The 72089-nt window shown below is 36.7% G+C and overlaps 1 pseudogene; it reads right to left on the bottom strand.

Annotated features, from left to right (window-relative positions):
* Nucleotides 1-32950: 32950 nt before the first annotated feature.
* On the bottom strand, nucleotides 32951-35912 carry Tuba1a-ps5 (tubulin, alpha 1A, pseudogene 5; annotated as a pseudogene).
* Between the last annotated feature and the right edge of the window lie 36177 nt (nucleotides 35913-72089).

Here is a 72089-nt window from a genome sequence, read left to right as displayed (position 1 = left end):
CACATGTGGGACAGGCTCTAAATAGGTGTTCCTTCTGTCTCTATTTTAATCTTTGCCTCTCTATTCCCTGCCAAGTGTATTCTTGTTACCCTTTTAAAGAAGGAGTGAACCATTCAAACTTTGATCATCCGTCTTGAGTTTCATGTGTTCTGTGCATCTAGGGTAATTCAAGCATTTGGACTAATAACCACTTTTCAATGAGTGCATACCAAGTGCGTTTTTCTGTGATTGGGTTACCTCACTCAGGATGATATTTTCCAGTTCCAACCATTTATCTATGAATTTCATAAAGGCATTGTTTTTGATAGCGGAGTAATATTCCATTGTGTAGATGTACCACATTTTCTGTATCCATTCCTCTGTTGAAGGGCATCTGGGTTCTTTCCAGCTTCTGGCTATTATAAATAAGGCTGCTATGAACATAGTGGAGCACGTGTCTTTTTCATTTGTTGGGGCATCCTGTGGGTATATGCCCAAGAGAGGTATAGCTGGATCCTCAAGTAGTTCAATGTCCAATTTTCTGAGGAACTTCCAGACTGCTTTCCAGAATGGTTGTACCAGCCTGCAATCCCACCAACAATGGAGGAGTGTTCCTCTTTCTCCACATCCTCACAAGCATTGGCTGTCACCTGAGTTTTTGATCTTAGCCATTCTCACTGGTGTGAGGTGAAATCTCAAGGTTGTTTTGATTTGCATTTCCCTGATGACTAAAGATGTTGAACATTTCTTTAGGTGTTTCTCAGCCATTCGGCATTCCTCAGCTGTGAATTCTTTGTTTAGTTCTGAACCCCATTTTTTAATAGGGTTATTTGTCTCCCTGCTGTCTAACTTCGTGAGTTCTTTGTATATTTTGGATATAAGCCCTCTATCTGTTGTACGATTGGTAAAGATCTTTTCCCAATCTGTTGGTTGCCGTTTTGTCCTAACAACATTGTCCTTTGCCTTACAGAAGCTTTGCAGTTTTATGAGATCCCATTTGCCGATTCTTGATCTTAGAGCATGAGCCATTGGTGTTTTGTTCAAGAAATTTTTTCCAGTGCCCATGTGTTCGAGATGCTGCCCTAGGTTTTCTTCAATTAGTTTGAGTGTATCTGGTTTGATGTGGAGGTCCTCGATCCACTTGGACTTGAGCTTTGTACAGGGTGATGAGAATGGATCGATTTGCATTTTTCTACATGTTGTCCTCCAGTTGACCAGCACCATTTGCTGAAAATGCTGTCTTTTTTCCATTGAATGGTTTTGGCTCCTTTGACAAAAATCAAGTGACCATAGGTGTATTGCTTCATTTCTGGGTCTTCCGTTCTGTTCCATTGGTCTATCTGTCTGTCTCTGTAAAAATACCATGCAGTTTTTACCACTATTGCTCTGTAATACTGCTTGAGTTCAGGGATAGTGATTCCCCCGAAGTCCTTTTAATGTGAGAATAGTTTTAACTATCCTGGGTATTTTGTTATTCCAGATGAATTTGCAAATTGTTATGTTTAACTCTTTGAAGATTTGGATTGGTATTTTGATGGGGATTGCATTGAATCTGTAGATCACTTTTGGTAAAATGGCCATTTTTACTATATTAATCCTGCCAATCCATGAGCATGGGAATTCTTTCCATCTTCTGAGGTCTTCTTCAATTTCTTTCTTCAGAGTCTTGAAGTTCTTATTGTACATCTTTTACTTGCATGATTAAAGTCACACCGAGGTACTTTATATCGTTTGGGTCTATTATGAAGGGTGTCATTTCCCTAATTTCTTTCTCGGCTTGTTTCTCTTTTGTGTTGAGGAAGTCTACTGATTTATTTGAGATAATTTTATACCCAGCCACTTTGCTGAAGTTGTTTATCAGCTTTAGTAGTTCTCTGGTGGAACTTTTGGGATCACTTAAATATACTATCATATTATCTGCAAATAGTGATATTTTGACCTCTTCTTTTCCAATATGTATCCCCTTGATTTCCTTTTGTTATCTGCTTGCTCTGGCTAGAACTTAAAGAAGTATATTGAATAAGTAGGGAGAGAGTGGGCAGCCTTGTTTAGTCCCTGATTTTAGTGGAATTGCTTCAAGTTTCTCTTCATTTAGTTTAATGTTAGCAACTGGTATGCTGTATATAGCTGTTATTATGTTTAGGTATGGGCCTTGAATTCCTACTCTTTCCAGGACTTTTATCATGAAGGGGTGTTGAATTTTGTAAAATGCTTTCTCAGCATCTAATGAAACGATAATGTGGTTTTGTTCTTTCAGTTTGTTTATATAATGGATCACGTTGATGGTTTTCCGTATATTAAACCATCCCTGCATGCCTGGGATGAAGTCTACTTGATCATGGTGGATGATTGTTTTGATGTGCTCTTGGATTCGGTTTGCCACAATTTTATTGAGTATTTTTGCGTCGATATTCATAAGGGAAATTGGTCTGAAGTTCTCTTTCTTTGTTGGGTCTTTGTGTGGTTTAGGTATAAGAGTAATTGTGGCTTCATAGAAGGAATTCGGTAGTGCTCCATCTGTTTCACTTTTGTGGAATAGTTTGGATAGTATTGGTATGAGGTCTTCTATAAAGGTCTGATACAATTCTGCACTAAACCCGTCTGGACCTGGGCTCTTTTTGGTTGGGAGACCTTTAATGACTGCTACTATTTCCTTAGGAGTTATGGCGTTGTTTAACTGGTTTATCTGTTCCTGATTTAACTTCGGTACCTGGTATCTTTCTAGGAAATTCTCCATTTCCTGCAGATTTTCAAGTTTTGTTGAATATAGGCTGTTATAGTAAGATCTGATGATTTTTTGAATTTCCCCTGAATCTGTAGTTATGTCTCCCTTTTCATTTCTGATTTTGTTAATTTGGACACACTCTCTATGTCCTCTCGTTAGTCTGGCTAAGGGTTTATCTATCTTGGTGATTTTTTCAAAGAACCAACTTTTGGTTCTGTTGATTCTTTCTATGGTCCTTTTTGTTTCTACTTGACTGATTTCAGCTCTGAGTTTGATTATTTCCTGTCCTCTACCCCTCCAGCGTGTATTTGCTTCTTTTTGTTCTAGAGCTTTTAGGTGTGCTCTCAAGCTGTTGACGTATGCTTTCTCCTGTTTCTTTCTTCAGGCACTCAGAGCTATGAGTTTTCCTCTGGAGCCCAGGATGATTGAGACTGCTGGTCCTCCTATAGGGTTGCCCACCTCCTCTGCTTCCTTCAGTTTTTCCCTAATTCCACCAGAGGGGTCAGCAGCTTCTGTTCATTGGTTGAGTGCAAATAACTGCATCTGACTCTTTCAGCTGCTTGATGAGTCTTTTGGAGGTTAGTCATGATAGGTCCCTTTTTGTGAATAGCCCATAGCCTCAGTAATGGTGTCAGAACTTGGGTCCTCCCTTTAGCTGGATACAGCTTTGGCTTTTGCTGGATCTTCTTTCCATCAGGCACTTCTTCATTTCAATGCCTGCTTTTCTTTCAGATAGAAAGATATATGGGCCATAGTTTTAACTGTGGGAGAGCAACCCCATTCATCACTTGATGTCCTGTTGATACCCAGTCTTCGGCTAGAGGTGATCTCAACAAGCTCCCTCTCCGCACTGTAGGGAATCTCATCTAGGGTTTGTCCACTTTGAGTCCTGAGATTCTCTCACTTCTCAGGCCTCTGGTACATTCTGGATGGTCCTCCCAACATCCTTCCTCCTGAGGTCTCCGGTTTGTATTCTTTCTTCTGGATCTCTGGGCTTCAGTTCTTCCCCCCCCTCAACCTATATCAGATCATGTTCCCCTCTTCCCTCATACCCATCCCCTTTCCTTCAGGTGCCTCTCCCTTCGTTTACCATTTTGGTTGCTTTCTTAGCCCCTTCCCAGTGAGACGAGGCTTCTTCACTGGGTTATTAGGCTTGTTGATGTTTTTGAGTTCTGTTGAGATGTCTTGGACATTCTGTACTTTTTTGATGTGTGGTGGGGGGTGGTAATATCCACATATTAGTGAGAACATAATGTGCATGTCATTTTTTGTCTCTCAGTGACCTAATTCTGTATGATAATTTCTACTTTGACCCATTTGTCTGTACAATTTAGTATGTCCTCATTCTTAAGAGCTGAGTAGTATTCCATTATGTAAATGACCATATTTTCTATATTCATTCTTCTGTTGTGGGACATTTGGGTTGTCTCTATCTGCTGGCTATCAAAAATAAGGCCGCTATGTATATGATGGAACACGTGCCCCTGTGGTATTGTAGTACATCTTTAGGATATATTTTCAAGAGTGGTATTTCTGGGTCTTTAGGTAGGTCTTCTTCCATTTTTCTGAGGAACCTCCAAATTGTTTTCCAGAGTGGTTGTATCAGTTTGTATCTCCATCATGGAGACATGTTCCTGTTTCTCCTCATCCTTGGCAAAATGTGTTGTCATCTGAGATATGGAACTTAAATAGTCTGACTGGTGGAAGGCAAAATGTGAGGGTCATTTTAATTTGCATTTTAATAAGGACTTTGAACATTGCTTTAGGTGCTTGTCAACCATTAGAGATCCCTCTGTTGTGACTTTTAAGTTTAGGTCTATGCCCTATTTTTTTTAATGAGCATGTGTTTGTTTAGTTGTTTGTTTTTCTGTGGTTAGCCTCTTCAGTTCTTTATATATTTTGGATAGTAGTGCTCTATGGGATGCAGGGTTAATGAAACCTTTTTCCCTATCTGTAGGTTGCTGATTTGTCTTATTGACTATAAACTTTGCCTTACAAAAGCTTTCCAGTTTCATGAGGTCCCATTTATCAATTTTTGATCTTAGAGCATGAACCATTGGAATTCTGTTTAGGAAATTTCTCCCTGTGCCAATGACTTCAAGGCTATTCCCCATCTTCCCTTCTATTAGATTCAGTGTATCTAGTTTTATGTTGAGGTCCTTGATTTACTTGGACTTGAGCTTTGTACATGGTGACAGGTATGGGTCTATCTTCATTTTTTTATATCCAGACAGCCAGTTAGAGCACCAGAATTTATTAAAGATGCTTTATATTTTTCATTGCATATTTTGTCAAAGACCAAGTGTGTATAAGTATATGGTTATATTTCTGGATCTTCAATTCTATTCTATTGATCAACCTGTCTTTCTCTGTACCAATATCATGCAGTTTTTATAACTATTGCTCCATAGTAGAGCTTGATGCTGGGGTAATATTTCACAAGCAGTTCTTTTATTTTTAACATTTTGTTTTGCTACTGTGGGTTTCTTGCCTTTCCAGATGAATTTGAGAATTGCTCTTTCCATTTCTTTAACGTATTGTGTAAGGATTTTGATGGGGATTATATTGAATCTGTAGATTGCTTTTGGTAAAATGGCAATTTTTCATATAGTAACTTTGCAAATCCATGAGCATGGGGGATCTCTCTATTTTTCTGATATTTTCAATTTCTTTCTTGAGAGATTTGAAATTATTTTTCCATCCACCATTATATTAAAGAATTGTTTTTATATATGTGTATCTTTGTTTTATTGCATGAGTATATCCCACACAATTGTGGTGCCCAAAGATGCCAGAAGAGGGCATCATATTCTCTGTAGGTGGAGTTATAATCAGTTACAAGTCAGTTACCACATGGGTGATGGGAACCAAAACTTGAGTCTATGGAAAAGCAGCCATTGTTCTCTCTTTTCTTTTCCTTTTTTATTGGATTTTTAAAATTTATATTTCAAATGTTATCCCATTTCCAGGTTTCCCATTAATAAACACCCTATCCCATCTCATACAGTTCTTTCACTTATTTGGTTTAAGTTATCCCAAGATATTTTATATTATCTGTCGCTAGTATGAAGGGAGTTATTTCCCTACTTTCTTTCTGAGCATGATTATTACTTGTATAAAAGAAGGCTACTGATTTATTTGAGTTGATTTTATATCAGGCTACTTTCCTGAAGTTGTTTATCAGCTGGAAGACTTCTCTAGTAGAACTTTGGGGGTTGCTTTTGTATACTATTATATCATCTGCAAGTAGTGATAACATTAATTCTTCCTTTCAATTTGTATCCCTTTGATCTCTTTTTATTGTCTTATTTTTCTAGCTAGAACTTTGAGTACTTTGAATATATATGTGGAGAGTGTGCATCCTTGTCTTGTCCCTGATTTTAGTGAGATTGCTTCAAGTATCTCTCCAATTAATTCAATATTGACTGTCAGTTTGGAGTAAATTGCTTTTATTACGGTTAGGTATGAGCCTTAAATTTCTGATCTCTCCAATACTTTTAACATGAAGGGGTGTTGTATTGTGTCAAAGGTTTTTTCTGCATTTAAGGAGATGATCTTGTGTTTTTTTTCCATTGACTTTGTTTATATGGTAGATTATGTGAATGGATTTTCATATAATGAACCAACCTTTCATTCCTCATTTGAAGCATACTAGATAATGGTAAATGATGGTTGTGTTGTGTTCTTTGATTCAGTTTGCAATAATTTTATTGAATATTTTGGCATCGATATTCATAATCAAGATTGGTCTCAAGTTCTTTTTGGTAGGATCCTTGTGTAGTTCAGGTATCAGATAAATTGTAGCTTCAAAGAATGAATTATCTACTGTTCTTTCTGTTTTTATTTTATGGAATAGTTTGATGAATATTAGTATCTTGTCTTCTTTGAAGCTCTAGTAGAATTCTAAGTTAAGTCCATCTGGTCCTGGGCTTTTTTTTTTGTCAGGGGGTGTGTTAAAGATTTTTTTCTATTTCTTTATGGAATATGGGCCTGTTTAGAAAGTTTATCTGCTCTTAATTTAATTTTGGTTTGTGGTCTCTGTCTAGAAAATCATCCAATTCTTCTAGATTTTCCAGTTTTGTTGAGTACAGACTTTTGTAGTAGAATCTGATGATACTTTGAATTTCCTCTGTTTCTGTTGTTACATCCCATTTTTCATTTTTTATTTTAATTTGGATACTGCTTCTGGGCCCTTTAGTTAAGTGAGGTAGAGATTTATCCATCTTGTTGATTCTCTCAAATAACCTGCTTTTGGTTTTGCTGATTCTTTGTATTGTTCTCTTTGTTTGTTTTGGTTGATTTCAGCCCTGAATTTGACTGTTGCCTGCCATCTACTCCTCATGGGAGAATCTGATTTTTTTTGTTCTAGAGCTCTCAGGTGTGCTGTTAAGTTTCTAGTGTAAGATCTCTCTAGTTTCTTTACCAGTGCATTTAGTGCCATGAATTTTCCTCTTAGCACTGCTTTCATTGTATCCCAAAAATGTGTGTACTATGTGCCAACATTATCATTAAATTCCAAGACGGTTTTAATTTCTTCCTCTATTTCATCCCTAACCAAATTTTCATTGAGTAGAGAGTTGTTCAGTATCCACATGTATGTGAGTTTTCTATTGCTTTTGCTGTTGTTGAAGACCAGCCTTAGGCCATGGTGTTCTCATCGATGTGTGGGATTATTTCAATTGTCTTTTATTGGTTGAAGGGTGGTTTTGTGATCAATCATTTGCTCGATTTTGGAGAAGGTACCATGAGGTGCTGAAAAGGTATATTCTTTTGCTTTAGGGTGAAATGTTCTGTATATATCTGTTAAATCCATTTGGTTCATAACTTCTATTAGTTTCACTGTGTCTCTGTTTAGTTTCTGATTCCATGATCTGTTTGTTGGTGAGAGTGGGGCAAATTCTTCCACTATTATTTTGTGAGGTGGAATGTGTGTTTTGAGCTTTAATAATGGTTTTTTTTGTTGTCATTTTTTTTTACTGATGTGGGTGCCCTTGCATTTGGACCATAGATGTTCAGAATTGAGCCTTTCTCATGGTAGATTTGCCCTTTGATGAATATGAAGTAACCTTTATAACTTTTGGTTGGAAGTCTATTTTATTGGATGTTAGGATGGCAAATCCCACTTGTTTCCTGGAACCATTCGCTTAAAAGTACCTCTTCCATCCTTTTACTCTGAGATAGTGTTCTTCTTTGTTATTGAGGTGTGTTTCTTGTATGTAGCAAAATGGTGAATCTGGTTTGCATATTCAATCTGTTAGTCGATGTCTTTTTGAAGGTAAGTTGAGTCTATTAATATTGAGAGATATTAAAGACCTATGATTGTTGGTTCCTATTGTATTTGTTTTTGTATGTATCTTTATGTGTTTGTGGTTCTTTAATTTTGAATTAAAAGTTACATTTTTTTTACTTAGCACCTAATAAATTTGTTAAAAGGTAAAATCATATGACTTTTAAAAAAAAGTTAAATTAACTATTATTTTCTTTACCATCAGATAGTTAACTTACTGAAAACATGAGTACATGCAAATGAAATGCTTTTGTATGCAATAACAATGTTCATAAATGAAAGGAATCAATAAATAAAATAATACTTTCCTTTTTTAAATGCAAATAGTTGCCTACAACTGAAAATTTCTCTGGTGAATTACCAAAAAGTCTTGTTTGCTTCTTTTATTTAAAGACAGATTACTTAGAAGATTTCAACCAAACTGACTATGTAGCAGTAACTAATCTTAAAAATTGCAAAAATAATGGTGTGGGCAATCCTGAGACTGCAGGGCAGGAAAGACTGCCATTTTGCACACATTTGCCCAAATCCCTGGCCAAAGAGGAAACTGTATAGTGTTTCTGGACACACGAAGATTGGGGCAGCCAAGCTATAGGAGCCCTGTGTTTCAGATTGCGCCTGGATCTGAACTGAACTGGTCAAACAGCTCCCTGCATTCAAATCCCAAGAAAGGGAGAGCTTGACCTCCAGAGGAGCAGAGATGCCTGGGAAACCAGAGAAGACTACATTCTGCCCACATTTCTGACTCTAGAGGAAAATGCCAAGTGCCTTCTGGGCCCCCTGTGCACAGGGACCTAAGAGAAGTAGGGGCAAGCCCTACTGATTCCTACCTAGAGGGACAACTGAAAGTCAGCAGACAGGAATGAATACATGCCTGAGAGCAGAACACTCTGTTCCCAAAAATGGCTGAAAGAAAACAGGAAAACAAGTCTACAGCACTCCTGACACACAGGCCTATAGGACTGTAAAGGTACTGTCAGAAACAGCAAGACAAGGTAACACCAGAGGCAACCTGATGGCAAGAGGCAAGCACAGGACTCAACCAACAGAAACCAAGACTATATGGCAACATGAAAGCCCAATTATCCAATCAAAGAAAACAGTGAATATCCAAAAACGCCAGAAAACCAAGATCTAGATTTAAAATCACATTTTAACATGATGATGGAGGACATTAAGAAGGTCAAAAATAACTCCTTTAAGGAAATATAGGACAACAGATGGAAACAACTAGAAGCCCTTAAAGAGGAAACACAAAAATCCTGGAAAGAACTATGGGAAAAAAAACAAGACAGGAAAAGTAAATGAACAAACCAACAAGACATTTAAAAAATGGAAATAAGAAAAGCAAAGAAATCAAAAAGGGAGACAACCCTGGAAATAGAAAACCTAGCAAAAAGATCAAGAGTCACAGATGCGAGCATCACCAACAGAATACAGGAGATAGAAGAGAGAAACTCAGGAGCATAAGAATCCATAGAAAACATTGACACACCTGTCAAAGATAGTGTAAAACAAAAAAACCTACTAGTCCAAAACATACAGGAAATCCAGGACACAATGAGAAGATCAAACCTAACTATAAAATGTATAGAAGAGAGTGAAGACTCCCAACTCAAAGGACCAGTAAATATCTTCAACAAAATCAAAGAAGAAAATTTCCCTAACCTAAAGAAAGAGATGCCCAAAATATAAAAGAAGCCTAAAGAACTCCAAATAGATTGAACCAGAAAAGAAACTCCTCCCATCACAAAATACCTAATGCACAAAACAAAGAAAGAATATTAAAAGCAGTAAGGGAAAAAGGTCAAGTAACATATAAAGGCAGACCTAGCAGAATTTCACCAGACCTCACCAGAATCTATGAATGACAGAAGATCCTGGACAGATGTCATATAGACCCTAAGAGAACAAAAATGCCAGCCCAGGTTACTGTAACCAGCAAACCTCTCAATTAACATAGATGGAGAAACCAAGATATTCTATGACAAAACCAAATTTACACAGTATCTTTCTACAAATCCAGTCCTACAAAGGATTATAAATGGTAAAGCCCAACATAAACAGGCACTGCACTGTAGAAAAAGCAAGAAACTAATCTTTTTTCACAAAACAAAGAGAAGCACACAAACATAGTCTCATCTCCAAATATGAAGATAAGAGGAAGCAACAATCACTATTTCTTAATATCTCTCAATATGAATTAACTCAATTCCCCAATAAAAGGACACAGAATAACAAACTGGATACATAATGAGGAACCAGTGTTTTGCTGCCTACAGGAAACACATTTCAGAGACAAAGACAGACACTACATCAGAATAAAAGACTGGAAAACAACTTTCCAAGCAAATGGTCTGAAGAATCAAGCTGGAGTAGCCATTCTAATATCTAATAAAATCAATTTTCCACCAAAACACAACAAAAAAGATAAGGAAGGCCACTTCATATTCATCTGAGGAAAAATCCACCAGGATGTACCATCAATCCTAAATTTCTATGTTCCATATACAAGGGCACCTACATACATGAAATAAACCTTACTAAAGCTCACAGCACACATTGTACCTCACACAATAATAGTAGGAGATTTCAACACCCTACTCTTATCAATGGAAAGATAATGGAAACAGAAATTAAACAGACATAGACAGACTAACAGAAGTTATGAACCAAATGGACTTAACAGATATTTATAGAACATTCTATTTTAAAACTATAGGAGATAGCTTCTTCTTACCACCTCATGGTACTTTATCCAAAACAACCCATATAATCGGTCACAAAACTGGCCTCAACAGATACAGACAGATAGAAATAATCCCATGCATCCTCAGAACACCTCGGGTTAGTGTGGTCTTCAAGAACAATAAGGAAAGAATGCCCATATATACATGGAAGTTGAATAATGCTCTACTCAATGATAACCTGGCCAAGGAAGGAATAAAGAAAGAAATTAAAGAATTAGAATTTTATGAAGGTTCTGGAGAGATGGCTCAGCGGTTAAGAGCACTGACTGCTCTTCCAGAGGTCCTGAGTTCAATTCCCAGCAACCACATGGTGGCTCACAGCCATCCATAGTGGGATCCGATGTCCCCTTCAGGTATGTCTGAAGACAGCAACAGTGTACTTACATACATGGAATAAATAAAATAAATCTTTAAAACAAAATAATTTAATGAAAATTAAGGTACAACATACCCAAACTTATGGGACATAACCAAAGCTGTGCTAAGAGGAAAACTCCTAGCTCTGAGTTCCTGCAGAAAGAAACAGGAGAGAGCATCTATCAGCTGCTTTACAACACACCTAAAAGCTCTAAAACAAAAAGAAGTTAAAAACTCTCGGAGGAATAGAAGGCAGGAAATAATCAAACTCTGAGCTGAAATTAACCAAGTATAAACAAAAAGGACTATACAAAGAATCAACAGAACCAAAAGCTGGCTCATTGACAAAATCAACAAGATAGATAAACCATTAACTAGACTAAACAGAGAGTACAGAGAGTGTGTCCAAATTAACAAAATCAGAAATGAAAAAGGAGACATAACAGAAAAGGGAGACCGAATCAGAGGAAATTCAAAAAAACATCAGATTTTACTACAAAAGCCTATATTCAACAAAACTTGAAAATATGGAGGAAATTGACAATTTCCTAGGCAAGTACCAAGTACCAAAGTTAAATCATATATAGATAAATCATTTAAACATCCGCATAACTCCTAAGGAAATAGAGGCTGTCATTAAAAGTCTGTCAACAAAAAGAGCCCAGGTCCAGATGGGTTCAGTGCAGAATTCTATGAGAATTTCATAATTGACCTCATACCAATAGTATCCAAACTATTCCACAAAATTGAAATAGGAGCACTAATTCCTTCTATGAAGCCACAATACTCTTATACCTAAAGCACACAAAGACCCAACAAAGAAAGAGAACTTCAGTCCAATTTCCCTCATGAATATTGATGCAAAAATACTCAATAAAATTCTTGCAAACCAAATCCAAGAACACATCAAAACAATCATCCATCATGATCAATTAGGCTTCATCCCAGGTATGCAGGGATGGTTTAATATATGGAAAACCATCAACATATCCACTATATAAAAAACAAAATGTGCAAGATAATGCCACATGATAATTTCATTAGATGCTGTGAAAGCATTTGATAAAATTCAACACCCCTTTATCACAAAAGTCCTGGAAAGTACAGGAATTTAAAGTGCATCCCTAAATATAATAAAAGCCATATATAGCAAACAAGTAGTTAACATTAAACTAAATGGAAAGAAACTTGAAGTAATCCCACTAAAATCAGGGACTAGACAAGACTGCCCACTCTTTCCTGACTTATTCAGTATAGTTCTTGCAATCCTAGCCAAAGCAATCAGACAACAAATGGATATCAAAGACATACAGATTGGAAAGAAAGAAGTCACAATATCATTATTTGTAGATGACATGGTAGTATATATAAGTGACCCCAAAATAACACCAGAGAACTACTAAACCTGATAAATACTTTCAGCAAAGTGGCTAGGTATAAAATTAACTCAAAAAAAAAAATCAATAGACTTCCTCCACATAAAAGATTAACAAGCTGAGAAAGAATTTAGAGAAACGACACCCTTCATAATAGTCCCAAATAATATAAAATACATTGGTGTGACTTTAACCAAGCAAATAAAAGATCTGTACGATAAGAACTTAAAGACTCTGAAGAAAGAAATAGAAGAAGACCTCAGAAGATGGAAAGATCTCCCATGCTCATGGATTGGCAGGATTAATATAATAAAAATGGCCATTTTACCAAAAGCGATCTACAGATTCAATGCAATACCTATCAAAATACCAATCCAATTCTTCAAAGAGTTAGACATCACAATTTGCAAATTCATCTGGAATAACAAAAAACCCAGGATAGCTAAAACTATCCTCAACAATAAAAGGACTTCAGGGGGAATCACTATCCCTGAACTCAAGCAGTATTACAGAGCAATAGTGATAAAAACTGCATGGTATTGGTACAGAGATAGACAGATAGACCAGTGGAATAGAATTGAAGACCCAGAAATGAACCCACACACCCATTGTCACTTGATTTTTGACAAAGGAGCCAAAACTATCCAATGGAAAAAAAGATAGCATTTTCAGCAAATGGTGCTGGTTCAACTGGAGGTCACTATGTAGAAGAATGCATATCGATCTATGCTTATTACCCTGTACAAAACATAAATCCACGTGGATCAACGACCTCCACATCAAACCAGATACACTCAAGCTAATAGGAGAAAAAGTGGGGAAGCATCTCAAACACATGGGCACTGGAGAAAATTTCCTGAACAAAACACCAATGGCTTGTTCTCTAAGATCAAGAATCAACAAGTGGGATCTCATAAAGCTATAAAGCTTCTGTAAGGCAAAAGACAATGTTGTTAGGACAAAACAGCAACCAACAGATTGGGAAAAGATCTTTACCAATCCTACACCTGATAGAGGATTTATATTCAAAATATACAAAGAACTCACGAAGTTAGATTGCAGGAACACAAATAAACCTATTAAAAAATGGAGTTCAAAGCTAAACAAAGAATTCACAGCTGAAGAATATCAAATGGCTGAGAAGCACCTAAAGAAATGTTCAACATCTTTAGTCATAGGGTAAGTGTAAATCAAAACAACCATGAGATTCCAACTTACACTAGACAGAATGGCTAAGATCAAAAACTCTGTCAACAGCAGATGCTGGAAAGGATGTGAAGAAAGAGGCACACTCCTCCATTGTTGGTGGGATTGCAGACTGGTACAACTATTCTGGAAATCAGTCTGGAGGTTCCTCAGAAAATTGGACAATGTATTACCTGAGGACCCAGCTATACATCTCTTGGGCATATACCCAAATGATGCTCCAACATACAACATAGACACATGCTTCACTATGTTCATAACAGCCTTATTTATAATAGCCAGAAGCTGGAAAGAGCCCAGATGCCATTCAACAGAGGAATGGATACAGAAAATGGTGTGCATCTACACAATGGAGTACTACTCCAATAGCAAAAACAACGACTTCATGAAATTCACAGGCAAATGGATGGAACTAGAAAATATCATCCTGAGTGAGATTACCCAATCACAGAAAAGCACACGTGGTATGCACTTATTGATAAGTGATAGTAGCACAAATGTTCATATTACTTAAGATGCACAGACCACATGAAATACGAGAAGGATGACCAAAATATGAATGCTTCACTCCTTTAAAAGGGGAACAAGAATAACTTTAGGAAGGGATAGGGAAGCAAAGTTTAGAATAGAGACTGAAGGAATGCCCATTCAGAGCCTGCCCTACATGTGGCCCATACACATACAGCCACCATACTAGATAAGATAGATGAAGCAAAGAAGTGCAGGCTGACAGGAACTGGATGTATATCTATCCTCAGATACACAGCCAGAATATGGCAATTACATAGGCGAATGCCAGCAGCAAACCACTGAACTGAGATCGGTACCCCCACTGAAGGAATCAGAGAAAGGAATGAAAGAGCTTCAAGGGGCTTGATACCCCATATGAACAACAATGCCAACAAACCAAAGCTTCCAGAGACTAAGCCACTACCCAAAGAATATACATGGACTCACCCTGGGGTCCAAATTCATAGGTAGTAATGAATAGCCTAGTACCGGCTCCAGTGGAAGGGGAAGCCATTGGTCCTGCCAAGGCTGGACCCCCAGTGAATGGAATTGTTGGGGGGAGGGTGGTAATGTGGGGAAGGTGTGAAGGGAACACTCATACAGAAGGGGAACAGGACGGATTAGGGGAATGTTGGCCTGCAAGCCAGGAAAGGGAATAACATTTGAAATGTAAATAAGAAGTACCCAATTTAATTAAGATGGAAAAAATTTTAAAAAAGGAAAAAAATTGCTAGAAAATAATACTAAGTATTAGTCCTGTTATCACTAATATTGCTGTTTTTGTAAGGTTTGAACTTGCATTTTGCCTTCTGACTTCATGTTCCTGTGAGGATACTATAACTTTTCTGTTCATGATTATAATTTGAAGAGTCAAGTATGAGAAATTTTTAAATGGAAAGTTTTCATCAACATTGTTCTTGCCTCTTTTATTTGCTACCTTCCCACATACTGATACCTCTAAACACATTTACTATATTTTAAATGATCCATGTTCCTGGTGAAAGAGTTACCATTAGCAAATGGAAAGCATTATTTTATTTTGTTCTCCTATTCCATAAAATGTGCTTATTTAATGAAGATCGACTATTCATCATACTACCTGATCCTTGACATTCTGGGGATTTCTCTGCTTCCCAATCCACCATAAAGCTGCTGATACTCCAGAACCAGTGTACGGCATATTGTTTTACATGAGTTCTGTATACCTGTGTGGAAATCTTTATAGTAGCATAGCAAGAGCTTCACCCACTGAGTCATTCTCATCTCCTACTCTCAAGTGAAAGTGACCAAAAGCCATGTAGTCTGTGCACAATGCTCAGGCTTCAAAAAATAGAATGTATTGGCATTTGTATGATGTGACTGATCATACAAATCAGTGGTATCTGAAAGTTTGCACATTATCAACACCTCAACTGTTGAAATCTTTATGTTATTATATATAATGCTTTTATGCTGTTGAATTAATAAAGAAGTAGAGTTTGTTGGATAAAAAGCTATATTGTTAATGAAAACATTTATTTTTAAATTTGACCTTAATATGGGTTAAAGATTAGCTCCTTTTTTACTGAAAATTTTCTGATTGAGTGTGTAATAAGGATAATAAAATCCCTTGGTTATAAATTTTCCTTACATTAAATTATACATATTTTGATAGACTATTATCAGCATGAATGTTTCTTTTATGCCCCCTGTCAATTCTAAAAGCATTTCTTATTATAGTCATTGTTATTTAAAATAGTTTTTTTCTATTTAATATATACAGGGCCAGGGAATATAACTCTTATACTAAGGGATGAAGAGACAGGTGCATCTTTGAAGTTCACAGACAAGAAAGTGAGTTCAAATCAACTTGACTTTAAAGTCTATGGAAAGACATTGTCTCAAAGAATAAAGTGGAAAAATGGATAGTAATTGATAGATTATGTTCCAGTCACAGATATTCATGAAGAGAAACATGTGACAGCAAACACACAAACATGTACATAACCATACAAACATACACACACACACAAACACACACACAAGCATACATTTTAAAAACAAGGGACAATACTCAATATTAAATAGCCTAGTTTTAATTTTTATTACATTGTATGTATGCTTATATTTATTGTATGCACTTAATATGTGTGTACATGTGTGTATACATGTGCACACATGTGTACAGATGTGATTAGTATGGTATATGTGGAGGTCAAAGCCCAACATGAAGAAGTAAGAAATAAGTTCTATCCTTACCCTTTTGAGTGTCAGCAATGAAATTCCTGTTATCATGCTTGGCAATAAGTGTCTATAGCTCTTAAGCCATAACTCAGTAGACTATAATTATTTTTATTTACTTTGAAGAATTCAAAAAATATAATTATTTTTATTTGCTTTGAAGAATTCCAATATCAACATCCTAACATTTAACAATGAATGTCTAATAACCTTATGCCAATAGATGGAGTTCAGGGTTTTGCTTTAGAGCTACAATTTGAGAAAAAAAGTAATTCTTTACGATATTTGCTTATTTTGGTAGTAGCAGTGATTCACCAACACTATACAAGACCTTTCTCTTTGACTTGTTGGGACTGTAATAAAAAACAAATATATATGTATATGTGTATGTAGATGTGGATGTGGAAGTATATGATGTATATGTGTATGTGTATATATAGGTATATGTATATAGATGTATGTGGATAGATAGATAAATAGATATTTAATAAGCAGCATATGCTAATAAAAATACTACATAGCATTAGTTCTGAAAATGAGACTTTAACCATATTAAGAATTGTGGAAATACACCAAGTTGCATGATAATTTAGAGAGCTATGCCTAATAGATATTTGGGTGCCACCTGACCTTTTGATTAATCAAATCATTTAAGTTGCACCAGTCATTGTTATTGATAATGATCATAAATTGCTGTTCCTCACCACAAACTGACTTAACCATAATCATTCAACAGAGTTTACGTCATTGACCAGAAATTTTAGGTCATTGTCATTTTGATGACAGATACATGTCAACGGGCAAAAATATATTTCAATTTAAAAGAAAAAAAAATCTACATCCATAAGACTCAGCTTAGATGGCAGTTTGAGGACATAATATTGTAAAAACAAAACAGTCCTTTAATAAAATATTTGCAATTGAACCCAATCCTAAAAAAAAAAAAAAAAAAAAAAAAAAAAACTCAGAAGGCCAGAATTTTCATCACTATTGTAGCTGAACATGGCTCAAAATTTATATAGTTTGGTTCTAGAATGGAAACCAGATCATAGAGAAGAGAGAAATTATAAACTGCCTAATATAATTATGAGGAGGCAGAGTAGGTCAGAATCACCTGTGCTAAGGGCTGGAAGTCAATTCTACCTGAGACCACCCATTCTGCCTGCCTACTTGCTTGATTGTTTCCTTCCTTCCTTCCTTCCTTCCTTCCTTTCTTTCTTTCTTTCTTTCTTTCTTTCTTTCTTCCTTCTTTCCTTCCCTTTCTTTCTTTCATACTTTCCTTCTTAGATCCCTGTCTCACTCCCCATTCCTTGCTCTCTCTTTCCTTCCTTCCTTCTTCCTTCCTTCCTTCCTTCCTTCCTTCCTTCCTCCCTTCCTCCCTCTCTCTCTCTCTCACTTTCTTTCTTTCTTTCTTTTCTATATTGCACCGCTTATGGTTCCCCCTCCAAGAGGGGAAGTGGAGTGGTATGGTGTGAAACACTTGGAAGCGGAACCTACATTTCTTTTAGATGGGAACAATGCTTAGTCAAAAGTGTGAAGGTGAGTTGGCATCCCCATCTCTCCACTGGGGGCATCAAGGTCCTCAACATAAAACCAAATACACAACGTCTAATTGAATAGAAAGTGTGAAATAGCCCAGAATGCATTGGCACAGGGGAAACTTTCCTGAATAGAGATTCAGTGGCTCAGGCCTTAACATCAATGATTGATAAATGGGACCTCTTGAAACTGCAAAATTTCTTTAAGGCAAAGGACAGTGTCACTATGACAAAACAGCATCCTACAGATTAGAAAAAGATCTTCACCAACACTACATCATATAGAGGGCAAATATTCAAAATATATAAAGAATTAAAGAAGTTAGAGTCCAAAACACCAAATATCCCAAATCACAAATGGAGTGTAGAGATAGAGAATTTTTTTTTATTAACTTGAGTATTTCTTATATACATTTCGAGTGTTATTCCCTTTCCCAGTTTCCGGGCAAACATCCCCCTCCCCCCTCTCCTTTCTTATCCGTGTTCCCCTCCCCATCCTCCCCCCATTGCCGCCCTCCCCCCAACAATCTAGTTCACTGGGGGTTCAGTCTTAGCAGGACCCAGGGCTTCCCCTTCCACTGGTGCTCTTACTAGGCTATTCATTGCTATCTATGAGGTCAGAGTCCAGGGTCAGTCCATGTATAGTCTTTAGGTAGTGGCTTAGTCCCTGGAAGCTCTGGTTGCTTGGCATTGTTGTTCATAAGGCTCGAGATAGAGAATTCTTAACAGAGGACTCTCTAATGGCTGAAAAACACTTAACGAAATTCTCAATGTCTTTAGTCATCAGGGAAAGGCAAATCAAAACGACCCTGATATTCCACCTAAAACCAACCAGAATTGCAAAGGTCAAAAACTGAAAGGACAGCACAATGCTGGTGAGGACCGAAAAAAGGGGAACATTCTTCCATTGCTTGTGGGATTGAACACTTGTACAACCACTCTGGAAATCAATCTGGAAGTTCCTCAGAAATTTGAAAAATGTTCTACCTGAACATCTGGCTATACCACCCCTTGGCATATATCCTAAAGATGCTCCACTGTAGCATCTTTTTTTTGCTCCACAAAGACACCTGAAAGAAACATTTAAGCTGATATAGAATCTTACCATAAAGTGATTTTAATTGACGTTTCTCAATTTTAGTTATTTATGTCTAAGCAACATATTAAGATTTTAATTTAAGAATAAAACTGAAACAAAGGTAATCAGTGTTAATAAGACTCCAACCTCATTTTTTGTAGTCTATGGATTTCATATGCAAAAATTCCATGTTGCACAATTATTGGGAATAACTGCTGTCAGTTAAAGGGTAATGTATATGCCCAATGAAGTTGACAATCATTTAAATACAATTTATATAATTTCAATAAGAAAAAAGTGATTGGGTTATTTAACCATAAAAAATCATAATATCGGGGGTTGGGGATTTAGCTCAGTGGTAGAGTGCTTGCCTAGAGAGTGCAAGGCCCTGGGTTCGGTCCCCAGCTCCGAAAAAAAAATCATAACATCTCTGGAGGATGATACATAAACAAGACAATGATGTGTCATTGACTATGTTAATAACAAAGCTTTTTAAGCACTGACTTTAAACTGGCAAGTTAAGAGGTTGCCTTTACACACTTAAGCTACATGGATAAGTCTACGTATGACTTAAATATTATTTGCCTATTTATTTTTATAGTGATGGATTTAACACTTATTTATTACTTAATTATTACTTATTTAGAGGTACAAAGGTATGTCATTATTTTTACAAAGAATAAAAATTACAAATAATATTAATTCAACCCATTATAAAGTTAACAAGGTTCCTTTATATATTCTTCAATTGACTACAACAGTAAATTTATTATATTTTGTTATTAGTGTAAAATTGTAATAAGACTCAGTCTTAAATAGACTACCATAAGTAGTTTAGAACTATAATAGAAAGATGTAACAATAGATATTAATTAACAAAACTTTCATTTAAAATATTATGAATATTAGCTTTTTAGTAATTAGTCCTTAATTTACAATCAGTATAACTTTGAAAATATAACATAACATTGTTTAAAATAAAAAGAAACATAATCATATCATTATAATTAGTCAATATTGTCATTAACTTGAAAACTAAATTTTTATATAGGAAAGTAAGAATCATAGATCAAACTGTCTTATTTGCATTAATATACTCTGAAACAAATAGAAAAATAAACTTCAGGTTTGTTCTGATTTATTTTAAGACTTCAAATTAATTGGAAAATATTATAAGAAATTAGATTTTTTTTAGAATAAATGGTCAAAAATAAAAGAGAGCATGGAGATTAGTATATGAAAGGTTTTAGAGAGCAATGGGAAGGGGTATATGCTATAAATTATAGTATGATGTTAAAATTTTGAAAATAATTTAAATTAATTTAGAATTTTAGATTGTTAAAACCTAAGACACTAATTCTGACTCTATAAAGCCAGTGCAATTGAAGAAACCTAGAAGCAAGTTTATAATTTATATTGTGAAGTTCTTACCAATTCAGTTCTTTGGGCTGAGATAGGAAAATGAAAAGTCTAAGTATCTAAAGCAAAAGTAACAAAAGAGGATACAAAATTAACATAATCCACAGCAAAACAAATCCCCAAACAAGTATAGTACAAATTAAAATATATTTAGGGAACAGGAAATACGTTAATATAATTAATCGTATTTATATCATAGCTTAAAATTGATTAAATTAATAAACAAATACATTCTAAATTTTAATTTTTATTTAATAAAACGCAAGTCTTCAAATACCAATATAATAACAAATAACCACAGATAATGCTGGCATAGTCTAATAAGTTACTTTAGGGCCAGTAAGACTAATTAGTATTATCTAATATTTTACTAGAAAGATAATAAAAATAAAAAAGAAGCAACAATGTAAGGATTTTAGTTCATAGAATGTTAAAAACTATTACATGTATAGTTAGTAAGCATGAGGTGACACACCTCATTACTGCAAAATAGATGATATAAATATAAGCATTTGTGTTTATAGCCAGCAAAGCTCATTGAAACTGTAATTAGACTAATCCTTTCCACAATATTATTTTACAAATAATGCAACACCTTTGGATCTTCTAATGTGATTGTCAATTATGTTCTTTAGCATGTTAATGTTTTCATTATTGAGATCTTTCCCTTCCTGATTATGTTTATGCTTAGGTTATGTGTTTATATGTTTGTTTTGTGACTAGTATGAATGGAATTCTTTGTTTGATTTCTCCCAGCTTGTTATTGGTATATAAAATGTCTACAGACAATCATGGATGGGGGAGGAAGTAAAGAGTTCCATTCCTCCCCATTTCTACTTCTAGTTAAAGATTGTTGATGTCCACCATCCAATGAAGAGTTCCAAGCAAAAGTCACACAGACAGTCCTGATGAAAATTACTGGGTCTCAACATTAAACAAAAGCACAGAGATATGAAAAGGGGTCTTGAAATGGGGAGAGAAGGGTTTTTGTGGACAAGAGAGAGACAAAGAAGTTTATTAGGGAAAGAGTAAGTAGAATGAATTGAATTAATATGTTAATATAAAAGAAGACATTTAGGCGCGGATCCCGGCCCGCAGCAGCTCTCTGCTCCCAGACCCGGTGAGAGAGAGACCCAAGCGCCTGGTCAGGTGGGCACTCCTGAGGCTGCAGAGCAGAAGAGACCACCAACACTGCTCACCCCTGCCCACATCCCTGGCCCGAGAGGAAACTGTATAAGGCCTCTGGGCTCCCGTGGGGGAGGGCCCAGGAGCGGCAGGACCCCTGCAGAGACACCTCAAGAACCTGAAGGAAACAGACCTGATAAACAGTTCTCTGCACCCAAATCCCGTGGGAGGGAGAGCTAAACCTTCAGAGAGGCAGACAAGCCTGGGAAACCAGAAGAGACTGCTCCCTGCACACACATCTCGGACGCCAGAGGAAAAAGCCAAAGACCATCTGGAACCCTGGTGCACTGAAGCTCCCGGAAGGGGCGGCACAGTTCATCCTGGTTGCTGCCTCTGCAGAGAGCCCCTGGGCAGCACCCCACGAGCAAACCTGAGCCTCAGGACCACAAGTAAGACCAAATTTTCTGCTGTAAAGAAAGCTGCCTGGTGAACTCAAGACACAGGCCCACAGGAACAGCTGAAGACCTGTAGAGAGGAAAAACTACACGCCCGAAAGCAGAACACTCTGTCCCCATAACTGACTGAAAGAGAGGAAAACAGGTCTACAGCACTCCTGACACACAGGCTTATAGGACAGTCTAGCCACTGTCAGAAATAGCAGAACAAAGTAACACTAGAGATAATCTGATGGCGAGAGGCAAGCGCAGGAACCCAAGCAACAGAAACCAAGACTACATGCCATCATCGAAGCCCAATTCTCCCACCAAAACAAACATGGAGTATCCAAACACACCAGAAAAGCAAGATCTAGTTTCAAAATCATATTTGATCATGATGCTGGAGGACTTCAAGAAAGACATGAACACACTTAGGGAAGCACAGGAAAACATTAATAAACAAGTAAAAGCCTACAGAGAGGAATCGCAAAAATCCCTGAAAGAATTCCAGGAAAACACAATCAAACAGTTGAAGGAATTAAAAATGGAAATAGAAGCAATCAAGAAAGAACACATGGAAACAACCCTGGATATAGAAAACCAAAAGAAGAGACAAGGAGCTGTAGATACAAGCTTCACCAACAGAATACAAGAGATGGAAGAGAGAATCTCAGGAGCAGAAGATTCCATAGAAATCATTGACTCTACTGTCAAAGATAATGTAAAGCGGAAAAAGCTACTGGTCCAAAACATACAGGAAATCCAGGACTCAATGAGAAGATCAAACCTAAGGATAATAGGTATAGAAGAGAGTGAAGACTCCCAGCTCAAAGGACCAGTAAATATCTTCAACAAAATCATAGAAGAAAACTTCCCTAACCTAAAAAAAGAGATACCCATAGACATACAAGAAGCCTACAGAACTCCAAATATATTGGACCAGAAAAGAAACACCTCCCGTCACATAATTGTCAAAACACCAAACGCACAAAATAAAGAAAGAATATTAAAAGCAGTAAGGGAAAAAGGTCAAGTAACATATAAAGGGAGACCTATCAGAATCACACCAGACTTCTCGCCAGAAACTATGAAGGCCAGAAGATCCTGGACTGATGTTATACAGACCCTAAGAGAACACAAATGCCAGCCCAGGTTACTGTATCCAGCAAAACTCTCAATTAACATAGATGGAGAAACCAAGATATTCCATGACAAAACCAAATTTACACAATATCTTTCTACAAATCCAGCACTACAAAGGATAATAAATGGTAAAGCCCAACATAAGGAGGCAAGCTATACCCTAGAAGAAGCAAGAAACTAATCGTCTTGGCAACAAAACAAAGAGAATGAAAGCACACAAACATAACCTCACATCCAAATATGAATATAGCGGGAAGCAACAATCACTATTCCTTAATATCTCTCAATATCAATGGCCTCAACTCCCCAATAAAAAGACATAGATTAACAAACTGGATACGCAACGAGGACCCTGCATTCTGCTGCCTACAGGAAACACACCTCACAGACAAAGACAGACACTACCTCAGAGTGAAAGGCTGGAAAACAACTTTCCAAGCAAATGGTCAGAAGAAGCAAGCTGGAGTAGCCATTCTAATATCAAATAAAATCAATTTCCAACTAAAAGTCATCAAAAAGATAAGGAAGGACACTTCATATTCATCAAAGGAAAAATCAACCAAGATGAACTCTCAATCTTAAATATCTATGCCCCAAATACAAGGGCACCTACATACGTAAAAGAAACCTTACTAAAGCTCAAAACACACATTGCACCTCACACAATAATAGTGGGAGATTTTAACACCCCACTCTCATCAATGGACAGATCATGGAAACAGAAATTAAACAGTGATGTAGACAGACTAAGAGAAGTCATGAGCCAAATGGACTTAACGGATATTTATAGAACATTCTATCCTAAAGCAAAAGGATATACCTTCTTCTCAGCTCCTCATGGTACTTTCTCCAAAATTGACCATATAATTGGTCAAAAAACGGGCCTCAACAGGTACAGAAAGATAGAAATAATCCCATTCGTGCTATCGGACCACCACGGCCTAAAACTGGTCTTCAATAACAATAAGGGAAGAATGCCCACATATACGTGGAAATTGAACAATGCTCTACTCAGTGATAAACTGGTCAAGGAAGAAATAAAGAAAGAAATTAAAAACTTTTTAGAATTTAATGAAAATGAAGATACAACATACTCAAACTTATGGGACACAATGAAAGCTGTGCTAAGAGGAAAACTCATAGCGCTGAGTGCCTGCAGAAAGAAACAGGAAAGAGCATATGTCAGCAGCTTGACAGCACACCTAAAAGCTCTAGAACAAAAAGAAGCAAATACACCCAGGAGGAGTAGAAGGCAGGAAATAATCAAACTCAGAGCTGAAATCAACCAAGTAGAAACCAAAAGGACCATGGAAAGAATCAACAGAACCAAAAGTTGGTTCTTTGAGAAAATCAACAAGATAGATAAACCCTTAGCCAGACTAACGAGAGGACACAGAGAGTGCGTCCAAATTAACAAAATCAGAAATGAAAAGGGAGACATAACTACAGATTCAGAGGAAATTCAAAAAATCATCAGATCTTACTATAAAAACCTATATTCAACAAAACTTGAAAATCTTCAGGAAATGGACAATTTCCTAGACAGATACCAGGTATCGAAGTTAAATCAGGAACAGATAAACCAGTTAAACAACCCCATAACTCCTAAGGAAATAGAAGCAGTCATTAAAGGTCTCCCAACCAAAAAGAGCCCAGGTCCAGACGGGTTTAGTGCAGAATTCTATCAAGCCTTCATAGAAGACCTTATACCAATATTATCCAAACTAATCCACAAAATTGAAACAGATGGAGCACTACCGAATTCCTTCTACGAAGCCACAATTACTCTTATACCTAAACCACACAAAGACACAACAAAGAAAGAGAACTTCAGACCAATTTCCCTTATGAATATCGACGCAAAAATACTCAATAAAATCCTGGCAAACCGAATTCAAGAGCACATCAAAACAATCATCCACCATGATCAAGTAGGCTTCATCCCAGGCATGCAGGGATGGTTTAATATACGGAAAACCATCAACGTGATCCATATATAAACAAACTGAAAGAACAGAACCACATGATCATTTCATTAGATGCTGAGAAAGCATTTGACAAAATTCAACACCCCTTCATGATAAAAGTCCTGGAAAGAATAGGAATTCAAGGCCCATACCTAAACATATTAAAAGCCATATACAGCAAACCAGTTGCTAACATTAAACTAAATGGAGAGAAACTTGAAGCAATCCCACTAAAATCAGGGACTAGACAAGGCTGCCCACTCTCTCCCTACTTATTCAATATAGTTCTTGAAGTTCTAGCCAGAGCAATCAGACAACAAAAGGAGATCAAAGGGATACAGATCGGAAAAGAAGAGGTCAAAATATCACTATTTGCAGATGACATGATAGTATATTAAAGTGATCCCAAAAGTTCCACCAGAGAACTACTAAAGCTGATAAACAACTTCAGCAAAGTGGCTGGGTATAAAATTAACTCAAATAAATCAGTTGCCTTCCTCTATACAAAAGAGAAACAAGCCGAGAAAGAAATTAGGGAAACGACACCCTTCATAATAGACCCAAATAATATAAAGTACCTCGGTGTGACTTTAACCAAGCAAGTAAAAGATCTGTACAATAAGAACTTCAAGACACTGAGGAAGGAAATTGAAGAAGACCTCAGAAGATGGAAAGATCTCCCATGCTCATGGATTGGCAGGATTAATATAGTAAAAATGGCCATTTTACCAAAAGCAATCTACAGATTCAATGCAATCCCCATCAAAATACCAATCCAATTCTTCAAAGAGTTAGACAGAACAATTTGCAAATTCATCTGGAATAACAAAAAACCCAGGATAGCTAAAGCTATCCTCAACAATAAAAGGACTTCAGGGGGAATCACTATCCCTGAACTCAAGCAGTATTACAGAGCAATAGTGATAAAAACTGCATGGTATTGGTACAGAGACAGACAGATAGACCAATGGAATAGAATTGAAGACCCAGAAATGAACCCACACACCTATGGTCACTTGATTTTTGACAAAGGAGCCAAAACCATCCAATGGAAAAAAGATAGCATTTTCAGCAAATGGTGCTGGTTCAACTGGAGGGCAACATGTAGAAGAATGCAGATCGATCCATGCTTATCACCCTGTACAAAGCTTAAGTCCAAGTGGATCAAGGACCTCCATATCAAACCAGACACACTCAAACTAATAGAAGGAAAACTAGGGAAGCATCTGGAACACATGGGCACTGGAAAAAATTTCCTGAACAAAACACCAATGGCTTATGCTCTAAGATCAAGAATCGACAAATGGGATCTCATAAAACTGCAAAGCTTCTGTAAGGCAAAGGACACTGTGGTTAGGACAAAACGGCAACCAACAGATTGGGAAAAGATCTTTACCAATCCTACAACAGATAGAGGCCTTATATCCAAAATATACAAAGAACTCAAGAAGTTAGACCGCAGGGAAACAAATAACCCTATTAAAAAATGGGGTTCAGAGCTAAACAAAGAATTCACAGCTGAGGAATGCCGAATGGCTGAGAAACACCTAAAGAAATGTTCAACATCTTTAGTCATAAGGGAAATGCAAATCAAAACAACCCTGAGATTTCACCTCACACCAGTGCGATTGGCTAAGATCAAAAACTCAGGTGACAGCAGATGCTGGCGAGGATGTGGAGAAAGAGGAACACTCCTCCATTGTTGGTGGGATTGCAGACTGGTAAAACCATTCTGGAAATCAGTCTGGAGGTTCCTCAGAAAATTGGACATTGAACTGCCTGAGGATCCAGCTATACCTCTCTTGGGCATATACCCAAAAGATGCCTCAACATATAAAAGAGACACGTGCTCCACTATGTTCATCGCAGCCTTATTTATAATAGCCAGAAAATGGAAAGAACCCAGATGCCCTTCAACAGAGGAATGGATACAGAAAATGTGGTACATCTACACAATGGAATATTACTCAGCTATCAAAAACAACGAGTTTATGAAATTCGTAGGCAAATGGTTGGAACTGGAAAATATCATACTGAGTGAGCTAACCCAATCACAGAAAGACATACATGGTATGCACTCATTGATAAGTGGCTATTAGCCCAAATGCTTGAATTACCCTAGATCCCTAGATCAAACGAAACTCAAGACGGATGATCAAAATGTGAATGCTTCACTCCTTCTTTAAATGAGGAAAAAGAATACCCTTGGCAGGGAAGGGAGAGGCAAAGATTAAAACAGAGACTGAAGGAACACCCATTCAGAGCCTGCCCCACATGTGGCCCATACATATACAGCCACCCAATTAGACAAGATGGATGAAGCAAAGAAGTGCAGACCGACAGGAGCCGGATGTAGATCGCTCCTGAGAGACACAGCCAGAATACAGCAAATACAGAGGCGAATGCCAGCAGCAAACCACTGAACTGAGAATAGGTCCCCCGTTGAAGGAATCAGAGAAAGAACTGGAAGAGCTTGAAGGGGCTCGAGACCCCATATGTACAACAATGCCAAGCAACCAGAGCTTCCAGGGACTAAGCCACTACCTAAAGACTATACATGGACTGACCCTGGACTCTGACCCCATAGGTAGCAATGAATATCCTAGTAAGAGCACCAGTGGAAGGGGAAGCCCTGGGTCCTGCTAAGACTGAACCCCCAGTGAACTAGTCTATGGGGGGAGGGCGGCAATGGGGGGAGGGTTGGGAGGGGAACACCCATAAGGAAGGGGAGGGGGGAGGGGATGTTTGCCCGGAAACCGGGAAAGGGAATAACACTCGAAATGTATATAAGAAATACTCAAGTTAATAAAAAAAAAAGAAGACATTTAATTTAATAAAAGTAAAATACTGTACTATTTGGTTGAGGATAAGATGAAGACAAATAGTGCCCAAATCCTCTAGAAAAAGACCAGTCTTTCAGCAGGTATCTCAAACGAGAGAAAGAGAGAGAGAGAGAGAGAGAGAGAGAGAGAGAGAGAGAGAGAGAGAGAGAGAGACAGAGACAGAGAGAGACAGAGAGAGAGAGAGAGAGAGAGAGAGAGAGAGAGCCTTAATAACCACATATCAACTATAAACTAATATTTTAGTAGGAATGGTCCTGTGTGTTCCTATCATATCCATGCTGTATGTTAAATGTCTTGATGTTCTCCTGGTCTCAGGCAGGTAAATGCAATCACTGCCTTGTGCAGACGTGACAGCCTTTCTTGGCTGCAGTCAGATAAAGATGGAGAACTCTCACCTCCTTCTCCAGCTCTGTATCTGCGTGGATGGTGCCACGCTTCCTGCCATGATGATAATGAACTTCTGAAACTGTAAGGCAGCCCAAGTTAAATGTTGTCCTTTATAAGACTTGCATCGGTCATGGAGTCTCTTCACAGCAATGGAAATCCTAACTTCTAAGACAAACAGTCTGTCTGTGTGTGTGTGTGTGTGTGTGTGTGTGTGTGTGTGTGTGTGTGTCTGTGTGTGTGTGTGTGTCTGTGTGTGTGTGTGTGGTGACAGTTTATAGTTTCCTTATATGACTCACCTGATTTAGCACTTCCTATTCTATTCATCTTTCCTCTTCATACTGCTGGAATTCAATAGACAGTTTCCTGACCTGTAATCACGCCTTACTATTTTCATACTCACTCTGGGTACTGTAATTCGAATCCACAAATATAGTGTCAAAACTAACATCCACATTTAGAAGAGAACATGGAGAATCTGTCTTTCTAGATATATATTATCTTAATGAAATATTCACAAACTGAATAAAGGCATATATCAAAATTATCCCTTACAATCAAATTGGCTTTATCACAGAAATATAAAGATTCAGCCTATATGTCAATAAATATAATAAATCATAAAATATGCTCAGAGATAAAAAATCAAATGATCACCTAAATATATGATGATTAAGCCAGTAAAAAAAAATCTTCAACATGTTTTTGTAATAAAAGTCCTACAAAGGAAGGACTAACAGGAATTTACCCCAACATATTAAGATCCATGTGACAAAGGTGCTTCCTTCATCTACGTAAATGGAGCAAACCTAAAAGTACAGCCACTGAAATCAGGAAAATTTCATGGATGTCTGCTATCTCCATTCCTTTTGAATGTATTGTTCAATGTAGTAGCTAGAGCAGTAAAGTAAAGGAAATTAGAGAAATACAAATAGGAAAAGATGATGTGATACTGCAAACAAGACAGACAAAAAACTCAGCTATTAGAGATAATTAACAATTTCATCAACATGGCTCTACAAAAATTAACATACAAAAATAAGTACCTATTCTACACACCAAAACATACAAGGAGTTTCTATTGCTATGAATTTCATTTCTTATGTCACAATCATGTCTTTCCATACATTTCATTAACTAAGAAGGCCAATGTGTTGTGTGTATGTGTGTGTGTTTCTGATACTGTTGTCATTCCCACAATAACAGTCAGGGCAATAGACCCACTATTAAGTATATTGGAATAGTAGCTCAAAATTCACACACACACACACACACACACACACACACACACACATATATGTATATGTATAATGTGAGATTGCCTTGTTACTACATGGGGTACAGACAGTAATAAAGCTCCATGTTTCAACTTATGTAATCTCTAGTTATATATTATGCAAAATATTTCACATCCTTACTTTTTATACCCACTACAAGTTAAGTTTGATCATAGCAGATGTCTCTTTGTTTTGTTTTCCACTTTGTATTGCATGCTGTGATCAAAACTGTTATAATACAATACAGTAAATATCTCTCAGTTAAGTTATTACACATTGAATTTCCTGAATCACAAAGGAGAAATAGATGCTCATTACTTCTTAACTTGTCCAGGATCACATAAACATGTAGTAATAGAGTTAGAATTTAAATCTAACTCCATGTTAACATTTAATTTATGTTTTCCTTTTAAAGGAATATCTGTCCAAACAACATCTTATTCTTCCTATTTATTCCCCATATTTAAATACTGAATATAAGTGTAAAAGGTGTTATGTGAGCTGATGACATATGAGTCTACTACACACCACTGTACCACTGTTACTGTATGATACAATGCTGCTCAATTAATTCTTTAATATATTCTATTACAAATAAATTATATAATATTGTGTGTATGTGTTTGTGTATGTGTTCAATATCAAATTCGCTTTAAATAAAGCAGTTTAGAGTAACCAACCAACCAAAATTCCTGTGTACATAACTGTTAACACAACAGAAATAAAATGTGCTTCAAACTAAATATTCCATCCTGCCAGAAGCTCTTCACTGATGCTCCTTTGCTTTGCACTTACAACACACTAAAACTGTTGAAAGAAAACAGAAGAACAGATGTAGAGGAGCTGGAGTTCCTCCATAGAATTCTAAATGGCACACAGACTCCTTGTAACAGCAAATAAAAGCTTGCAATCATTAAGATGCCTTGAAAGGAAGACAAAGAACTCAACGAACATTTAGATTCCCAACAAACCATTTCGTCTTTGTCAGAATTTAATTTAAAACACTTTTGACATTCAATTATTCACTGTAGAACGACTCAGAATCACATCATCTGCTGCCAAAGTTAAATTACCAAAGAGAGAGACATAAACCTGAGTGTTTCCTTCATAAGATAGCCCATAATGATAAAAAATTCATCCTACAGGCATCATGTACTATACGCTTTAACACAGTTTCTAAGCAAAGATCGATCTCCAGCTACTTGTGGAACCTAGAAGTAACTCGAGAAGTAACATTGACTTCCATAGTAATCATTTTAATTGGATCTAAGCTTAATTTAATAAATTTTATTGTGTTATTTTTACTAGTGTCAGCTGTTTATTAACACTCTTTCAAACTGGCTTATCTATTTACAATTTATCTTGTTGACATGTTTTAATGAATATTCAAATTTGATGGATTAAAATAGATTAACTATGAAATATAGTCAAACCAGCAAATCTTAAAAGTAATAATTTGATGCATTCAAATGAGGTATCTATTAACCATGAGTGGCTTTTATACCTCATAAAAGATCACATGTCTCTGAAGGACTTTTCCCAACTGTTGATCCCAAATGAAAATCTTTAACCCTTTCTCTCACCTTCTATTCTAACCTGCCATTGAATTCAGTATAAATTGTAAGATAGGACTGTCCTTCATAATCATTGATTCTTCTAATCTAAACATCTTTGACGATTGGATATATCTTAATTGTGTGGGAAAATGTCATCTATCAGTATAGAAAGTGATAATTGGCTTGAACAATATTTATTTATTTATTTATTATTTATTTATGTATGTAACATGCCTGTTTCATCATGAAGGCCAAACTCTAAGCCTGAACAATTACTTTCCCTCACCATTCTCCACTAATTACAAATTGTAAGATGGCTTTCTGGTAAGTATATATTCATTATACAAATAATGGGCTTTGGTTAAAATTTTAAAGATCTCTCTCTCTCTCTCTCTCTCTCTCTCTCTCTCTCTCATGTGAGTGTATATATGAATTTGCTTGTGTGTGAAATAAAGAGGGCATCCAGTTCCCTGGAGTTTTTTCAGTTAGTAAGGAGCCAAGTTAAAGTGGGAATTGAACCCAGGTTTTTGGCAGGAGCATTTTGGTGCTTTGAGTGGTTACAGGCTCATGTATGTGAACACTTGCTAACATTTTCAGAGGTTTAGAAAAGATATTCTTCTTAAAGGAATTATTTCACTGAAGGTGGCCTTTAAGAGACCTTGAACAATTTCTGGTTGTTTTCTAGACTCTGTGATTATAGTTCAAGATGCATGAGATCAGTTTGCTATTATAGCTGCCCTGCCTGCTACCATGCCTTGCTCTTCCTCTGACATTTTGAACTCTTATCTCCCTGGCATCATAAAACCAAATAAAATTGTTCTTCCATAAATTGCTTTGGATATGTGGTTTATCAGATCAATAGCAAAATAACTAACCCATGTATCCAATACTTGAAAACATGAGCCATCTCTACAGACATGTTTCTGTGATAGTTTCATGCATGCCTATAGTACAATTTAGCTGTCATTATCCTCTCTTGTGTCTCCTGTTCCCTAATGTTAGTCTCCTTCACAGTAGTTCCTCTGATACTTTCATGTGCTTCTTTCTTTTTTGTTTAAAGTGGATTAATCTTCATGAAGAAAATAGGAGATATTTGTCTTTCTGAATCTTATCTTCGTTGCTTAACATGATGATCTCAATCCACATAACTGTTATAGGGAGAGCATATATTTTATATCCCTCACCATTTACTCCCTGAAATACAGTGCTATTCTCTTTTCTCTTTCTAGACATGATAAATGAATTTTGAGGATATAGTCAGTATTTTTTAAGATAGGGAATGTTTTATTTAAAACCCATCAGTGAAGTGGATGGCTTGGGTCTCTGACAAACCATTCACATTTGAGCATAAGTCAGTAACTGTATGCAATCACTCATTGTTAGATACAAATTTACTGATCAGACCACAACTTTCTTTGATGGAACAGAAGAAGTTTCCCTGTGAAAGCAGCACTTTTGAAATATGTAATTCAGTGTTCCTCTCCTTCATCTTATGCTTGCCTTCAAGAGAATCCACACTATCCTCCTCATAATCCTTCTCTAGGGCAGCCATGTACTCATCGACCTCAGAGATTTCCCCTCCTAAATACCCTCACCCACATACAAGTGCACAAATCCATGCTAAGCTTACATCAGACTGACCTCCTGATCTAGGTAAGCCCAGGCCTTAGCAATGGCTGTGGTTTTGCTCAGCATGAACACAGCTCTTTGGATATTGACCAGGTCACCACCAGGTACCACAGTGGGAAGGTGCTAATCAATGCCAGTAGCAATTCAGTCCACAAACTGAAATGGTATGCTGGGTCTTGATGGTAGCAATGGCAGGATTGACATCTTTTGGCACCATATCAAAAAGCAGGCAATAAGCCATGTATTTACTATGGCAAGGGTCACATTTGACCATCCAATTGGCTGGCTCAAAGCAGGCATTGGTAATCTCTGCTAAAGAAAGCTGCTCATGGTAGGCTTTCTCAGCAAAGATGACAGGTGCCTAAGTGGCCAGAGAGTGTGGATTAAAGATTAGAGCACCAGGTTAGTCTAGAATTCTGTCTGATCTGTCAAATCAACATTAAAGGCCCCATCAAATCTGAGGGAAGCAATGACAGAAGACAAAACTTGACCTGTTAATCTGTTTAGGTTAGTGTAGGTTTGGTGTTCAGTATCGAGGTTTCTAGACAGGTGTCATAAATAACCAATTCTACTATGAAGGCACAACTAGAATGCTCCAGAGTGGCATGGGTGATAAGGATGGAATTATAGGGCTCAGAGACAGAAACCTGGGCAGGAACTGTATAAATGGAGAATTTCAGCTTGGATTTCTCTCTGTTGTCAACTGAGAGTCACTACATCAGCAAAAAATGTGAACCTAGAGCCTCCCCTGCCAAAGCTGTGGAAAACCAGAAGCCTTGTGAATTCTTTCCAAGACAAGGTCAAGGATCTCCTTGACAATGGTATAGTGGCCATAGGCATAGTTATTGGAAGCATCTTCCTTGACTGTGATGAGCTTCTCAGGGTGGAAGAACTGGTGATAATACCAGTACGAACTTCATCAATAACTATGGGTTCCAGGTCTACAAACACTGCCTGTGGCTCATGCTTGCCAGCTCTTGTCTTTCTGAGGAAGGTATCGAAGGAGACCTTTCCAATGCTATTGGCACTTAGTATTTGGCCAGGCAGTAGAGTTTCCAGCAGGCATTACCTATCTGGACACCAGGAGGGCTATCTTTGAGGGAGACTCACTCATGCATGATTGCAGCTTCTTCATACCTGCTGGCATATGGTGGAGGTGTGGAGGAGGTGTTGCTTCTCACAGCGTTACTCAGGGCTGGATGTAAAAGAACCTCCCATATCCAGTATTAATGAAAATGATAGATATATAACTAGATACTAAGCAGTCACCCTTGAAATCACTACACACACACACACACACACACACACACACACACACACACACACACACACGTTAACACACATATGAGATAAAGAAAAGAAATATAGCCCATGTATTTTAGAGAAACTGGAACAAAACAGGGGTTGGAAGGAAACAAGGTAATTCTTAAAACAGGGAAATAAAGTAATTCTATCCTAAGACATTTTTAAATTAAATTAAAGTTATTTAATTAATTATCCTATAATGCTAAAGATGAAGAATTTCCAAAGAAGATATACAATCAAATAGATATGGCTGAAGATATATAAGTAATTGAGGTCATGAATTCAAATGTCCTATAACTAACTTTCTTCTTTCTGTTTCATATAATGCGTGGTCATTCTCCTTTGCTAATTACCTCCAACTTAACTGTATTCACTCTCACGGGAATGCCTAACTTAGCAAGCACTGAATAACTCTTCCCATTGTTCAGTCTCAGATATGCTCCATTTCCTGAGATTCAATGTTCAGGGCCCAACATTGACACTCATGTTCACTCCACTACTGTGTGACTCAAAAGAAAATGCTGTTCCTCTTGTCATTTGGGTGTGATTTCTGTCTGTTCCTCAAGGTTTCACATTTTAATTCAGCGAAACTAGAAATGCAGGGTGTCAGTGTGGGTCAGTCATTCATTTCAGAGCCTATATCCCGACACAGTTTCAATTATATTTACTAAATCTTCTTCCTATGCCCTTTCTTTTCTTTTTCTTTTTTCTATTACTTAGAGCAAGGGCACACTGTTCCCATTCGATTACATGCAAGTGTTTCAGATAGCATTGGTTACCTTAGCCTTGCTTTCTTCCAATACATTTAGAAGGATCCTAGAAATCAATTTCAATACACACTTTATGAAGAGCTGACCACGTCACTCCAGTATTTAAAACACCATACTGAAAAATTAAAGTCCACTGAATGGGCATATTTTTTTTTTATTTAATCCATTGCCAACTTCCATATACTTATTTTTGAATCTGTACTTTACAATTTAAGCATATTTTACTTTGATGTAAAAATTTTTATAGATTATTCATTTTACTCCCAGAAAACTGAGTATTATTCTGAAATTTCCACAGGGATAGCTATACCAGTTTTCTACTTCTGTTCTGCTGTGACAAATCCCCACAAACAAGCTGTTTAAAGTCTTATATTGTCTTCCTATTCTGGAGTTTGATGGCTCTGCTTTTCTAAAAGCTAGGAGTTGACAGACTATAGCTCCTTCTGGAGTCTTCAAGTATAGATATATGTAGGCAGGACACTGTATCTGCAGATTGTAGAACAGAAACAGAAGACACACAAAAGCCTATTAACTGTTCATCTTAATGATTTATGCTTTTAATTATACTTCCAAGGAGGAGTTACAAAAATTGTTGAATTATCTATTTGTATATATTTATTAATGCTAAACAGTAATTTGCATAGTTTATGAAGATTCAATTATTTATAAACCTTTTCATGAAATTGCTTAAAATTTGTCATAGCCATCACATCCTATTAAAGTCTTTATCATCCCAGTGTAACAATGATTACCTGGAAAAATACTGGAACAGAGTATTCCTTGTTTGGTTAATATCCCTAGAAAGCCTGCCCTTTTCAGATAGACGAGGAATGGATAGGAACGGGGAAGGGAATGGGAAGGGAGGAGGGAGATGAACTTGTAGTCAGGATGTAGGACATGATAGAGCTGAATCATCATTTAAACACCAAAAAATGAAAAGAGATGGTGTTGCTTATGCTGTGGTTTGGATGTGACTTTAATGTGCTCTCTAAACCACCATGAGTTACCTTTTCATCCCTGTTGTCATACATTAATCTGAAAACTTATCTGACGATAGGAGTTGGACAGAGACTTTGGGAGGCAGTTAGGAATCGATAATCTGTGTAGGAAAGCCTCAGTCATTGCATCCTAGTGTCTTTAAAATATAGGAAAGGTATGAGGGGTAATACAGAGTCATACATATTCACTGCCTAAAACCAAGTGATACTCAGAGCAGGGATGGTATTCATCAAGAAGCCTTCAGCAAGTTTTAACCTCAACCTTGCACTTACAGAACTGTGAGTCTAATATATATGATAAGGCTTTGTGCTATTAATAAGTAATAAGACTTTTATCACATATTCTTAATCCAATACGTAGTGAAGACTTCTTGAAGATTGCAATACCTTTCAGCCAAATTTGTTTTAATTTCTCATATTGCAAAAATTCATCATTATAAAATAATTTTTGAAGAATCCTCACTTTCTGCTTCAAAGGAGAAAGAAAGTAATCACAGAGGTAGGGACCTGGGTGGGAGAGGGCAGAGGGATGGAAAAAGGGGGCAGGATCTGAGAGGGCCCGAAGAATGAATGGAAATATGCAACTGAAGGGTGTGGGGTAGAGGTACCCTCTAGAAAATTCCTGAGACCTGGGTTCTGAGAGGCTCCCAGGACTCAATTGGGATGACATTAGCCAAAATGCTCAACAGTGAGGAGATGAAACCTGAAGAGATCACTTCCAGTTGATAGACAGGGCCTCCAGTGGAGGGTTGTGGCAACTCACCTACCTTCATAATTTTTGACCCAATATTGTTTCTAACAGAAATGTAGGGGGAAAATGGAGCAAAGTCTGAAGAAATGACCATCGAGTGCACCCCCCCCACCTTCGGAATCATCCCGTGGGCAGGCACGATATCCTAACACTGTCACTAATGCCCTGTTGTGCTTGCAGATGGGAGCCTAACATGGCTGAGAGGCTATAACAGCAGCTGACGGATACAGATGCAGATTCTTACAGCCGTCCATTGGTCTGGATGTCAGGGACTCCATGGAAAAGTTATGGAAAAGATTTAAGGAGCAGAAGATGATGGTAGCTACATAGGAAGAAAAACAAAATAAACTAGTCCATATCCTTCAGATCTCCCAGAGACTAAGCCATGAACAAAAGAGCATGGATGAAATTGTATGTTCCCCCTGGCACATAAATAGCAGAAGACTGCCTTATCCACAAACCTAATGCTCCAAGGAAAAGGATGCTGGGGCTTGAGGCGGGGTGAAGAGAACACACCACAGAGACAAAAGAGAGGGGAATGGGATGAAGAACTTTGGGATGGGAACCTGGAAGGGTGGTAACATTTGGAATGTAAATAAATAAAATAATTAATTAAGCAAATTTAAAAATATTATGTTTATGGTAATAGTCACAACAATGATAACAACTAATGGGAAAAATGGAAGCAAATTAAATTGGAAAAAATGTATCTTGATCCTTCTCTCATAATCTCTACATGAGATTATAAATGGCATAATTAGGGTGATGGCTTGAGATGGAAGGTTAACAATGCCCTCTACATGACAGGGTGATATTTCTGTCAACTCGTCTCTTCTCAACAATCAATCAGTATGCCAATCCCAGATTTAGGAAAGACATTGTATGGCCTGCATAAAATCTTCCACTATCTCTAATAAATTATGCATTATGGGTATGTACAATATTATAAATCACATCAGGGAAGGTATATTTTGAATGTTATAACCTAGTTACATGATTAAAAATTTCCCCAAGCAGTGTATGAGTGTTGAAATATTATAAAATGACTTTTTAAAGGTTAAAGCAATGAAACGAACATATGAGGGAGCAATTGAACCTGTTTATCCTGAATATTGCAAGTTTGTTCCTGCCAAAACCCTTGGAAGTTGTTTTGCCTTATAATCTATAAATCATTTGTAAAGCTTGAAATTTAATCCCTGGTTTATTGTTCATAAAAAGAAAGTTTGAAATGTCACCCCATGCATGTATGAAAGAAAGGGGAATTGATTCATAAGAAAGACATTCAGGCATATTTAAATATTAGCACCCACCCATTCATTAGGAGATTTTTATATGTGGATGTGTTCAGTCAGAATCATTTCTGTACCAGGGATAAGGAACACAGATTAGGAAAAAAAGAAGAAAACCACTTCTTTTTGGTTAAAAGTCATATTTGAGATGATATTAAAATAGAAGATGGGTTTAATAATTTTGAGACACCAGTCCCTGCTTGTAAGGAATAGGACAGGTCAGCTTGACAGTTAGACTTTCATCTTAACAGTGAAAGAAAGAGATGAAAATGGAGTTGGTGGTAATTGAATCTGTGGTAGCAATTGACTGTAACTGAGAGTTCTGAGTATATCAAAGAAAAGCCTGTGTGATGTTGCTAACCTTTAAAAATGAATCTGAAAAGAATACCATGCTTAGCAGTCCACTATCTACAAAACTAATAATGACCTGGTTTTAATTCTCACTTATGACTTATAAATATTTAGACAATATTGAGTTGAGTATGGAAATGTTTTAAAGCCTCTATGTTGTAGGTAAATAACTATTTTTAAATGTATGCTTTCATTAAAAAATGTCCAATTCTTGACAGTCAGATTTCATTTACATTTTTCTGTGACTCCTTAGCATCATATAATTCATAATCTCAATCAACCTAGATAGTTTTAAGCAAGTTATATTAACTTTCATAGATGCCTGTTCCCCAAAGGGAGATAAAATTGAGCATGACATCAAAACCAGCCATAATATCTTACAACTTGACATGTGTTGAATACTTCAAGACTGAAGTCCCTTCCAAACTTCATTCTCTGAGAATCTCCTTTGTGAAACCATTATATTAATGTACATCCTAAATACTAGCAAACCCTTTTATGTTGGATAATATTATTCATAGAGTAATAATTGATCACTAAATTAAATTATAAGTTTCTATTGATACCTTAAGCCATTAATCATTTCTCACCTGGTGGATGGTTTATAAACTCAAGTTTGGTTTATATTCACAAAGGAGCATTTCATGAACCATATAGAACAGAGCTATAAAAACAAAATGACATCCATAGGCATGATATTAGGTTTAAAATCACTATGACAAATTAAGCTAAAATATGAAGCTGAATTTACACTGTGAGCGTTACTAAAAAAATGCATATTAAAATCATATCTGCTTCCTAAGGGAATAGATTTTAAAACCCTTTTAAGAATTTTCCATTATGAGATGTAGCTAGGATAGCCCACATCATTCTCTTTGTTTATCTGAACACTATTCATTTACAAAAGACGGAAAGGTTCTATAACTTCTCTGTAACTATGCTTCTAAAATACAAATAAGATAATATCCCCTGTATTAGAGAAATTAACATGTTCACTAAAAATTAGGCCTGATTTTTTTGGATGGTGAATATTTTCTACATCACTGCAGTTGCCTCTTTTTAAAGACATTAGAGTATAGAGAACCCTGGCCTGAAAATTGTTTGAAAGAAGAAAGTATAACTGAAGACCAATAGAACAATGAAGATTTCAGATAAGTTAAGAAAAGTAAAATTTTCTTTATATAAAGTAATTATCAATTGCTTGGAAATCTATGTCAGTTTAAAAAATGGTTATCAAAAATCCCAAATTCATAAAAATATGGAATAGTAAATGAATTCAAAGCTAATAAAAGAACCCAATCCATTACCACATGTATATGCAATTCTAGGTATAGAAAAATATGCAGAAAAAATCATATGGTAATACCCTAAGTCTTTTTTTCAGCTAAGAATAATTTAAATAAACAATCATGAAATGGGCTAAAGGGAGGTCTGCAGAAAGGCATCACATAAGAACAGGCAGAAATGAAAGCAAAAATTATGATTCACAGGGCTCAACATATTAAATCCATCACTATAAATTTAAACATAAAAAAGAAAACATCAATAGGAAGAGAACTCTCAAATATTGTAAAAAGTGTAGAAGGAGCTGTATTTGTATGAACAATTTAAAGTTATAAAACTCTGTAAAGGGTCTATATGAATTCCAGCATTATCTCACCACCTAACTGCTGGTTTTGCACAGAATATAGAACTGATAGAAACGGGAACCATCATTTTGGAATTTTGGCCACACTGGTGAATATTTCAATGCAGCAAGTATATAAACCCACACCTAGTTTTCCCTGAAATTTAACACTAATTATTTAAATTCCAACCTAACAGTAGAAAGCCTTCATATAGAATCTAGACTCGTCTCAATTTTCCTCACAATGTATTTTCTGTTAAGAAGGAAAATACACTCCACAACATTAAGAAATCAAATCAAATCAAATCAATCAACCAATCAATCAATAAATAGATAAATGAATAGTTCTCTAAACTAAGAAATAATAAAGTGTCAGATTTGGATGCTTCGGATTTAATCCCAGCACTAAGAGCTAGAAACATGTGGATCTCTGTGAGTTCTAAGCTCTGGTCTACAAAGTGAGTTCTAAAGCAGCTGTGGCTGTGTAGTGAGATCCTGTATCAGGTAACTCAAATTGAAGGAGAATAAATAAATACCCATAACAACATAGTTTTAAATCTCATGATAATCGAGATATTTTTGAAAACTGATTTGTGCATGAAAAGCTATTTTGTTTTCTTGATATTTATATGAAAAAGAAATGAAAATGGTAAATATTTTACTTCAATCGATGACCTGTTATTGCTGTCTGATACAAGGAATTTCAGTGAAATAAAATGTGAATTTTTTCTTAGGATTCTTAGCATCTGTGGTTATCTACAGTACAATGCATGCCACTTCCAGAGCTTCCAGATTATAAAATGGGTAGAGTATTCATATGTATTATAATTTGAAACCATGTATGCACAACCTGGCTTGGGATGTACATGATTTTTTTTTATTTTGTAAAGTTTATTAAGAACATCATAGTTTTAGAGAAAATATGTAGGCAGACAAAGAGATATTCTTCATAATATTTATTTAAAAGTAGTCAGACTTTGTTAATTATAAAGAGCTCAAATACAGTAGTAGGTAAAAGATCAATATCAGATATTTATCACCACTCTGTAATAGTTGTTTTTATAGTTTAGTATAAACACTTTGCTACCTAATTTCTTTTCTTAAAGAAAAATGTGTACATATTTACTAGGTTTGAGTTGGCAGAATTTTCTATGTAGTTTTTGAGATTTGTATTATTCACTGTAAGGATTCTTTTTCTTATAAAACACATTAACTAATGAATTTTTCTTTTAAAAATAAATAATAAATGTAACCAGAATGGGATGTAATTCAAAATTAGATTATGATGGCCACAATCTGCCCAAAATCAAGATTTATTACAAATAACACAGTCCAAACATGGATCATAATAGACAATGCAACAATTCTCAAATTATTTTAGCTAATTTGCAATTTTTGTTGCAGTTAATGTAGTAGATCAATTGTTGTTAGACTAATGTGAATGTTAGATCCGATGCAGGGCTTGATATCAGTTCTGTATTCCAAACAAAGTTTAAATCTTTTAAGATTCATTTTTTCTTTCAGGGTCCAGATGCCAGTTTGCTCGTTTTACTTTTATTAAAGCCATTATTAGCTCCACTGTAATTACTGACTCACCAATATAACTCTCAACTATCATTGCAACCATGCCTCAAGTGAGCTAGAAAGAGACCAATCTCAAGCCTGAATCTCTGTGAACTCTCATTGTACCCTATGGCCCCTTTAATATTTTATAGAACTGTATGTAGCTGGTAAATTATTCAGACCACATTCACTCTTGAACATCATATCTCTTTTATTTGGTTTTTGTCATAGACTCTTAAATGTGACCATCTACAGGAAAACTTATGCTGCATTTAGATGCCTGCGATGAGCTTGGGAGGAACTGAGTTTTCTAGAAACTTAAACTGTCCCTTTTGATGCCTTTGCTGAAGAACAGTAAGTCTACAGTGTACAATGCTTTCTGAAAGCTTAGAAACAAGTCTGGCTGGTTTGCATAGTTTAAACAGTTTCTTCAAAATGCTGTCATTTCTTTTATCCTCAATTGTTAAATTAGAAGAAATACCTCCGGTAGCATTTTCCTTGTGCTTCCTGATGTTGTATGGCAAGGTAAGGCCACACACTAGAGACACTGGTGTGCATTACCTGTTAAAATATCATGTTGCTTACTACAGCTATAATAACATTAATTATAAATTTACATCATGAGTGTAGCCAATAAATTATAAGAAGATAGGCTGTTAGTGAAATTTCTTAAAGGCTAATAGGGGTCAAAAGAAATGGTCCAAATTTAGTAAAACCCTATGGAAAAATTATTTCTCAAAACAATTTTCAAGAAGAAAGTGGTTTAAGATCATGACCTGTCAATGATAGAACAAGGCTCATTGTGAAATGTTTCCTGCTCAAGTTTCATAGTAAGTAAACAGTAGCACTGGGAATGCATTTTCTTTTTTTGTCTACCAGAAGGAAATGCTTGTATTTGCCAATCTGATCGCTCCCATTTTACCACCATTACTGAAAATCAGTAACTTATAAAACTCCATAATGTATCTAAGTAGGTTGTTTGTCTACTGAGAGCAGGATTTGCCTAGACACAGGATTTATTACAAATAACATGATCTAAGAACTAAGATTCTTTAATGCTGTCAAATATTAACTAGCATTGTTTACAGCACTCAGAATTATGGCTCAATTAATGTTGGGCTAAAAGATTTTACTATTGACTCAGTATTTATTTTGTGGGACTTAGTTTTTAAATATGAAATTTGTGTGGTAAATGCTCTTAAGGAAAGAAGTCCTTCATTTCACACCTTGCCTGGTAGGAGACACATGTATGCTAAGAAATGAAGAACTAGAAGTAAGAGATTCAAGAGTTCAAGCAAATACTACATAACAAGTTTCAAGTCAGCATGTTTCTTATGTGAGATACTATCAAAAAAAGAAGTGTTTAATTTAAATATTAATTTTGAACCATAAATAAGTCCCTTTCTAATTTCTTTATGTCAACTCCAAAGGCACTGAAATTTTATTGATTTATGCATCTATGTATGCAGTGATTCATTCATTATATTCACAATTTCTCTCACATACTTAGGGAATAATGAGATTTTCTCTGCAAATTCCAAATTTGTTTGTACATAGTTCTTGTTTATAGTAAAAATAGATATTTTTTTTCAGAGCTGAGGACCTAACCCAGGGCCTTGGCTTGCTAGGCAAGCGCTCTACCACTGAGCTAAATCCCCAACCCAATAGATATGTTTTATCAGGTAAATTTCTGCCCAATCTCATTATGCTCAAATTAGAGACAAGAAATTCCACTATACAAATCAGGCATGGAAATAGAATGCAAAAGAACTATTTATATAACACAGATAATTTAAGAATCAACTTTTTTGTTTTAGAAATTTCAATTATATAGTTCATTAAAAACATTAAAAAGTGAAAACAATAAATTAGCAGCTTCCTAGGACACATGGTTGAAATATGTGATAGAAAGAGTTTGTTTACTGTATTAGAAAGCTTACAAGAAAATACTGTAGTAAAGTTGCTATAGAGTTATTTAAATTTAAATATAAATTCATGTTATACTAAATAAACCTATGAAGAAACAACGACTATATCAAAAATTCTAGAGAAAAATTTATAAGTAAAATTTATACTTTTAAAATACCTTAGCTCTTTGTCAGGCCAATTTAATTGTAGGACTCTAACTAAAATGATCGATTTTGAATGCATATAATATCTTATCCACAGAAATTTTATAATTTTTTAGTATCTGTAAATATCAGGATAAATGTGTAATGAATGCTCTTATGATAACTATGCAAGAACTATTGAGGAAACCTTTCAAGGAAATATGAATAAAGAGATGGGATCAAAAATATGTTTTTGTATTACCACAATGCCAAATAAATTATAAATAACTGCACATTGCACTCAAGTTAGAAGAAAATAAAAGTCTGCATTTTTAATATACATGTATTAGTTCTCATTACAAACTCTGATTATTTTTCTGCAGTGCTTGGGAATAAAACAAACATAGTGAATGATAGGAAATATGTGGTAAACCACAGGTACATTCCAAAATGCATATGCCAAGTATTAATTACATACCAGTATCTAGAATTGTATTTAATGCCATGAAGACAGCAATGTCAATATTCACATATCACAGAGAATTTCTGTGGTGATTTGTGCTATTAAGAAATTAGAACTCTGCCCATCTAGAAACCCATGCTTCATTCAGTTAGCACCTGTGCCCAGAGGGTCTCTGCTCTGGATCTCCACACATACAGTCCACAGGCAGCTGCAGCATGACCCCCAGGATTTCCGATACACCTAGTACCATAGAATCACAGAATCACAGAATCACAGGATGACAAGCACTGATGAGGGACAGGTTCCGATCAGAGACAGCAAGGTCAGTTAACAGCAGAGATAACCAGATGGCAAGAGGCAAGCACAATAACCTAAGCAACCGAAACCAAGACAACTTGGCAATATCAGAACCCAGTTCTCGCACAAAAGCAAGTACTGGATATCCCAACATACCGAAAAAGCAAGATTTGAATTAAAAAAAATCACATCTCATGATGATGATGATGATGATAGAGGATGTTAAGAAGGACATAGATAATGTCCCTAAAGAAATACAAGAGATCACAGATAAAGAAATAGAAGCATTTAAAGAGGAAACACAAAAATACCTTCAAGAATTACCGGAAAACACAACCAAATAGGTGAAGGAATTGAACAAAACAATCCAGGATATAAAAATGGAAATAGAAACAAAAAAGAAATCACAAAGAGAGACAATATTGGAGGTAGATATCCTAGGAAAGAGATCAAGAATCATAGATGCAAGCATCACTAACAGAATATAAGAGATAGAAGAGAGAATCTCAGGGCCAGAAGGTGCCATAGAAAACATGAACACAATAGGTAAAAAATGCAAAATGCGAAAATATCCTAACCTAAAATATCCAGAAACTTCAGGACACGATGAAAAGACCAAACTTAGGGGTAATAGGTAGAGAAGGGAATGAAGATTCCCAAATTAAGGGGTCAGTCTATATCGTCTTCGAAATTATAGAGGAAAATTTCCCTAACCAAAAGCAAGAGGTGCCCATAAATATACAAGAAGCCTACAAAACTCCAAAAAGTTTGGGCCAGAACAGAAATTTCCTCTTTCACACAGTAGTCAAAACAACAAACAAACAAAGCAAACAAACGAAAAGAATATTAAAAGAAGCAAGGGAAAAAAGTCAAGTAATGTATACAGGCAGATATCAGAATTATACCAGACTTCTTAACAGCGACTATGAAAGCTAGAGGATTCTGGGCAGATGTCATACAGACCCTAAGAGAACACAAATGCTAACCCAAGCTATTATAGCCCACAAAACTCATTTAACATAAATGGAGAAACCAAAATGTTCCGTGACAAAACCAAATTTACACATATCTTTCTACAAATCCAGACTTTCAAAGCATAATAGATGGAAAACTCCAACTCAAGGAAGCAAATTAAACCATAGAAAAAGCAAAAAAAAAAAAAATCTTCTTTAAACCCAAAAGATAGCCACATTAACATTACATAAGATAACCTCATGGTACCTTCTAACAACAAAAATAACAGGAAATAACAATCATTGTTCCTTACTATCTCTTAACATCAATGGACTCAGTCCCCCCCCCAAAAAAAAAAAAAACATAGACCAACTTTCAGGAAAAGTGAACAGGAAACAGGATCAAGCTGCACAAAGAAATGCACCACAGTGACAAAGTCAAATACTACCTCAGAATTAATGGCTGGAAAAAAAATGCCAAGCAAATGGTCCCCAAAACAAGCTACACTAGCCATTCTAATATCGATTAAAATCGACTTTCAACCAAACGTTATCAAAAAAGATAAGGAAAGACACTTCATACGTGTCAAAGTAAAAATAAAATAAAATGAACTCTAAATTCTGAACATCTATGCTCTATCTGAGCACCCACATTCAAAAGAAATCTTACAAAAGCTCAAAGCATACGTTGCACCACATATAATAAGAGTGGGAGTCTTCAACACCTCAGTCTCATTCATGGATATATCATGGAAACAGAAACCAGAGACAAAGAGAAACTAACAGAAGTTGTGAACCAAATGGATTTAACATATATCTATAGAACATTTCATTCTAAAACAAAATAGCATACCTTCTTATCAGTACCTCATAGTTCCTTCACCAAAATATAGTACAATCTTTCACAAACAGGCCTCAATTGATACAAGAAGATTTAAATAATCCCATCCATCCCATAAGATCACCATGGATTAAGGCTAGTCTTCAATAAACCCCCCCCCCCAAAAAATAAAAACAAAAACAAAAACAAAAACAAAAACAAAAACAAAAAAACCAGAAAGCCCACATACACATGGAGCATAACAACACTCTACTCAATGATATCTTGGTCAAGGAAGAAAAATGAAAGAAATTAAAGACATTTTAGAATTTAATGGAAATGAAAGTAAAATAGACCAAAACATATGGGACACAAGGAAAGCTGTGCTAAGGGGAAAATTCATAGCTCTGAGTGTCTGAGAGAGAGAGAGAGAGAGAGAGAGAGAGAGAGAGAGAGAGAGAGAGAGAGAGAGAGAGAGAGAGACAGAATATACTAACAGGTTGAGGGTGAAAGACTCCTGGAGCAGGGAGACCCTCACTCAAGTCTCAGGATGACACAACTCCCCAAGAACTCTCCAGAGACCATCCTTGCTGCATCACACAAGGTTTATTGATAGGGCCAATAGAAACCAGCACGCTAGGGTCGAGACTCATATCCCAGGCAGGGGTAGAGGAGTTCGACCTCAAATGGCTGGGAGAAGGGGTATTTAAAGGAAATACCATACCAAATCACAAGGAAGTACCTCCTGTTTCTCATGATTGTTTAATTCTGCTATTATCTGAACCAGCTGGTAAATATAGCTAGTTCCTGGAACAAAGTGGCTGAACCAGCTAGTGCAATTACTCTTTCTGTGGTTAGCTAGTTCCTGGAAAAGGCAGTTCCAGGGCCCGACTATTTTTCTTTCCTTTAACTTCAACTTTTGTCTAGGGGGCAATTTTAAACTTTTACCTTTCATTCCCTACTTCTTATTATGGCTACTTCTAATCATAGAACTAAACTTCAGTATCTTAGAGTCTTTGTCTAGTCTCTCTCTTAGAGTCTTTTATCACTCTGGAATGGTCTACATGAAAGCAACATTCCTCTCTTAAGGCAGCGCATAGCCCTTCACCTTTGAGGAAGAGTAAATCTAGCCCCCTCCTGTTTTGTAAGACTTCCTCCAAGAGGGAGGTCAGGGATTCCTCGAGCTTAGATATTTATCTGCTATTGGTAAGACACTTGCGGCATAGATGCAACTTAAGAGGATCAGTAGTCATTTCCAGTTTAGCACCTAAACTCAGCCCTAAGATAACTCGCAGAGTAATTCCTTTGTGTCTTACTAAGTCTTTAGCATCAGGATTCTAATCTGGGTATCTGAACCTACACACAAAAGTCATGACTGCCTTTAAACTTATAGAGGTTGTGATCCCTGAGGCACAGTCCCAAGAAGTGTTAGGAGTACTAATATATGCAATGCCTTCATTGTAAGGGGATGTTACATCATTTGCACCTGTGATTGGGGGTCCTATCACAATGGAACCCAGGTCAAACATGAAATTCTTGCTTTCAAAGTACACTCCTCAAGTGAGCATTAGAGCTCACATCTATGTGGACAGAATCTCCGACATGGAATTGATGAGATGTCTCAGGCGTCCCCAGGACATAGGGTATTGCCAGCTGTGACCAGATTTCTTTCAGTATCACCTGTAGGTCTTTTAGCCTAGCGTGCAAATCATTATTCAGTAACATCATCTAATACAGTCAGAGGAGATGAGGCCCCATACAATATCTCAAAGGGGTTAAGGCTGAATCTGGAAGGGATATTTCTTGCTCTGAGGAGAGCAAGAGTGAAGGAGTGCCAGCCAGTCTTCGCCAGTCTCCATCGTCAATTTGTTCAGGGTCTCTTTTAGAGTTCTATTTATTCTCTTTACCTGCCTTGAGCTTTGAGGTCTATAATGTCATTTCCAATTGACCTGTAAGTACCTGGCAATACCCTGGCTTACCTTGGCAATTAAAGCGGGGCTGTTGTCTGATCCAATTACCTTGGAAATTCCAAACTAGGGGAAGATTTCTTCTAGTATCTTCTTGATGACAACCGAGGCTATCTCTTGGTTGGGAAAGCTTCTATCTATTCCTGAAAAGGTATCTACAAGCATTCCTGGTTTTATCTCAGTGAAGTTAACTTTGACTTCCCACTAAACTCCCTAGGTCTCGTTGCCCTGTTTGCTTGCTAAGCATTCAGTTGCTGACATATCTTAAGCAATTTGGGTCTTTTCTTCTGTGGTAGCTTGATTACCCTACGTTCCTACAATGGACCTTGAGAACTTGTTTGGAGGTCCTAGCAGGGGAGTGCAGCTACTCGTATACCCTTGTCCAAAGACAGGTTCAGGTAACCAAAACCAAATCTCACAATACAACCCAAAGCAAAATCAAACTCTAATTGTCCAACGTCTGGGATTCACTTACAATCTTCTAGGCTCCTCCAAGGACTTAGGTCACTTCTCCAACTCTGCCGTTTGTAGCACACACCTTGTCTTCTAGTTTCCAGATGCCTGTATTCCACTGCTGCTGCTGCTGCTGCTGCTCTTGTTTGTCATCTCATGATTCTGGCATCTCCAAAATGCGGTTCTCTTCTGCTGCAACTAGGCTTCACCAATATCCTCTCACAAGCTTTTTTCATGGTGCCAAAATACCATTGACTCAAATATAGGAATTACAGAAAGAATGAAGGAGTTGAAGGATTTTTGCAACCCCATAAGAATAACAACAATATCAACCTACCAGATGCCCCAGATTTCCTGAGAAATGAACCACCAAACAAAAAGTACACATGGAGGAACCCATGGCTCTACCATCATGGGCAGCAGTGGATGGCATCATATGGCATCAATAGGAGGAGAAACCCTTGTTCCTGGGAAAGCTCATTTACCCAGTGCAGGGTAATGCTGAGGTTCTAGTAGTTGGTTAGCAGTGGGAGTGCTTTCAAAGAAGCAGAGGGAGGGGAAAGGGGAATGGCAGAGGGGGAGAAGGGGATAATATTTTTAAATGTAAATACATAAAATTTTCGATAAAAATAATTTAATTAAAAAACTGGATGCACTAAATCTCATAGAAGAGAACATGGGAAATATCCTTATATAAGAGATAATTTCCTGAACTAAACACCAGTGGCTCAGGCGCTAATATCAAAAATTGATTAATGGGAACTCAAGAAACTACCAAGTTTCTATAAGGCCAAGGACAGTATCAATAAGACAAATTTTTAGCCCACATATTAGGAAAAGATATTCACCAGCCCTATATCTGACAGAAGGCTAATATCCAAAGTATATAGAGAAGTCAAAATATTAGACATCAATAACCCAAGTAACCCATTTAAAATGTGGGGTACAAATTTAAACAGAGAATTCTTAGAATAGGAATCTCAAGTGGTTCAGAAGCACCTAAATTCCTTTTTACACCAGGGTAGAGAAAATAAAAAAAGACTCTGAGATTTTATCTTATAATAGTCAGAATTGCTAAGCTCAAAAACTCAATTGATAGCACAGGCTGCCAAGAATGTAGAGCAAGAGAAATGCTTCTTCATTGCTGATGGGAGTACAAACATGTACAATCACATTGTAAGAGCTGTGGAGCTTGATTTTGCATGTGAGTCCTGAAGACCTGGAGTGTGGGCTATCCCAAAAGCTGTTACCTAAATGTGGGATATGTTCTTTTAGCTGAACTGCCTATTCTGGCCTCAGTGAAGAGGAAGTGCCTAGTTTCACAAAGACTTGAAATGCCAGGGTTAGAGACATAGAGGAGAGTCCCCACCCACTCAGAGGAAAAGGGAAGGGGGTGGGGAAGGATTTTGGGAGGGGATGATTGGAAGGAGGGCAGTGAGCGGGACATAAGGTGAAAAAGAAAAAAAAATTAAAAAGAGAGAGGCAGAATTGGTTACGGACAGCAGCATTAAGAACTGGAAGGAATAGAAAATGTGAAGATAGATTTAAAAAAATGTCTTATTTCCACATGGATATATAGAATATATTTCTTGGATGTGATATTTTCTCCAAGACACTGTGTATTTTAATGTGCTTAATTCACAGATATTTCAAGGAAGAGGGGGGGGGGTGGCTGTTGTATGATGCTGGTATGCTATTATGCTCCAAAGAAAAAGACTGGCTTCATTTAATATTTATCAAATCGGTTTTCTGTGGGGAAAGTGTCTAAACCAGTTCAAATACATTCATACACACATATACATATATAATCAATTTGATAATGTTCATTGAGATTATCAGGCTTAGTGACAGAAATTGCTTAAAAAATGTAAGATTTCTAACAATTGTCAACATAAATTGCTTATTCACATTTTAAACAAAGATAGACTAAGTGCATCTATGGTTTTGCTTTTATCTACAACATAAAACATATATTATTTGGGAAATTAGACAATATTGATATTGGAATTAGACAGATGAGGCCTGTAATTATCTATCAATCTACTGCAATCTGTTTCTGATCTCTTAATTGTTTTCACCATATAATTATTTCTATTCTTATTGTATTTCTTTTAAGTCTTTCTTGAACTGTGATCAAGAAATTGAAGTTTGTGACTCTTTGATCTGGCCCCATATGGAGAAAATATATAAATATCTCAACATCCAAATAACTTACCCTGTAGCTTTTGCCATAGAATTCTATCAGTTGAGAATATTACTATATTTTGTGGAGTTTCTGTTTATTTGTTTATTTATTTTTTTTATTAACTTGAGTATTTCTATTTTTTTTTTGAGCTGGGGACCGAACCCAGGGCTTTGCGCTTCCTAGGTAAGCGCTCTACCACTGAGCTAAATCCCCAACCCCTTGAGTATTTCTTATATACATTTCGAGTGTTATTCCCTTTCCCGGTTTCCGGGCAAACATCCCCCTCCCCTCTCCCCTTCCTTATGGGTGTTTCGCTCCTCAACCTTCCCCCATTGCCACCCTCCCCCCAACAATCTAGTTCACTGGGGCTTCAGTCTTAGCAGGACCCAGGGCTTCCCCTTCCACTGGTGCTCTTACTAGGACATTCATTGCTACCTACGAAGTCAGAGTCCAGGGTCAGTCCATGTACAGTCTTTAGGTAGTGGCTTAGTCCCTAGAAGGTGTGGTTGCTTGTCATTGTTGTATATATGGGGTCTCGAGCCCCTTCATGCTCTTCCAGTTCTTTTTCTGATTCCCTCAACGGGGGGTCCTATTCTCAGTTCACTCGTTTGTTGCTGGCATTCGCCTCTGTGTTTGCTGTATTCTGGCTGTGTCTCTCAGGAGCGATCTACATCCGGCTCCTGTCGGCCTGCACTTCTTTGCTTCATCCAACTTGTCTAATTGGATGGCTGTATATGTATGGGCCACATGTGGGGCAGGTCTGAATGGGTGTTCCTTCTGTATCTGTTTTAATCTTTGCCTCTCTATTCCCTGCCAAGGGTATTCTTGTTCCCCTTTTAAAGAAGGAGTGAAGCATTGACATTTTGATCATGCGTCTTGAGTTTCATTTGTTCTAGGCATCTAGGGTAATTCAAGCATTTGGGCTAATAGTCACTTTTCAATGAGTACATACCATGTCTGTTTTTCTCTGATTGGGTTACCTCACTCAGGATGATATTTTTCAGTTCCAACCATTTGCCTACGAATTTCATAAACTCGTTGTTTTTGATAGCTGAGTAATATTCCATTGTGTAGATGTACCACATTTTCTGTATCCATTCCTCTGTTGAAGGGCATCTGGGTTCTTTCCAGCTTCTGGCTATTATAAATAAGGCTGCGATGAACATAGTGGAGCACGTGTCTTTTTTATATGTTGGGGCATCTTTTGGGTATATGCCCAAGAGAGGTATAGCTGGATCCTCAGGCAGTTCAATGTCCAATTTTCTGAGGAACCTCCAGACTGTTTTCCAGAATGGTTGTACCAGTTTGCAATCCCACCAACAATGGAGGGGTGTTCCTCTTTCTCTGCATCCTCACCAGCATCTGCTGTCACCTGAGTTTTTGATCTTAGCCATTCTCACTGGTATGAGGTGAAATCTCAGGGTTGTTTTGATTTGCATTTCCCTTATGACTAAAGATGTTGAACATTTCTTTAGGTGTTTCTCAGCCATTCTGCATTCCTCAGCTGTGAATTCTTTCTTTAGCTCTGAACCCCATTTTTTAATAGGGTTGTTTGTCTCCCTGAGGTCTAACTTCTTGAGTTCTTTGTATATTTTGGATATAAGGCCTCTATCTGTTGTAGGATTGGTAAAGATATTTTCCCAATCTCTTGGTTGCCATTTTGTCCTAACCTTACAGAAGCTTTGCAGTTTTATGAGATCCCATTTTTTCGATTCTTGATCTTAGAGCATAAGCCATTGGTGTTTTGTTCAGGAAATTTTTTCCAGTGCCCATGTGTTCCAGATGCTTCCCTAGTTTTTCTTCTATTGTATTCTGTTGGTGAAGATCGTATCTACAGCTCCTTGTCTCTTCTTTTGGTTTTCTATATCCAGGGTTGTTTCCATGTGTTCTTTCTTGATTGCTTCTATTTCCATTTTTAAATCCTTCAACTGTTTGATTGTGTTTTCCTGGATTTCTTTCAGGGATTTTTGTGACTCCTCTATGGGCTTCTACTTGTTTATTTATGTTTTCCTGGAATTCTTTCAGGGATTTTTGTGATTCCTCTCTGTAGGCTTCTACTTGGTTATTAATGTTTTCCTGTGTTTCTCTAAGGGAGTTCTTCACGTCTTTCTTGAAGTCCTCCAGCATCATGATCAAATATGATTTTGAAACTAGATCTTGCTTTTCTGGTGTGTTTGGATATTCCGTGTTTGTTTTGGTGGGAGAATTGGGCTCCGATGATGCCATGTAGTCTTGTTTTCTGTTGCTTGGGTTCCTGCCCTTGCCTCTCGCCATCAGATTATCTCTAGTGTTACTTTTTTCTGCTATTTCTGACAGTGGCTAGACTGTCCTAAAGCCTGTTTGTCAGCAGTGCTGTAGACCTGTTTTCCTGTTTTCTTTCAGACAGTTATGGGGACAGAGTGTTCTGCTTTCGGGCATGTAGTTTTCCCTTTCCACAGGTCTTCAGCTCTTCCTGTGGACCTGTGTCTGGAGTTCACCAGGCAGGTCTCTTGCAGCAGAAAAGTTGGTCTTACCTGTGGTCCCGAGGGTCAAGTTTGCTCGTGGGGTGCTGCCAACGAGTTCTCCGCAGCAACAGCAGCAACCAGGAAAATCTGCTCCGCCCTTTCCGGGAGCTTCCGTGCACCAGGGTTCCAGATGGCGTTTGGTGTTTTCCTCTGGCATCAGAGATGTGTGCAGAGTGCAGTCTCTTCTGGTTTCCCAGGCGTGTCTGCCTCTCTGAAGGTTTATCTCTCCCTCCCACGGGATTTGGGTGCAGAGAACTGTTTATCTGGTAGATCCCTTCAGGTTCTGTCAGTGTCTCAGAGGCAGTGGTCCTGCTGCTCCTGGGCCCTCCTCTACGGGGACCCAGAAGCCTTATACAGTTTCCTCTTGGGTCAGGGATGTGAGCAGGGTTGGGCAGTGTTGGTGGTCTCTTCTGCTCTGCAGCCTCAGGAGTGCCCACCTGACCAGGCGGTGAGGTCTCTCTCCCATGGGGTTTGGGAGCAGAGAGCTGCTGCGGGCCGGGATCCGCGAGTTTCTGTTTTAGTAGCTACTCCTATGGATTTTTCTAAAGGTTTTTATATTAGTTATTTCTTCCTGTGCACTTCCAACATACACTGTCTGAACTATTACAACATATGCAAATCATTGAAGTATAAGCAACACTATAATGGTGGACTGTTCCACAACTATACACTGCATGCAAACAAACAAAACATTAATACCAGGAAAGTGCTAGTTCTTGTTGATTTTTTGACCTGTTAAATTCTATACACTCTGCCAACCATTATGTCCTACTGTAATTTTTTTATCCATCTCCAAAAATGACAATAATTGACGATAATTCTTAACCACCATATATGTAACTAATAAAACTAGGAGAAATCAAGGTGCTACTGATCTGGAAGACAACTTCCTACTAGATATCTTTCATATTGCTAGTAGTTACTATGCAAGCTACAGAGTATAAAAGAAGACCCTGTGAACTACTATCTTGGCAAGACATAACAACTGTTCAAACAATGGCATAAAAATAATGGAAGTAACTGAAAACTTTATTATTGAATTTAATTTCCATTCCACAAAATGGAAAACTATACCTGGAACTATCATCAGTGACAAAAGCCTGTAGCTACTTCAATCACAGAATTTAGCAAATAACCAATTAAAATTATTCTATGAAATGGACTTACTATTTAAATGACACATAGTGATTTATTGTTATATCCATAGATTAGTGCAACTTTCGCCTTTCATCAGAGAAGCTTCTTCTTTAGTTGATGACAAAATAGAAACTAAAACTACAAAAAAAATTGTGAGGAGAATATGAGACTGGAGGTTTCTCATTCCGAACGGGATATCAATATCACACTCTTCCTTCTCTAGACTCAGAGATGTTTTGTGAAAGGAGGAAGATGAGATTACAAGAACAACAGGTTTACAGGTCTACAAGTACACATCACTTACACAAAAAGGCAGTTGAACATATCAAAACAGTTATTGTGAGAGCTTGTATAAACTCAACCATACAAAACCCCAGCAGGAAGAAGGCATGGCAAAGATTATAAAAGTAACTTTTATTTTACCCTGATGGAGTGAAGAGATGAGATATATTCAAACTATATGAATACATGTCTTAGACTGAGCTCAGAGAGTTTCGATCACTGTACTGACTATCCCTTGGCCTAGACTTAGAAGAGTCTAGCCTCCAAAAATTCTTACATAGGCCTAGAATGTTTCAGCATTTGACTGCTAAATAAGCTTACTTTTCTTTTTTCTTTTCTTTTGTTTTCTTTTCTTCTCTTTCTTTTCTTTTTTTTAACCCTGGATGGTTTGTTCCACTTAGCTGTTCTGGCACAGACCTCTCTCCAGGCAGAATAATTCAAACTGTCTTCTCTGACTGACTGAACTCAGCCAAATTCCATTGTATTTCTTGAATTCAAATGATCTTCACGCATTGAACTGCCTTCCACTTCTGAATCAATGTGTGACATCTATCTCTGATTCATCACTTTGTTTATCCTCTAATTAGATGTCAGTTTTAAACATTGCTCTTTTTTTCTATATCCTAATTTTACCTACATTTTATGGGATTAAAGGTGTATACTAAGGTTGTGTATGTATTCCAACCATATCATATCTTTGGATGCAATCTCTTGACAGAACAGCCATTTTGCTGGAGTGTGACAGAGAGAGAGAGAGAGAGAGAGAGAGAGAGAGAGAGAGAGAGAGAGAGAGAGAGAAAGAAAGAGAGAGAGAGGAGACAATAGCTTCTCAGCTAGTGGTGGGATCAAATTCGGTGGAACTTTATCCTTTGTAGAGGAATTTTAATCTAGCAACTTGGCTACTCTGAGAATGGATACCACTCAAAGACATTCTAGGTTTACATGATCCTGCTAGAATGGAGACACACATCATAAAATGTGAGGCATAAAAGAAAGATTTGACTGAATGAGTAAGAGATAGGATGCATTCAACACATATGAGAGCTTCTGAAAAAAAGTGATGGTGGGGTATATTGTTGGTGATTCTTTGTGTATGGAATTTTTTAAAGAAAGAGATTTACAGAGATAGATTATTGAGAGTACAAACTAGACACAGATGTGGGAATGAGTCAGAGAATGAGGGAGCCAGAATATTGGAATGTATTGCCAAAGTTGTTATGAGACCAAACAGAACAATGCAGTCAGAAGCTGGGTTGAATCAATCAACTTGGAAAATTAGATTGTACTGAGGTAAGAAGCTTCAAGTCCTAAGCATAGATAATACAGAGATGGAAATGCTGGAGCCCTGCACAATGTATGTATTCAAAAAACATGAGTAGAGTTGACATCTCCTAACTTTATCTGAGGAAATAAAAGTCAAATTCATATCTGTCACCCAATCTGAATGGAAAAGGAGGTATCCTGTCAACAGTGCAGAAATCAGATGATATCTAGCAGAAACATTGCACTAGACAGGAGAACTCTGATAGAAAGCTTCAGAGTAGAAATATTCATGGGATTGTCTCCAAAGGACGCATTTGTTCTTTAAGAGTGACCCAAAGAAACTTGGGAGACTTCAGACCTGCAGGAGCCTCTGAGCCAATGAGATAGAAAGTCAAACCAAAAGACTATTTTAATTATGTAGACATACTCTTCCTGCATTAAGAAATGAGAAGTCCATCCTAGATCCCTTGAGAGTGAGGGTAGGACTTAAGGGGAAAAAACACTGCTTGACAAATCCATTGAATTACTTATTGCAACTGTGTCCAGCAGACTAAACCCTCCATACTTTTAATTGAAATATTTATAAATTTCCTCTCCAAAAAGATTAAAAATATAACTGTACAAAAATGGATGTACAACCAGAGAAATAAGCTAGGATATTACAAAGGCTTGAAAGACCAAAGACAGAAGAATTAAGAGAACAGGAGTTGCATATTTGTGAACTTATGGTACCTTATCAAACTGAGCATGCATCAAGATAAACAGCTCATTGAACTGTCAGTGCCACCTTTTAATGAAATTAAGGAAAGGTGATCACCCCCACTCTCTTTCCCAGTTACCCAGTAACAAATGCCAGAAAATGGTAAGATTTCACAAATGATCAGCTAGTTTGCAATCTTATTAAAATAAAAGATTTTCAACATTTTAATGAATCAAAATAGCTTATGGAAAGCATTCATTCCATGTGCGACAACCATTAAATACCTTGCCTATCCAAAACAGGATTATCTTAAAGACTGCAAACATTTCAGAGCCACTATACTGGAAGCTGATTTTCAGCTGCTGTTTGTTAAGGCCTAGGTAAAAATTTAAGGCTTAGGTAAATGTTAAGGCCTAGATAACTCTTACCTGGATAGCCTGCCACTAGAAGAAACTTTCTTATATGTTTCTGCTGTTACTAGAAACTTTCTCATGCCAAGATTGATTCCACAGTCTGTTATGTTCTGTGCTCTCGGAAATGACTGATGTTTGTAGGGTATATAAAAAACCACTACAGACAATGATGGAGGCTTTCTGGTACAGCTAGCTGTGCAAACCTTGTTGGTCTCAAATCTTTGCTGATCTTTGCTTCCCTTAGAAAGGTACAACAGAGAACTTTTCCAAGTGTTCCTGTTAGACATCGTCCCTCCTGTACACATTTGCTGAGGTCAAGGCCTGACTGTTCCTGCTAGGTCATGGCACTGCTGCTGCTAACTGAACTCTACTGAACTAGACTGCTGATATTTCCATGAATTGTTTGCAAGTGGATCAAGCTGTCATTGCTAACCTGTGAACTGAACTATAGATTTCCAGACAGCATAAGTTGGAGTTTTGCCACAAAGCCATTTTTAAATAGGTCCACTTCCTCTCTATCTTTTATTTTCTACTACCTCTGGAGGGTTGTGGGCTTGAAAGGAGTTTAAAGGATTTACAAACCCTTATTAAAAGTAGGATATGAAAATATTAAAGTTATAAGTAATAATCCTTTAAATATGGGAAACTCCCTAAGGGATTTCACTCCCATCATGGCAACAAATGACATGAGCCAACTCTTTCCTGTCTGTAGAGGAGTGTAGGTTGTGACTGCCTTCCAGCCAGATCATAGTGTAGTATGTGACACGTCGGCATTCTGGCTGTATCTTATTATTTGTTGTGATCCTGTGCCAAAGCAGCCATGTTGGTGGATTAAAATTTATCTATACTTTAGATGCAAATTCTTTCATCAATATTCCTCAAAAACACCTTTCTTTTGGTTTCAACCAAAATTCTTTGAGCAAATAAAACTGGATTTATTGCCATTTTTCATTTTACCCTTTCAAACCCTGGATTTATGTTTGAAGTCAGCATGTTAAAAAAAATGTGTCTGTCATTTTTGTTACTAGAACCGAGAATATACCCATTAATAAACACTGTAAATTAAACACGCTAGAAAATTGTCAACCTATATTGCATCTCCTTGTCACCTCACATGACCCACTTTCAACTGGTCAACCCTTATAGGACATTTATAGGTCCTATACAGAATCTTGTCAATATAGTCTTGTCACTTCTGTAGTAATTGAGCTGGAAATATTCTAGGACTCTCAAATCATCCCTGAAGTGAACACTGTGAACCTCACTTTAGTAGTTAGTTGTTTTATGACATGGATCAAATTTAATGAGTAAATTACACCACAGAAGTAGCACGAAATTCTAATGGTAACCTTGTACATAAATAGATGAATTTTCTTGTCACACACACACACACACACACAAACACACACACAAATGATGGTGTTTCTTTACCTTCAATCGCTCATTTACTTGAGCTTACCAAATGAAAGCACTTATAGGGAATTTACATTAAAGCACTCAGAAACATACTGGAAGTGCCCCATCATACCTGGAGAATAAAGCAGAAAAAAATGTTTCAGTTTGATTTTGTGATTTGGGTCAATGTATAAAAGATTCTGTAAGGATTCTTAGACATTGTCAACAGAATTAAATAATAACAGTTTATATAGGGACAATTCATTCCATTCGATGATTTTTTTTTTAGTTTTTGAAAAACAAAACCCAGTATATTCAGGTCATTTATATGGATATGTGTGTGTATATATATATATATATATATGCATGTTATAGTTACAGGTGGACATTTATATATAAATAAACATTCATCATTTTATGTGCATATAGAAGGGATTTATTACATGCCTGCCTGTGAAAATTCAAAATATTATCTCCACTATTTTTGTACAATGATAAAGTTTGCCATAGTATTTTTATTTTGATGATTCAGTTTTCTTCTCTGAAGGTAAGGATGATGTTTAATAATAAATTTGTGTTTTTTGAAAGAAGCATAGTAATATTTCAAACCCCATTCAAAAAACTTTATGGCGGGGAATCTTTTTTTTTTTTTTCAGACTTTTCCCTTTATTTTTTTTCTTTTTTTTTCTTTTTTTTTTTTTTTTTATTAACTTGAGTATTTCTTATATACATTTTGAGTGTTACTCCCTTTCCCGGTTTCCGGGCAAACATCCCCCTCCCCCCTCCCCTTCCTTATGGGTGTTCCCCTCCCCACCCTCCCCCCATTGCCGCCCTCCCCACCCCAACAGACAAGTTCACTGAGGGTTCAGTCTTAGCAGGACCCAGGGCTTCCCCTTCCACTGGTGCTCTTACTAGGATATTCATTGCTACCTATGAGGTCAGAGTCCAGGGTCAGTCCATGTATAGACTTTAGGTAGTGGCTTAGTCCCTGGAAGCTCTGGTTGTTTGGCATTGTTGTACATATGGGGTCTCTATCCCCTTCAAGCTCTTCCAGTTCTTTCTCTGATTCCTTCAATGGGGGTCCTATTCTCAGTTCAGTGGTTTGCTGCAGGCATTCGCCTCTGTATTTGCTGTATTCTGGCTGTGTCTCTCAGGAGCGATCTACATCCGGCTCCTGTCAGTCTGCACTTCTTTGCTTCATCCATCTTGTCTAATTGGGTGGCTGTATATGTATGGGCCACATGTGGGGCAGGCTCTGAATGGGTGTTCCTTCAGTCTCTGTTTTAATCTTTGCCTCTCTCTTCCCTGCCAAGGGTATTCTTGTTCCCCTTTTAAAGAAGGAGTGAAGCATTCACATTTTGATCATGCGTCTTGAGTTTCATTTCTTCTAGGCATCTAGGGTAATTCAAGCATTTGGGCTAATAGCCACTTATCAATGAGTGCATACCATGTATGTCTTTCTGTGATTGGGTTAGCTCACTCAGGATGATGTTTTCCAGTTCCAACCATTTGCCTACGAATTTCATAAAGTCATTATTTTTGATAGCTGAGTAATATTCCATTGTGTAGATGTACCACATTTTCTGTATCCATTCCTCTGTTGAAGGGCATCTGGGTTCTTTCCAGCTTCTGGCTATTATAAATAAGGCTGCGATGAACATAGTGGACCACGTGTCTTTTTTACATGTTCGGGCATCTTTTGGGTATATGCCCAAGAGAGGTATAGCTGGATCCTCAGGCAGTTCAATGTCCAATTTTCTGAGGAACCTCCAGACTGATTTCCAGAATGGTTGTACCAGTCTGCAACCCCACCAACAATGGAGGAGTGTTCCTCTTTCTCCACATCCTCGCCAGCATTTGCTGTCACCTGAGTTTTTGATCTTAGCCATTCTCACTGGTGTGAGGTGAAACCTCAGGGTTGTTTTGATTTGCATTTCCCTTATGACTAAAGATGTTGAACATTTCTTTAGGTGTTTCTCACCCATTCGGCATTCCTCAGCTGTGAATTGTTTGTTTAGCTCTGAACCCCATTTTTTAATAGGGTTATTTGTTTCCCTGCGGTCTAACTTCTTGAGTTCTTTGTATATTTTGGACATAAGGCCTCTATCTGTTGTAGGATTGGTAAAGATATTTTCCCAATCTGTTGGTTGCCATTTTGTCCTAACCACAGTGTCTTTTGCCTTACAGAAGCTTTGCAGTTTTATGAGATCCCATTTGTCGATTCTTGATCTTAGAGCATGAGCCATTGGTGTTTTGTTCAGGAAATTTTTTCCAGTGCCCATGTGTTCCAGATGCTTCCCTAGTTTTTCTTCTATTAGTTTGAATGTGTCTGGTTTGATGTGGAGGTCCTTGATCCACTTGGACTTAAGCTTTGTACAGGGTGATAAGCATGGATCGATCTGCATTCTTCTACATGTTGACCTCCAGTTGAACCAGCACCATTTGCTGAAAATGCTATCTTTTTTCCATTGGATGGTTTTGGCTCCTTTGTCAAAAATCAAGTGACCATAGGGGTGTGGGTTCATTTCTGGGTCTTCAATTCTATTCCATTGGTCTATCTGTCTGTCTCTGTACCAATACTATGCAGTTTTTATCACTATTGCTCTGTAATACTGCTTGAGTTCAGGGATAGTGATTCCCCCTGAAGTCCTTTTATTGTTGAGGATAGTTTTAGCTATCCTGGGTTTTTTGTTATTCCAGATGAATTTGCAAATTGTTCTAACTCTTTGAAGAATTGGATTGGTATTTTGATGGGGATTCCATTGAACCTGTAGATCGCTTTTGTTAAAATGGCCATTTTTACTATATTAATCCTGTATGGTGGGGAATCTTAAGTTAGATAATTTTTCCTTATTTAAGGAGAAAATGTAAATAAGCTTATTTTTTTCTTAGTCTAGTTTTTCATTTTACCTGTTATAATTTACTCTTAGTGTTTTTATTTATCTTTAATGCATTTTATATATACATCAAATATTAAATTTTCCATATTATCTGAGTAAAATATTACTCTTTAGTAATGATCTTTTTTGTAATTGTTAAATGAAATTTAAAATAAACACAATGAGAGCTCAAACACATAACTATTCAGAACCTTGACTTCCACTCTATCCAAATATCCAGAAAACCACTGTTATCTACAGACATTCTAGTGTACAGAAGGTTTCTTATTCTTCTAAAACTAAAACTTTGTATTTATTGATCAACATTATCTCTCCTCACAAGACCATGGGAGCTCCAATTTTTCAATAATATGAAATTAACAGGATTAGAAAATGGAAATAGAGTAGGTATTTACTGGTAGACTGAAAGGATCTGGAATTGTAGGGTCAAGTGGGAATAGTCAGGGAAAATGGGGATAGCAGGAGGGAATATGGGGAGAGACAGGTAAAATTAAGGGTACTTAATAGGTAGTTAGTAAACATAATACAGTAGTAATGTAAATTATATTTGTGTGTGTGTGTGTGTGTGTGTGTGTGTGTGTGTGTGTGTGTGTTGTGTGTGATCTAAAAGTAATTGCCAAATAACTCAGGGGACATAGTCTAAACTGGACATCTCCTGTATCAAAGCTTCTAGTACCCAGGATTGGATGATATCTAATAAAATTTTTAGCCAAACAGACCCCACAAAAATCCCCGTATAGACCAGGTCATTGTCAAGATTATAAGTTGTACTCCTCAAAGTGACAGAAAGATGCTATTGCCAACATCAACACCTATGAAACTCATTCAACATGAAGATGAAGAGCTGCTGCCTACAGAGATCCTTTACACCTATGATCCAGTGTCTTTGTTACAGAAAATTGTTCTGCAAACTAACAAAAGCTGGACACACCTCCTTTTTTTAGTGTACTACCTGAAAAATATGTTAGGACAATGTCGACACAATGATTGCAACAGTAATCAGCTAATAACTCATTTGAACTTATGCCTTACTCCATGATATGGAAGCCATACACAAAAGTACTTGGATGACCGAGAACCTGAGTTTACATAGAACATGGACCTGGGACTGAAACAAAGACTACTTTTCTAAAACATAAAAGAAAGCAAAGAAAATAAAGAAAGTACTAAAATTGCTTTTGATATTCTACTGTAAACATATGTCAGTGCCTTTTCTCCCTGTTATGGATTTGCTCTAATGCTCCTAGTATTATATTAATTTGGTCCCCAAAATTGCCAGTGGCTAATGGTTACACTGGGAGACAGAGGCAGAATTTTAGCATTCTCCAGCAAGGAACTGAGGAAGGAGCAGGAAGAGAGAGAACCACCATGCCAGGGAAGGAAAGAGACATCATGCCTGGGATGTAGTAGAGAAGGCTGACACATAAGAGCCAAGAAGAGCAGTCCCAGCACTCCCTTCTCCACTGGGTCTATTGGCAACAAAGATGGAATATAGAGTTTAGTAAATAATGACTCAGGAATATCTTATGGGAGTATGTTAGCCACTTGGGTGTGGCCCAGTCATTAAGCTATTAAATGCATATTAAAATATAAAGGCTGTGTGTGTATGTGTGTGTGTGTGTGTGTGTATGTGTATATGTGTGTGTGTGTGTGTGTGTGTGTCTTTCATTTAGAAGTCAAGAAGATTGGATGTTGCTGGGGTCAACTTTAATATGATTAGTTGTGTATTCTGTAAGATGATGTCCAACCCACAGACTTAAACTCATTATTAAACATTAATTGGAGGCTCCTGAATGGAAAACATGTGCCATGCCTTAAGATTTTAAGATTAGGAGGTGGGGGGAATTAGTTTCTTAGAGCTGCCTTTTTTTCCCCAGGTAAGGTGGATTTGGAACTAGGACAAAAGGATGATAAATTGGTTCATACTATTCTAGAATTCATGGTGTAGACTAGAACATGGCTGCATGACTAAAACCAACTCAGAAAATACTGGGTGTTAGGCTTAGGTACTTATCCAGATAAAAAAACCTAAACAACTATTAACATATTCTCAAGTAGTGCTATTATGTTTCCTTACAGTAGATTCACAGTTTCTCATTTTAAGTGGAAGTCCATTTGGAGTTACCTTTCATAGGGATGAGAAATGGGAATCTATTCTTATTTTGCATATGGAAGTCTAGTTCTTTCCATCATCATTTATGGAAAAGACAATGCTTTGTCTTTCTCCTTCTCTTAGCACCTTTGCAGAAAATCAGTTTAGTGTAGATGTTTGAACTTCCTCCTAAATTATTTACTCTTTAATCCCATGTAATTTTGGCTTATGTGTCTGTTTTATTCTAAAGCTCCATGGTTGGGTTTCTGTAGTTTTATCATATTCTCTGAATACAATAATTCTGATAATCTGTTGTTTAATGCTTTATTCTTCTTGCTTAAGATAGGTTTTACTATTCAGTGGTTTTTCTGTATGGTTCTGTATGAATTTTGGAGTTGAACTTCTAGTTTTCTGAAGAATCTCATTGTCATTAAGTTGAGACAGGATTGAATATGTAGGTTCTATTGGTCTTGAGAACATTTTCAAAACATGGATCTGTCTAATCCATAAACAGATAAATTCCCAATTCGATGTGTCTTCTTCAATAATTTTATTAATGTTGGATAGAGGAAATATGGAAGTATTGGAGGAAGGATAAAGAAGGGGGATGAGTTGTAAATGAACAATTTATTTTTTTAGCAAAATTAAGGCAAACCCTTGAAAGTCATAATTATATGATTGGGTACTTATGAAGTTCTGGGGAAGTCAGACCTAATTAATTTCTGCATGCAGTAGCAAAGCTGAAGGTGACTGCAAAGGAGTGCACAAAGACATTAATAAGTTAAGATTAATGGTAGTCACATAGTAAGCATAGGTATCATGAATGTTGGTTCATTACACATGAGTTAAACAAATATAAGTGTTACACCAAAAGATAAAGTAATTTTAATTGATTCTTAAATATTTGATATACCAAAACAGATATATTTGAAGTGCCTTGTACTTAGTGTGTTTGTGTGCACTTATTTTTAGTGTTGTGTGTATATGCATGTGCCGCTTGAGCGAGTCATGCTCTTCTTAGACTGGTGACTGTGTTTGTTTACACAGTCGGTCATGGATGTTTTTATGGCTGATTGTCTGTGCATGTCAGAGATTGACACTGATGACATTGAGTGGCTGTTCTTTATTACTTTACCTCTATTTGCTAGTGTAATAATACAGTCATTCAGCTAAGGTCTGACCCTGAACCTGTACCATTTGCAAAGTCTCACTTGTCCATGCTCATACTGAACAGACCTGTTTCTGCATGCTACTCCAAAACGCTGTGGCTACACGATATCCTGAGTTTACCAGCTTTAAATACATCTTCTTTTGTGAGGGTGGGCACCCAAACTGCAGTTCTCCTGAATATGTGTCAGGGTATTTGCCAAGTTAAACACTTAAAAGCTTTGAAGCAAGTTTTAAAAAAGGAAACTATCTATCTAGCTTTAAATGTCATAAAGGATATGAAGAATATATAGTTTATGTCTTAAGTCAGACATACAACTCGTAGTATGACAAATTTGCTTAAAGCTGTGTTCTCTTTAGTTGGTAAAAATGTATACATCAAAATAAGATTCTTACGAACAATAATTATAAAACCAGATTCCAGGCTCATCTTCCAACATTTAAGTTATGTTTTATTCTATATGCCATGTGACAGTTTGTACTTCTTTTGGCTGTTTCAGTATGTCATGTTAGCATATTTGTTGCCTTGTTGGTAGCAATCAGAGTCTGGTTGTCCTTAGAATGGATAATTTCCATTTCTAACTTTGTTACATTTGAATTTTTCTAAATATTTAAAAAGTACATTCATTTTTGTCAATAATAACACCCAGTAGGAAGTAGATTTTCAGGTGATTATATCAGTCATCCCTGGAATCTTAATGGTTGGTAATTTTACCCCTACAGATACAACAATTACCCCTAAATTGCACTGCCTAGAGTGCACCAGGCTTTCAAATGAAAAAGAAAAAAACTTGAAGTAAGAGTAAGTAAAACAATTTACAAGCTAGTCAATCGAGAGGATTTATTTATTTGATATTGAGGTAGGATATTAATAAAGGCAAGAGCCACATAATACCTTTGGATAATTTGATAAAATGACTAGCAGGTGGTTCCTCTGCTGTGCAAGTCAGGAATGGGAAAATGATGAATAAGATAAAAACAAATTGATTTTTGCAAAAGCTAGAGTTTAGCTAAATTGGGAGATGTCCAATTTATCATTAGTTTATGAGCTTAGAAAATGGACAAGAAAAGCATTCACATTTCATTCAGTACAACAATCCTTATGTAGAGCTTTGCATACATGTATCGCTGTGAAGGCATGCCATGTACAGTGGTATGGGATGCCTAGAAATGCATTATAATTTTCGATGCATATGTTTGTCTTTAGTAAAGTGGAATTCAAAATACATTGGCCCTGCTTCTCAGTGCAATCTCATTACTATTCAGTATCCAGTTTGTCAGAGTATAAATAGTACTCTTTTCAACTTCATGAGCAGCCCAGAAATTGGTAAACTCTGTGTAATACTTAATTTTTACCTCTTTTATTGTATCATCAAATGAATTTCATTTTGAAAATTGCCCCCTACCCTTTAATGGTTACCATACCATATATTACAGATTTATATCTAGTTTTAATATTGTACAAAATGAGAAATATCCTCATACTTCCCATAAAAATCTTGCTTGATTTTTCTAAAGGAAAATCTTGGTTCTTGCTTGTTTGCCTAAATATGGTTCATTAACTTGGATTTAGACATGCAAAAATAAAAATTAACAGAAAATATATATATATATATATGTGCTCAAATTGCACAAAATAACAGAAATATATATATATATATATATATATATACATATATATGCTGTAATTGTAACTTTAGGGAAGTGTAAACATGAGAAAATTGTAGTAACCACTGTCATTTCACAATGTCATCATATCCAGATCCCTGTGTGATAGAGAATTTGAAAAGAGGAGTAGTTTCATAAGTATCAGATTCATGACAGTTGAAAACCTTTCCTTTATTCTCCTGTAATGAACAAGAGACCCTCTGTAAGATAATTCTTTATAAATTACTAAAGCATAAAATAAACTATCTATATGATGAATGACCTTTAGGTATTTGGTAATTTCATTTTTTATTTAAAATCAATGGCAATACTTTTTAATAATGCAGTAACAAGGTTTCCAACTAAAATCTATTAAGAACTAATTCATTAGTACATATTTTGATACTTAAGGAGATAATGTCATGTAAAATTTAGAATTATTGACTTTTAAAATATTTTTGTTTATATAAACTTATATATACATATATATCAAGTATATGACATTTTATTTAAGATTAAGTGTGCTATTATTAAAGGCAAAATAAGCTCTTAGAAACATAAGAGACAATACTTAATTTTTACCTCTTGGCTCATATGAAAGAAATGTCAGTGTCCCACATTTATATATTCAATTGGCCACTCAGTCAAAGCTACTAAACTGAATCCCCATTCCATTCTTTTCGACTGTAAACATAGTGATATGGCACCCATGGTGGTTTGTGCTTTAAATCTCTGTGTCTGAGAATGAAGCAGGGCAATAGATTAAAACTGTTGAGACACTAACCTGTTGTACAGAAAAATTTCCAGAACAGCTAAAGCACTCAGAAATAGTAAGAACATCAGGAATACACACTGTATAAGTGTTTTTTAGTCAGTTGTAGAAATTTGATCAATGCAACTAAATTCAAGCCCATTTATTTTTCTCATTTACTGCTTGTCGTCTTCACAGGAAGAGCTAATTTTCTTGTACCTGGTCTCCCAAGATACCAAAGAGAGTCTTCTGACTTAATAAGCAAAAGCAGAAATGCCATGCCAATTTTAATACTATTACCATGACAACAAGTTAAAAAATTGTACTTTAGAATTAAAAGAACTTTTTGAGCATAGCATTATTTTTTAAGTCTGGCTGTATTCTTTTACTCCCTTTTGATGAATGATTTTTTTCTAAAACCATTTATATTCTGAATAGAAGTTTCTACTTTTCAACACTTTTATAATGTAGAGTAGTTTTTGTAATTCTCATCTGCCACTCAGTACTAGTTTCCTACCCATTACTCAGGGAAATGAACAGGATTATAAAGCTGGCAAAAATAGGAAATAAAGTATAGAATGTGAATTTGTAGTAATTGAATATTAACAAGTCAACAATCTTAGTGAAATATTCATATGAGTGCTTGAATGTCTACTATAAATAAGTGCATAGACATGTCGCCATATCACTTCACTCTGTCATTGATTTAGGTTTACTCTAAGCGTTCATCTTAAGAATGATTAAAAAATTATTTTTATTCATCAACTCAGTTTCAAAATCAAAATTTACTTTTTATGAATATATAATGTCAAAACCATATACGTAAAACTGGGAGATTAATAAAGCATTAATTCATAAAATCTATTTTTATAAAAACTATATGTAAATAATATATAATAGCATATAGTATATAAAATATATAAATATAAAAATCCTATATAATAATCTACCATATATTTGTAGTATTATCTTGGTGGTTTTAGTATGCTCTGATATAGTTGTTCTTTATATTCCAATATCACATCTCTTTATTCAACATCTATTAATTCTATAATTTCTGTGATTTTTTTCTTTTAATAAAAAGGTCAGCTGGCAATTTCTGGATGGCCTTTGCTTCTGTCTCTGCTCCAGACTTTGTCTCTGTATTTCCTCCTGAGGATCCATCCCATATGTAGTCACCAAACTCAGACAATATTGGGTATGCCAAGAAGTGCATGTTGACCAGAACCTGATATTGCTGTCTCCTGAGAGGCTTTAACAAATACTGTAAGTTGAGTATTAAGTAGGATGCTCACAGCCAACCATTGGACTGAGAATGGAGTTTCCAGTGGAGGAGTTAATAGAAAAGACTGAGGTAGCTGAGGTTTGCAACCCCATAGGAAGAACAACATCAACCAATCAGACACCCCGAAGCTCCCAGGGACTAAAACACCAATCAAAGAGTACACATGATGGCGAATGCCTCCAGTTACATTTATAGTAGAGGATGGCCATGTCGGGCATCAATGACAGGAGAGGCCCTTGGTCCTCTGATGGTTCGATGCTCCAGTGTAAAGGAATGCTAGGACGGGGAGGCGAGAGGGAGGGGGTTGGTAGGTGGAGTGAGCATTCTCATGGACGCAGGAGGTGGAGGATGGCATGGGGGTTTCCAGAGGGGAAACAGGAAAGGTGATTAACATTGGAATTATACATTTAAAAAATCCAATAAAAAAATGAAAGATAAAAAGAAAGATGGCGGGGTTGCAGATTTAGCTCAGTGGTAGAACACTTGCCTAGCAAGCGCAAGGCACTGGGTTCAGTCCCCAGCTCCGAAAAAAAGAAAAAAAGAAAAAAAAAATAAAAGAAACATGGCTGGTCAACTGGCTTCCAGAAATCAATGTGGCAGGTTGACTGAATGACAGCTAATTCTGTTGTCTTGATCCTAGAGAGGGAAAACATTATTTATCTTCCTATTTCCAATTATTCAGCTAACTCTAATATATAGAGCATATTGTATATTAGTTATTATACGGGAAGAGAAAGAGGGTAAAACCATGTACCATAATTTCTCCTGCAAATATACTGCTTTGGTTGAGAAAGTATCATATATACCTATGTAGAATTTTAAAATAAATGAACAAAAGAAAGTAAAACATTAGGAATTGATACACTCATGTAAAATAAAGCACCACTCTGCATTCAATGCCAATAACCTCCTGGGACAGGGAAACTATGTACATAATTTTAGGTGTTATGCAGTCTTCATTTTATACATTTACAAAAATACAGTGCATCAATCTTATGAGGAGAAGTTCTTCTGAAACTACTTTCTTACTAGAGATAAGCTTTCAGTTATGTGTGGTGAAGTAATAAAATGCTTTTGAAAATAACATTTAATTAATACATTTATATTTAATATTTTGAATTTCTGGTTTGTTTAGTGAAGTCAATTTCTGTAAACTATGGATAATCGTTAATAACATTATTCAGTGTGCTACTTAGTTACTTAGCTATTAAAATATAAAAATTTCTTGTTTCTATGAGATGTTATCTATTTTATCTGAGTTCTGTGTTAATTCCTGAGATGTGTTATGGCCAATGATTGGGAGAGTCTCCCTCTGTATTGATTTAGCTCCCCTGGTATATTAGTAAGTATATTAAATAGAATATTTCTGTTAGGAAATAAACTGTTAGTTAACTTGGATATGAGATGTGAAGCTCTACAGCTCTTTGGGAGTAGATATAAAATTCTTAACAGACACCAATTTAAAAAAATAGAGAAGAAGGAGTGAGATTATGACAACTATTTCATTATCATCCCTATATGGGAAGAGGCCTGATCATTAATGTCCAGAGATCTTCACCTGAGCTATTTCACCATGCTATGGGCTATAAAAAAATTTCTATGCCCACATTAAATTTCACATTCTTACTCATGAAAATTAAGACTTGCATTTCCTAAAGATATCTTGTAGAATTTGAGGGGCTAAAGTAAGTTAATGTAATCCTTTTGGGAAAAAAAAGGACAGCTAAAATTAGACTAACACTACTCATTGTTTAGTTCAGAATACTCTAGTAAAGATGTCCACTTAAAGTCAATTGACTCATTAAGAGGGTATATTGCAGAACAGTAATTCTAAACTGGAAAATTTGACTCTCTGAATAGGCTAGAAAGATTTAGATCAATTGATAATGGTATCTGCTGACATCAGAAGTCAGTGTGTACTACTGGGAATTGAAAGTTCTTTGGCTTTTGAACAAAAAATAATTTCCAAAGACACACAACGCCAGGAGAACCTGGGATGGTTTTTCAAGAGAAATGCCAATAAACATCCTACGGTGGGAAGAGGGAATTTATAGAACTCACCTCCAGCAAAAAGATAGGGTATCAAGTGAGGGATGAGGTTGCGATCCCACAGTCAAAAATCTTTGACCCATAATTGTTCCGGTCTAAAGGAACCGCAGGGACAAAAATGAAGAAGAGTCTGAGTTGAAGAAAGTCCAGCGACAGGCACAAAGTGGGATCCTGCTCAAGGGGAGACGCCACGACCTGACACTACTGCTGAGCCTATGGAGCTCTCACAAAAAGGGACCTATCATGACTGCCCTCAAAAAGACCCAACACTCAGATGAAAGAGTCAGATATTTGCACCCAACTAATGACAAGAAGCTATTGACCCCGTGGTTGAATTAGGAAAAAATCTATAAGAAGCTGAGCAAAACGGCAACCCTGTAGGAGCCTCAATATACCTGGATCCCCAAGATCTCTTAGACACTGGATGACCAAACAGGCAGCGTACACCAGCTGATACAAGCTCCCCAACACATCTGTAGTGATGAGGTTGGGCTCAGTCAGAGAAGACGAACCTAACCCTCAAGAAACTGGAGGCCCCAGGAAGTATAGAGGTCTGGTGAGGTGGATGGGTGGGCTAGAGACATCCTCATGAAGACAGGGCAGACAGGGAGGAGGTATGGAATGTGGAACAGTCAGAGGGTTGACCGGGAGGGGAATAAACTGAAAGAGCTGAAGGGGCTTGAGACCCCATATGAACAACAATGCCAACCAACCAGAGCTTCCAGGGACTAAGCCACTACCCACAGACTATATATACATGGACTGAACCTGGGCTCCAAATTCATAGGTATCAATGAATAGCCTAGTAGGGGCACCAGTGGAAGGGGAAACCCTTGGTCCTGCCAAGGCTGGACTCCCAGTGAATGGGATTGTTGGGGGGAGGGCAATAATGGGGGAAGGATGGGGAGGAGAACACCCATAAAGAAGGGGAAGGGGAGGGGTTAGAGGGATGTTGGACTGAAAACAGGGAAAGGGAATAACATTTGAAATGTAAATAAGAAATACCCAATTTAATAAAGATGAAAAAATCTGAAGTGTAAAAATAAATTAAATAAATAAATAAAATCAATTAATTAACTAATTAATTAAAAAGATGCAGAAACAGTCCAGAGCAGTGACCCCATTAACTCTAAGGCTTTGATATATAAGAATTTTAAAATTCTTTGTCTGGGGCCGGTTATTTTACTTAGATAAATTGTTTATTTTTATTTAGTTAAATATAGTTTTACATGTATGGCATGCATCATTATGATATTACATCTTCAATTTTGGAAAATGTTTTATTATTAAAAGGAGCCTTAGGTTATGTGGTATATATCATGGGTATTCTAAATGATTTGGCCAATACCCACTCGTCTGTGAGTACGTACCACATATGTTCTTTTGTGGCTTGGTTACCTGATTCAGAATGATATTTTCTAGTTCCATCTATTTGCCTGTAAAACTCACAATGTCCTCATTTTTAATAGCTAAGTAGTATTCCATTGTGTAAATGAACCATATTTTCTATATCCATTCCTTAATTGAGGGACATCTGGATTTTTCCAGCTTCTGGCTATTACACATCTGACTGCTTTAAACATAGTGGAGTGTGTGTCCTTGCAATAAGGTATAGCATCTTTTGGGAATAAGCCCAAGAATGGTGTTGGGACTTCAAGTAAAACTATTTGCAATTTTCTGAGAAATTACCATGTTGATTACCAGAGTGCTTGTACTAGTTTGCAATCCTATCAGGAATGGAAGAGTGTTCCTCTTTCTCCACATCCATGCCAGCATCTTCTCTTGCCTGAGTTTTTTTATTTTAGTCATTATTATTGATGTAAAGTTGAATCTCAGGATCATCAGGACAGATCCA

This window comes from Rattus norvegicus, chromosome 5, assembly GCF_021556685.1.
Source record: "Rattus norvegicus strain SHRSP/BbbUtx chromosome 5, alternate assembly SHRSP_T2T, whole genome shotgun sequence".
Taxonomy (NCBI): Eukaryota; Metazoa; Chordata; class Mammalia; order Rodentia; family Muridae; genus Rattus; species Rattus norvegicus.
Note: the sequence above shows the minus strand (reverse complement) of the source record. Positions and strands in the feature narration are given on the sequence as shown.